Source organism: Hemicordylus capensis, chromosome 5 (genome assembly GCF_027244095.1).
Source record: "Hemicordylus capensis ecotype Gifberg chromosome 5, rHemCap1.1.pri, whole genome shotgun sequence".
NCBI classification, from domain to species: domain Eukaryota; kingdom Metazoa; phylum Chordata; class Lepidosauria; order Squamata; family Cordylidae; genus Hemicordylus; species Hemicordylus capensis.
Window position 1 is genome coordinate 155013754 of NC_069661.1, and position 72089 is coordinate 155085842.

Genomic DNA, 72089 nt, shown 5'->3' on the forward strand with positions numbered 1-72089 from the left:
TCTGCAGCCCTGTGTGCATATTTCCTTGGGAATAAGTCTCACTGAACTCAATAGAGGTTATTTCTGAATAAACACGCACAGTAGCAGGACACAGCTGTTTAAATTGTTAACTAGCAATACAGGCAATATATTTTTAGCATGTCAAACAAAAGAAATGTATTGCCTTCAGTAACAGTTACTATGCGCTGCAGATGGAAGAGAGAGGCTAGACTAGAAATTTCACGTGGAAATCATGGAGAGCGGGGGATAGAAAGACAAATTTTTTTAAAGCTTTTTTATAATAGGACTTCTTTAAACAGAAAATAAGCGTCTACGCAAGAACAGTTTCAACCACGTTGTTATAAAGAGCAGTCCCCCCCCCACACACACATTTTCTGTGCTGCTTCAGTTTTTTCCTCTCAGCAGCTCTTCAAGTGCTAATAATGCAGCCATTAGTCGCTGTCTTACACCTGTAGAATCACTCAAATTAATTGAATGCCACTGTTCAAGATTTACATGAAAATGCCACCCATAGGCAGTGATTCAGTTAAAATCAGCCTTGCCGTTTGATTAAAAGTAATCATTGAGGATGGTATTTCTGTCAAAAAGTGTGGTGCGGTATTCCTGGGATTAGACCACTTCATAATTTGTGGGGGAGACCGTTTGTATGTTTAATTTCCCCTCATGTTCTACCTGTAAAAGCTATCATGTCAGGAAAAAGGGACTAAGCTAGTGCTTCTCTCTGACATGTTAGTGTTACACACTATGGGAAGTTTTTTTTAAAACATGTGGGGAGAAATAAAACATGACATCTCCCCTATTTGTATTGTAGCATGTTAAATCAGAAAAAGGGCTGTACTATGCATCCCCCCCCCTTAATATCTGAACGAAGTAAAAAGCTTTTGTGGCTTTGACCATCCCAGTCTTTTGTCCTGCAAATAATCATGCCTGAATTACATCTCTATTCCACTGTAATCGGCTATTTAAAATTACTCCCCTGTATGAAATGTTTGTGAGGGCTATTACGAGTGTAAGCTAGGAAAAAACTGAGTGTAGATGTAAATAAATGCTTATACAGTGAATGATGTTATCCAGAGCCAATCTTGAAAGTGAGCTGAGGGAATCTCAGCTGAGTTTCCAAATGACAAATTCAAATACTCGACTACATCCCATATCTTTATTGCAAGATTACATTTATCAAAGGGAAATCAGCACTAGAATGACAAAATGTTGCCCTGCAATGGAAAAAGTTGGACTTCAGTATGTAGCAAAGCAATCTATACAGTTCCTTTTTGCTCACTTTTGAGGCTGAACAAATTGGCTCCCGGTGGTTCCCGTTCCATTTCTGATGACAACGTAAGCTAATTGTGAATGTGATTTTTGAGCAAGCCATGGTCCCATGAGAGCCCTTCATAGGAAGCTATAATCGGGCAGCAAGAAACCAATGTGAGCTTCCCAACCCCTGCAGAAGAGTGGTAGAGGAGAAATTTGGTAGGAAACGGAAGAGTAGGAAGTATCCTAGATTTTAGGGTTAAGAAACTCTGCATACTGGCTTCCAAAGAACTCAGAATCTCAGGGGATGGGGGGGGGGGGTGCTGCTGAAGTGAGGAGGATTTGTTGAAGAAGATAGGGTATGAAAAAGGTATCAAGTGGCCATTAAGCCCTAAAGGCACAAGATAAAATCGGAATGTTAACAGTCTTGAGTAGCTGTGAGAGCACAGAACTGATCTGCTGTTAGCTCTCAGCAAGTAAAAGCTGATGTCCTATTAGAGCCCAACAGCTGTCAGCATTAGCTTACATCTAAATCCATTTCTTATCTGCTTGACAACCTGGATAACTTTTGCCAGTGAATGTACAGGGAGAGCAGATGCAGAGAACAATTCAAGCATGTAGTGTGTGGCTCACGAAAGCTATAATATAAATATTACATCTCTTCCTATGCATAACTAATGCCTCCTGCACACATCATGTGGATTTTGTTTTTTAAAAGAGCAAACTGAAAAATCCATGGCATAAACAAGATCACAGGGTCATATCCTTCATTTAAAAAAAAAATACTGCAATGAATATATTGGTGGGGGCAGGACCCTGAGAGTTTGCCATCACAACTGAATCCAACTCTGGGCTTGCACAGCCCTACCTGGATAGGGCTATTTGTGTGGAGCTCCAGGTAGCCCAAGTATTTTACCTGGGCTTTTACTGAAATAGAACAGTGCAAGTGCACCCCTCTGCCTCAGTCTCTGGTCGTGTAGCTGCATTGGGCCTGCAGCCCAAGCAGCCACATAGCCAGAGCACCTGGTAGCAGGGAAATTCCCCAATGCACTGTACTCCTTGTGCAGTCCCTTGTCGGGTTTCTGGAAGTCAGGCTTTGTTTCCATGGCCTCCAGATGACTGCGCCGCTCCCAGAAGTGCGGCTTGTGTGCAGTGCAGCCGAAGACATTGTGAGGATCGTAAGGGGGAAAGGTGGGTACAATCCTCCTTCCCCCCACCCACCAGCTCTGTAGGAGCCCTTTTAACAACAGTTTCTCACTGGGGATTAAAAGGCAACCAGGAGAAGCTCTGCTACTGAGCATTGCAGTGGAAGGGTCCCTCCTCTTTGGTTCCAGTGGAAATAATCAGACCTAGAAGCACAATCTCAATGGAATATTGAGAATCTCAGAATCTTTCCAGATAGTAGTTTATTCCAACATGACAACTGATTCTTATGGGTGATTTTGCAGGCAGCCCAAATACAGCCTATAAATTCCTTGCATTATATGCCTGTTCTTGTAAGTTTCACTAAGTTTAATGTGACTTACTCCCAGGAAAGTGTGTATAGGGTTGCAGTCAGGACATTTTAGAATATCAGAAAGGAGGAAAGGGGAACAATTCAACATAATTATAGGAAATTCATTAGGATTTTCAAGAGGATAGGAACATAGAACATAGGAAGCTGCCACATATTGAGTCAGACCATTGGCCTATCTAGCTCAGTATTGTCTTCACAGACTGGCAGCGGCTTCTCCAAGGTTGCAGGCAGGAATCTCTCTCAGCCCTATCTTGGAGAAGCCAGGGAGGGAACTTGGAACCTTCTGCTCTTCCCAGAGCAGCTCCATCCCCTGAGGGGAATATCTTACAGTGCTTACACATCAAGTCTCCCATTCAAATGCAACCAGGGCAGACACTGCTTAGCTAAGGGAACAAGTCATGCTTGCTACCACAAGACCAGCTCTCCTTCCTCCACACCAGTGGGAGGAACCCAAACCCACAATGTTCCCCTAGTGTGGACAGAGAATTGTGGGATGAGCTAGTGCAAGAGCTGCTATTTATAGACACCTGCAGTTCATTGTGGATGCCCACAAAACCTCACATGAAAAAGCCCTCCATCTGGAAATACCCTGGAAATGATGTTTTCCACTTCCTCCAAATGCTGATGGGGGGAAAGACATCGGGAGCCAGCGTGGTGTAGTGGTTAGAGTACTGGACTAGTATCGGGGAGACCCAAGTTCAAATCCCCATTCAGCCAGGATACTTGCTGGGTGACTCTGGGCCAGTCACTTCTCTCTCAGCCTAACCTACTTCACAGGGTTGTTGTGAGGAGAAACTGAAGTATGTAGTACACCGCTCTGGACTCCTTGGAGGAAGAGCGGGATATAAATGTAATAATAATAATAATTAATAATTTCAAGAGATTGTAGCAGCTCCATAGACTATATAGACATTCACATTTGAATGTGCAATCTACATAACTGTGGGTCCAAATTTGAACATTCCATATCCAAAATCAAGAAGAGGCACAGCATGAGAGCGTTACAGTTGCCATTATGAAACAATTGCAATAATTCTACTGTTGTTAGTAGGACAACTGATAAATGGTTTCATGGTCACTGCAGTAAATTGCAGAAGAACAAAAAGAAAGGATATTAGAAAATAATGTTGCCCAATGCCCACTCACAGCTTGAAGAAGAGAACCTGCAATTGAAAAAGTAATAGGAAACAATGCCACCTGCCATCCATTTACTCTTTAACATTTGAATATTTCATAGATGGACAGAAAAATGGTGGGACTGAGATAAAGTAGGGAAACAAAAGAATGGAAAGGGTAAGTTTTATTCTTTTTTTTTCTCCAGTAAAAAGCAGGGAAGGTATAAAAACATTTTTTTTCTGAAGGCTACTGGAGAAGCTGAACTAAATGGATTTCTCTGGATTTAACAAAATAAATGGCTTAGAGATGAGTAGCTTCTGACTTCTGTGCAGTCTTTTTGAAAAGATGGAATGGGGGGGTGGAATACAGCCAAATGCCGAAGGCAGATAAGCCATTCAAATGCAGGGAGGGTCCATTGGAAACATCTTTATATATATATTTCTCCAAGGGCATACCCGTCGCTAATCCCATGTGTGGCAGCTCTTGAGGGAGTTCACGGGCAGCTGCCTGGATAGCAGTGGGGACGGGGGAGAAAATGGTGGCGGCGGCTGGCTGGCTGGTGGGTGGGGAGGGGAAGTGCCAGCCAGGCCAACTGGTGACGGATAGTGCTGCTGGTGGGCAGGGAAGGGAAGCACTGGCCTAGCCAGCCGGCGACGGAAAGCGGACTATGAGGGGGAGAATGGACTGGAGCTGAAGGAGGGGGAAAGAATGGAGTGGGGCTAAAGGGAGGGGGGAAGTAAAGGCGGGGAGGAGAGGCAGGGAGAACTAGGGGCACAGATGCTCTGTGCTGGATCAGCTAGTTCTAATTTATTCGGCTTGATCATTACTTACTGCCTGTATGAAGAAAACTACTTAATCTTCCTCTGTCCTATGTATATGGGGATTTTTCAGATGGGTTTCTCATAGTCATCATATTTCTGTTTTTAGTTCATTAATCCATAATTTCACATTTAAAAAAAACAAAACCTTAAGGTTACCCTTAGATTAATGGACCAAGCCAGATATTTGCCATACTGTAATTATATTTTATTGTGGTGGTGCATCCAGAGTAAATTACTCATAAGTAGTTGCACTGAAATTAAATTTAGCCATGATGCCCCATTAATTTCAATGGGACTCCTTGTGAGTAATTTACTCTAGCTTTCAGCTAATGATGATGGTGTTTGTTTTTATATAAAGATCTCAGCCTTGTAAAGAAGGCCGTGAGGTAGGATTGTGGTTCTGATGCTCATAGTGGCTTATTTAAGATCACTTAGTAAATTCAAGACTGAACTGAAATTTGAACAAGGTCTACTTTCTTTTTCTATGTGGTCGCTAGGAGTCAGCACCAACCTGACATCACTTAATCAATCAATCTACTTTCTCCTGGATCATGCTCTTAAGTGATATATGGAATGGTCTCTCTTCCTCTTTTTTTTAAAAGGATTAGGTGGACCAAATTCTGTGCCAATGCAGAGGCACAAGCCATGACTATAAATTGCATTACAGATATATTTCTTAAGAATTATCATCAGATATAGATGCAGATATAGATGCAGATGTTTACAACGGATCTGCCAGTCAAACTTATGTAGCAGGAATTTATGCTGTGTTCGCACCAGACTTTTTGTGCACTTTGGTTTTATACTGGCTGTGTGCAATTTCTAAGCAACATCATGGAATCTGAATCATTGTCATAAACTGGTTATGCACGAGTGCACAAGAGGGCAACAGGATCTCATACTCTTGCTTACTGTAGGAATTTGCAAAGCTCCAAGCAATTCAATCAGACAAAGTGCACTTTGGCTGGCACAGTGTGTTAATGTTTGGTTTGCAGACTGAGCAGAGTGCTCAACATTATACCAGCAACAGCAGCGACTAGCAAGAGCTGAAGTTGATTAGGCAGGAGAGAAGTATAATTACTCTTTATTAGGGATGTGTGAAATGTTTCGGATACAAAACGTTTTGTACCCAAAGCAGCCCGTTTGGGGTGTTTTGTAGGCAAAACAAAACACCCATTTTCCAGATCCAAAAGTTTTGTATACAAAACAAAACATCTCTGTTTCAGCTACAAAATGGTTTGTTGTTTCGGACCTCCATTTTGTGATGATCTCTGAGTCAGTCTCCATTTTGTGTTTGTCATTTCTTTGAATTTCCCGCCCTTCCAGCCTTCCGATCGGTGACCTAAAGCATGGGCTGACCTGCTGACAATTCCCTCCTTGTTCCCCATTGGCTCTTTTGCTTCTTGCCACTCTTTACTGACTGCACATTGGCCAGGGGAAGGGTTGAAGAAGGGGCAAGGGTGGGAGGAAGTTCAAGGAGGGGTTTTCAATTCATTCAGCAAGTTAGTAGTCGCCGTTCTGCCTTTCTGCCTAGAGAGAGAGAGAGAGAGAGAGAGAGAGAGAGAGAGAGCTAGTTTGCAGCATTGTATTCCTCAAGTTGCCATGATGCCATGCCATTGCCTATGCCTGCCTTGTTGCCAGCCTGAGCCCAGCCTGCTATGGCTACTGCATGTCAGCCTGGGAATGGATTCAGGGGCAGAAGAGTGGGTTGGGTGGTAGTGCCCCAATGGGTGCCTGCCAGGCTGTCACCACCCAGATTCCAAAGGAATTGGGCAAAGGGCTTATTATTTGTGATTTGTTAAAATTTACGTGTCTTTAAGATTTTCCCTCATAGGGAATAATGGAGGTTTCAGCAGCCCCATAACTCCACTTGGGGGGCACCGGGATGGCCCAGAGCGAGTGGTGGTATAGTGCACATAGGGTACCAACCACCTCCATGGGTTGCTAACCCATGGGGTGCTGGGTGCTGTTGTTTCTGTGGTGTTCTGAGTGTAGATTCTCTGGTAGCATATGAGAGTGGATTCTTGTTTTTCACTGAAAATCTCATATGCTACCAGAGAATGGTATGTGTTCTACACTGAACACCTCAGAAACAACAAAACCCAGTACCCCACGGGCTTGTGGGTATGGGTGGTTGGCACCCTATGTACACTACACAACCACTCGCTCTGGGCAACCCCAGTGCCCCCCAAGTGGAATTAGGGGGATGCAGAAACCTCCATTATTCCCTGTGGGAGAAATCTTAAAGACATGTAAACTTCAACAAATCACAAAAAACCAGCCCTTTGTCCAATTCCTTTCAAATAATTCTGGTACCTTCCTTGCCCCCATTGGGCACAACCACCCACTCCACTCCACTCTGTGCCACCCCTTTCCCCTCAATGTGAAGTGATACATTTGCTGGAATCCCCATTATTCCCTATGGGAAAATTCTTAAAGACACATCAACTTAAAAAATTCCCAAACATCAGCCCTTTGCCCAATTCCTTTGAAATTTGGAAGGTAGCTTCCACCCATTGGACACTACCACCACCACCCACTCTTTTTGCCCTTGCACCCTTTTAAAAATCCAAAGCTATACAGATTTGGATTCTGAAAATTCGGCTACAAAACGAAACAGGGGTGATTCGGATACAGAAAATCTGGGTACAAAACAAAATGGGGGTGTTTCATTTTGGATACAAATTGAAATGAAAAAATTCCAAAATGCACACTCCTACTCTTTATACTTATGGACTAAGCACAGCCTCCTTATCAGTTTGGCTCAGCAATCAGGAGAGAAGCTGCACTAGCCTGAGCCCTACAAAGGGTCTGTTGACACTACTTCTTATGGCCTGACTGAAGGTCTGTCTAGATGGCAGTTTATTCCAACATTAACACAAATTCCAATGGAAAATATTATGGGGCATCTACATGACCTTTAACATTTCCCATTGGAATTTGTGTTAATGTTGACCTTTAAGCCACCTAATGGTGCAGCGGGGAAATGGCTTGACTATCAAGCCAGAGGTTGCCGGTTCGAATCCCCACTGGTATGTTTCCCAGACTATGGGAAACACCTATATTGGGCAGCAGTGATATAGGAAGGTGCTGAAAGCCATAATGTCATACTGTGTGGGAGGAGGCAATGGTAAGCTCCTGCTGTATTCTACCAAAAACAACCACAGGGCTCTGTGGTCGCCAGGAGTTGACACCGACCCGACGGTACACTTTATCTTTTTCATGACCTTTGAAAATGTTGCTTAATTTTTTAGCCCCATCTGCTGGCAATCTGTAAAAAACTGTGCCTGTTTCAAGTCAAAATTAAAGGCATGGGTTTTTAATGAATGGTCAGCAGGTGGCCAGTAGATAGCTCTAAGTTTAAACATTTCTGTGTTTAAATGTTGTTTCAATGTACCATAAAACCTCCACTGGAATATGTGTTCATGTTGGATTGGCTGTCTATAGACTGAGTTCCTGGGTTTGCTGTGCAAGAGAAATCAAAGGGGATGCAAGAGGCAAATCAGATTATCAGATTACGGTTGTCCCTGTCATATGTTCTTTTATGTTCACTGGGAATAGGTTCTTTTTCTCAGAATCTGTATAGAGCAATGTAAGCACTGAATTGTCCCAAATCATATGCCAGCCCATGCTACACCACTCCATGCACTCCTGGTAATTGAGGTACCAAACACTTCATAAGCCTTTATTCTACCTGCTGTGAAATCTGACCAAGAAACCATTGAACAGCAGCAGGTACTAGAATGCTATGGTGGCATTAGGGCAAATTAGACATGATATTTAAAATAATGTTGGTACTGCATTTTTCTCATACACAGCAGCTGCAGGGGATCTAATTTGGATTGGGACCATGATGTGGTTGTAGGCCCGCACCACAGCCCTGTGGTGTGGGCCTATCTGTGGCCCCCACCACAGCTCCAATCCAGATCTCACACACATCCCAGCTGCTATTTGTCCCAGGAGAGAAGAAGAGCTACCCTCCCAGGCAGGGGTGTAGCTATAATTGAGCAAAAGGGTTCAAAGAATCCAGGCCCCCAGCTCCCAAGGGCCTCGCAGGTCCACACCTCCCTATTCTCTTCATTATCTCCCTCACTCCGAGGGGCCGCCAGAGAGGGGGTGAACACAGGCCCCCTCTCCCCTAGCTACACCCCTGCTCCCAGGGCACACAACAACTGTGGGGGCTTTATCTGGACTGGGACAGTAGTAGGGGCAAAAGCTTAAGAAAAAAACCCCTCATGCCATGGTCCCAGTCTTGACTGGTCCCCTTGGAGCTGCTATTTAGAGGGAAAAACCATGCAAGAGCCATGGATGCAAGAACCACACATGTGCATGTGCAGTTTGGCCCTTAGGCCTCAAACACACATGCAGCAGAATGAGACTGCAGGGGTATGCATCACCTTTTTTTTAAAAAAGGTGATAAAATAAAAATAAAAACCATAAAAAATGATTGCCAACTTGCTGCTCCTTGGCTCCATGTGAGAGAGCAGGGATTTGAAAATGCTTCTCTAAGTTAGATCTTTATTTCTGCCTTCTCCCCCTCACCACGCTCCCCCCACCCCACCTTCAGTGAAAACTGACTATGTCAGTTATAAAGGAAGATCTCTGGCCAGCTGCCAGAGCACAAAGAAAAAAATAGACTAGGCTGAAACATTTCCCACTGGTTATGAATACAAGTGACAAAAGGCTATGCATGGGTCCCGTCCAAACTGATCCTTTAGTAGTTTGGAGCTGAAATGGTTGAAAAAGTATCTGCTGGGTGAGCCAACTGCAGTTATTCACTGATCCTGCAGAAGTCTCTGTAATTATTACACCGACAGTTAAAATGAAAGCCAAAGAATCCCTCCCCCCGACCCCACCTCTGGTTGAGGATTAGTGGGATTAGAAGCTGAGTTGTTCCTTTTGAGGCTTGAGAGGAAAATGAACCACAAGAACTGATAGCCCTCTTTGCAGGCATTGGCTTGCAATACTGGGAACTAATGTTTCCTTGTCTTGCTCCTAGGGATCATGCATGCTATTGGTTCAAGCTCACTGGTCTTCACAAATAACAGCTCTTCTCATGCTGACCTCATTCATAACCAAAAAGTGACTGCAAAAATATACAGAAGCACAGCTATCCAAATTGGCCCTAGGAGAGACACTGATACCTCCCAGTTTCTGTGGATAATGGGATCATTTCACTAGAGAACAGGGCATCTGCTGTATTCCATGACTGCTCTCCATAGCTTTCTATGTGGAAGTGGCAGCTTTGATTCCCAACAATAGTTGCTGAAAAGGCCATCTAGTAGAATCTGAAATTTCCTATTGCCTAATAGAGATTGGACTGGTTGACACACTACTCCAACAAGCCCCCTTTAATCTCATGGGGAAGGAGCATGGGCATCCACATCTCTCTCCATGCAGCATGCTGGCACCTAATCACAAAAGGGGTAGTTTGCTCAAACCACCACACTATGTATGACTCAAAACTTCCTTAAAGTAGTATTTGAATCACATGTAGAGGGACAATTTGGACAAATCACCCCTGTGAGATGAGGCGGAATGGTGCACTGGTACACCAGATGGAGTGTGAGAACTGAAAGATGTTCCCCTCAGGTAATGGAGCCGCTCTTGGAAGAGCAGAAGGTTTCAAGTTCCCTCCCTGGCATCTCCAAGATAGGGCCATTGGTCTATCTAGCTCAGTATTGTCTTCACAAACTGGCAGCGGCTTCTCCAAGGTTGCAGGCAGGAATCCCTCTCAGTCTCCATATAACAGCTCCTGCTTTAAGGAGCGACTGTCACCAAGCTCCACCATCTGGAATCTACCTGAGAGATAGGAACAGAACCACTGCAGAACAGTGCCCCCTTTTCCCAACTCCCCCAGGTGACCCAGAAGGATACCATGGTCGATGGTATTGAACGCCGCCGAGAGATCTCAACCCCATAGCCCATTCTAAAGCCAGTTTGAAATGGGTCTAGATAATCAGTTTCCTCCAAAAACCGCCTGGAGCTGGTTAGCCACCACCCTCTTGATTACCTTGCCCAGCCAGGGGAGATTGGAGATTGGCCTATAACTATCCATCACTGAGGGATCCAGGGAAGGCTTCTTAAGAAGCAGTGTAACTATTGCCTCATTCAAACAGGGAGGCACCCTACCCTCCCTCAGTGATGCATTTATGATATTAACTAGGCCATCTCCAACAATCTCTCCACTAGATCGAAGCAGCCAGGTCAGGCAAGGATCCAGAGAACAAGTGGTAGGCTGTACTGCTCCAAGCAGCTTGTCCAGGTCATCAGGAGTCACAGATTGAAACTGATCCAACCTAACACTGCAAGAGGGATCATGGGATACCTCCTTCACAGACCCTGCAGAAATAGTGGGGTCCAAGTCAGCCCGAATACAGGAGATTTTATCTGCAATGAACCCACTAAAAGCGTCAAAGCAGAGTATCTCCGGGAGCTGATTTGAGGCAGAAGGAGCAGAAATTATACTCCTCACCACCTGGGATAACTCTGCTGTACGTGAACCTGCAGACGCAATGCGCGCCGACCAAAAACGCTTTTTTGCTGCACGCACTGCCATTGCATAGGTCTTCAAATGTGTTCTATGCTGCATCCTGTCAGATTCGAGCTGAGTTCTCCTCCACTTGTATTCCAGTTGCCTACCAAGCCGCTTCATCCCCCGCAACTCCTCCGTGTACCAGGGAGCCATCTTAGAAGCAGGCCTGGAGGGACGCTTAGGAGCAATAATATCTACTGCCCTGGTGAGTTCTCTATTCCAGGTTCCCACCAGGGCATCGACAGAATCATCGGCCGCACAAACATCAAAACCCTCTAAGGCCTTTTGGAAACCTACTGGGTCCAGCAGCCTTTTTGGGCGGACCATCCTAATAGGTCCATCACCCCTGCAGGGGTGGATCGTGACCGTGATACCAACCTTAACCAGGTAGTGGTCTGTCCATGACAATGGGGTAACCACCGGATTCCCCACCCACAGAACACCCCCCTGATCCAAACAGAAGACCAAATCCAGTGTGTGGCCGGCAACATGAGTTGGTTCAAAAATTAATTGGATAGGCTCATAGTTGTCATGTCCGCTATGAACTCCTGAGCCGCACCAGACAAGCCAGTCCCAAAGTGGATATTGAAATCCCCCAGCACCAAGAGCCTGGGAGACTCCAACACCAACTCCGCGACCAGCTCCATCAGCTCAGTTAGGGAGTCAGTTGGGCAGCGGAGTGAGCGGTAAACCAACAGAATCCCCAAACTATCCCTAGTTCCCAGCCTCAGAAATACACACTCAATATAAGTCAACTGTCTCACAGGGGCCCTGGTAAGGGAGATAGTATTTTTATGGACCACAGCCACTGTACCCGACCCCCCCCCTGCCCACTTCCGCTAACCTGCTCCACAACAGAGTAACCTGGAGGGAGAAGCTGAGCCCACACTGGGCCACTCGCCTCCCCCATCCAGGTCTTAGTTATACATGCCAAGTCAGCTCCCTCATCCATGATCAAATCATGAACAATTTTGGTCTTATTTTGAACTGTAACTGGCATTACAAAGGAGCAAGGTCAGGCTCTGTGGGTTGTTGGTGCTGCTCCCCAAGGCCTGAGAGTTGTCAGAACAGTTGGAAGTAGAAATAGTTACTAGATTACTAGTTTCTCTTCCCCTGTAATGGCCAGCTGTTCTGCCAGCACCAATTCTTCTATTCCCCACCACTACAGCAATAGCTGCCCCAAGGCTGCCAGGCGCACCCCCTGCATCATCCCCTTCAGGAGAGCCCAAACACATCTCATCAACTAGGCCTGGCACAACTCAGGACAATAAAAACAGCACTTGGACCCAAAAATCCACCCACCCACAGAACAGCCATCCCCCAGCCCTCAGTCCCACCCATGAAGGCCCAGCCCCAAAGGCTGGCCCCCTTTGGTGGCTGGCTTTGGCAACCGCCTACAGGCAGGCCGCCGGCCACACCGCCAGCGTGTCTTCAGCGATATTTATGAGCCTTTAAAACTTCCCAGCACCCCTTCTGCCACAAAGGACCGCTGGCTGACACAGGTGTTAATTGTCAGGCTTTTCTGAGGCAGCAGGCTGGCAGACAGCTCCTCGTCCGGGCAAGATGGAAAAGCAAACCCAGAGGGGCCAGATGTAAAGTCCAAGCGGGTGGGGGGGGGAGGGAGGAAATGACAGTCAGACTTTCAAACCTTCTCCTCCGTCTCTTCTCCTCAAACCTTCTCCTCAAATTGCTAAAAATTGTTAGCAATTTTTCTTCTGGCACTAGGAGATTGTCCTTCGTCAAACTCATTTGTGAGGTCAAAACAGGAGGCAAGATCAAATTTCTCTCCAACTCCTCTCTTGAAATCAGACTCCCTTCCCTCTTTTCTCATAGTATGTATGCTTAAAAGAACTGTTCCATTCTTTTTATCCAATATGACATTTGTTTTGGTCCAGAATATTGGGAACATCCCTTTCTCACTTTATAAGGCAACTATACTTGAACAAAGTCTCCCACCTGAAATGTTCACTGTTTTGCACACTGATTCTGATCTACATAAAATTTATATTTTTGTTCTTCCCTTACCCGATCACGAATCAATGCATCCTCAGGGTGAGATGGCATGGAACACCCTATCAGTTGTGGCCATTGGGTAAATTTGATAGTAGCTTTGCATCCTTTCAGCAGTTCTAATAGTGATTTTTCTGTAGTAGAATGAGGAGTAGTTCAATAAGCAAATTGAGTTTGACAGATTGCTTCTTTCCAGGGTTGTTGTTGTGCAGTAGCTAGTTGTAAACTTTATTTTACTAATCTGTCCATTCTTTCCACTAAGCCATTCCCTCAAGGATGGTACAAGGATGGTCCATGTGTCTCATCCCATGTTATGCAGGTATTGCTCCATTTCAGATGAGGTAAGCTGTGTCCCATTGTCAGTCACTGGTTTTTAGGAAGATATTCTCTCGCAAAAACTGAAGCCATGAATTCAAAGTAATGTTGTCAGCAAATGAAACTTCTGGCCACCTGGAATAGTAATCCACCATCACTATAACCAATCTTTGTTTTGCAGGTTGGTTATCAAAAGGCCCCATTATATCCAGAGCAAGTTTTTTCCAGGGACCACTGGGATATTCAAACTTGAGTTAAGGGGGTGGTAAAAGTCTTCTGCCTTTTGTCACATACAACATAAGCCATACAGTGCCTGATTATATTTTTAATGTGTTTGTCCATACCCGGCCACCAAAAGCTGTCTCTGATTTGCCTTTTAGTAAAGCTCTTGCCCAGGTGACTTTTGTGGGCAGTTTTGATCACTTTTGCTTGTAAAGGAAGTTGGCACCACCAAATGATCAGTCCTCAGCACCAGCTCATTGAGAAAGGACAGCTCACTTGCTACATGCATATATGGTTGAAGATGTTCAGGTACTTTGTTTTTACATGGCCATCCATTAACTATGTAAAGTTTAAATTCAGTAGCCACTTGACCAGCACTAAGGGCCGCTTTCCATTCAGAAGTCGTGATCACTCCATGAGTGGATGCTGTTTGCTCAATTACAACTCCTTCATCCCCTTCTTTTGGGCTCTCCTCTTGGCCTGGAAGTGGAAGTCGAGATAAACAATGTGCAGTTGTATTCCAAATACCTGGAAGATTTTCAACCTGGAAATCCAAGTCCATATGTCTTGTGATCCATTTGGCTATTCTTGGGGTTGCTCAGCTTGATACCCAAGTAGTAAATACAGCAGATAGGGAGTTATGGACTGAACATAAAGGGAATTTTTGCTCCACAAGTAAGTCCTGAAGTGCCTTACCACCCAGAAACATGCTAGAGCTTCTTTTTCAATGACAGAATACATCTTCTTTGATGCAGTAAGCACTCTTGAAGCAAAAGCAACTGTAACTTGCCTGTCCCCTTTTTGCTGGGTCAAGACAGCACCCAAACCATATTCAAAAGCATCAGTGGTTACAATAGTGTGCCTGCCTGTTGGTGTCAAAAGAAGTAAGAACAGGACTGTCAGTAATAGCCAATTTGATAGTCTGAAAACGAGTCTTGCAGGATGCATCCCTGTTAAATGCCACATTCTTTTTTTTATAAAGAAGATGCAATGGAGCAACTTTGGAGACAGAATGGCTAACAAAATTTAGAGTAATACTCATGGAAGCTATTCCCATGATCAACGGAAAGCAGGCTAAGGGAGCTGAGCCTGCTTTCCATTGATCGTGGGAACCATTGGGCTTGCGGGTGAACCTGGTGCTCCCAAGGTGGCTAGCCCGCCTAAAACACCCTCCCCTTAAATGTTGCCCATGTGTCGCTGCAGTGACACACAAGTAGACCCCTGACTAGGGGCGTCTCCAGGATGCCCTGCACACTCGCGTGGGACATCCTGGATAGCTAAGCCCACTCTCCCCGCACAAACCCTGGCGGTGCTTCATACTAATCGTGTGAAGAGCCTCATGGAGTCCTAAAAATCATTGAAGTGCATCCTTGTTGTGTGACTCTGGTGCTTCCCAAATAGCTCCCACCAAGACTTTTTTGGGATGTATGCCACTCTAAGATTTTGTGTGTCCCGAGCACTTCACTGCATGTGTGCAAAACTGACATTTTTTTATACAGAGATAGTAAGTCTGTGTTGTCAGAGTTTTCTAAAGACGGCTGTCAGTTTAGCCTCATGCTCCTCAATGGTTTTGCCATACACTAAAATGTCATCCTAAAAGTAAGGGATGCCATCTGTAGTCCCCAAAATTGCATGCATCATTCTTTGAAATACTGAAGCTACAATGGCTAATCCAAAGGGCAGTCTTGAAAAAGACCCTCAGGGGTAATGAAGGCTTTGCCTTTTAGTAAAGTTCTCACAAAGTGTGTTTGTGGGAACATTTTAGCAGAGGAATTTGATGATAGGCTGAAGACAAGTCCAAAGTTGTGAACACTGAGGCCTCTTTCACAGTAAGCAGCATTTCATTGATTTTGGGTAATGGATGACAATCCACTACCTTGTTGGAGTTCACATCTCTTAGATCTATGAACATTTGAACTGTACCATTTGGTTCCCATACAAGAACAATGGGAGATACCCATTCTGATTAATCAACAGGCTTTATGATTTCAGCATGTTGTAATCTTAAAAGCTCCTCTTTATGTGGTTGGCGGTGCTATGGGTGTGTTACTCACTTTGTGTTGTATAGGTATTGCATTTGCCTTCATCTGAATTTTATGTTTGAAATATACGGCAAGTACCAGGGTATCAGCAAAAACATCCAAGAAACCAGCAATCATATCAGCATGTGCATTCTCCATCATCTGTAATACGGGTTCTGTGCTATTTGGGTCCAACACAATCTGTAGATCTTTCTGATGTTTCCAGCCCACTGTTGAAACTCCTTTTTGTGACACATACACTTTCCCTTCTGCAGTGCATCCTTTGTATTCCAGGACAGCAGTGAATATCCATTTATGGCAAAAGGGGAATCTCCGTATCCCCATGGGTGGATGTCTGAAGGCTACAGGTGGAGATCTGAAGCAGTTTCTTGTAATGCATATGGGAAATGATTGCGCACAAAGAACCAGAATCAGCCAACATCTACATTTCATGGCCATTAAGTTTGAAAGAGATGCTGGGCCAAACATAGAGGCTCAGCATCGCTCTGGCCACTGCCACCACCGCGGGGGGTGGGGGGGGAGGACTACTGGGCTCACACACACACACCCCCGGCAGCCACCCCTTGGCTGTGCAGCGACTGAAATTTTTTTAAATGGAGGTTCGGCAGGGTGGGTGTGGGGTGACTGCTGGAGGCCTCCCAGGCATTTGGAAGCTCCCCTGGCCATTTGGAGGCCCCCTTGGACTGTGGCTGCCATGGACCGGGACCCCAAGGTCCAGGGGTTAGCGTGCCTCTGTCCATGAAACTCTATTTGCTTATCCAACTACTCTTCATTCCACTACAGGAAAATCACCTTTTGAATTGCTGGGAGGATGCAAAGCTACCACCAAACTTACACAATGTCAACGACTGATAGGGCTTTCCATGCCATGTCACCCTGAGGATGCAGAAATTCATGATTGGGTAAGGGAGAAATAACAAAAATTCAAATTGTATGTGAAACAGGGTGCGAAATAGTGAACATTTCAGGTGGCGGACTTTGAGTATGGATGCCTTATAAAGTGAGAAAGGGATGTTCCTGATATTCTGGACCAAAACAAATATTTGAAATCCAAGGAGATTCTGTCATACCAGATGATGGAAAGAAATTGATTAGATCAAGACTTTCCAGCGTACATACTATGAGAAAAGAGGGAAGGGAGTCTGATTTCAAGAGTGGCACTGAAGAGGAATTTGATTTTTGGCTATATAAAACCTATGTAGGATATTCACAGCAACAGAGCTGTTTTGAAGTAGACTACATGCTGAAATTTTAAACAGTCATATGGGAATACAAGGAGCATGATTCAGAGTTAATGTCACTGGTGAAGACTGTGCATTGGTCAAAACACATCTGCCTCAGCAGCCTGATGTCTGCCTCAGGACATCAGACTGCTCAAGTACCTCCTTGCGCTGTGCAATACCACAAGCCACAAGCCACTTATGGAACAGTTTATTTAGGACTTCCATTGGAGCCTTCCCTTTGGGACTTTTCAATATATATATTTTTATAGATCCTTCTACATGTATTTGTGATGCTTTTATCCTTACCATGCAGAGTTTATTTTGTTAATTGCCTGTTTCATATAAATTTTGTTTGGGTTGATACTGGCTTTATTCAGGTTATTTTTATTACCACATGGTACCTAACTTTTACAATTGAGAATATTGTGGATCCTGATTATTAATACATTTATACTCTGTTTTAAATTAATATAGATAACGATATAGAGTATACATCTGTTTTAAAGGTAAAGTGTGCCATTGAGTTGGTGTCGACTCCTGGCAACCACAGAGCCCTGTGGTTGTCTTTGGTAGAATACAGGAGGGGTTTCCCATTGCCTCCTCCCATGCAGTATGAGATTATGCCTTTCAGCAACTTCCTATATCGCTGCTGCCTGATATAGGTGTTTCCCATAGTCTGGGAAACATACCAGTTCGAACCGGCAAACTCTGGCTTGCTAGTCAAGTCATTTCCCTGCTGGCCCTTTTTGTTCACCAGAGGAATTTGATCTTGCCTCCAGTTTTGTCTTCACAGAGGAGGCTGATGAAAGTGATGGACAATCCTCTTTACCAGTAGGAACATCACTAACAGCTCCTGTCCCAGAGAACCCAAAAATTAGGAGACGTGTGTGTGACACTACAGGAGACTAGACTTCAAGACTTTGTAACTGAATTTTAAATTAATTCAATTCTGCTTGTTATAAAGGGGAGGGATATGTTATATTCTTTCTAGTAATCTTTTATGTAGTTCTGTAGATTAAAGATTAGGTATTTCCTAAAGTGTACTTCACCAATAAATACTTAGCATTTAGTTCTACAAGAATCTCCATGTGTCTTCTCTAAATAGTTGCAACAACTAAACTCTGCATTCTACTCTGTAACTGGAGTGGGTAGCTTCTTTAGTGCTCTACTAATTAACTGGGGATAAAAATTACAACCCCCAACACTAAATATAAGGCCTGTCACACTTGCAATTTCAGGGAAAGATGGAACTAGGAGCAGAAACTGATAAGGAAGTCCTCAATCCAAGTTGAAGAGCAGAAACCAGTAGCTGCAGAGCTAACCTTCAAGTACACTTTTCACAGCAGGAGAACTCAAAGTTGTCAAATGAGCAAATGAGATTTTCAATGAGACACCATGAATCCACTCTTATTTGCTATCATAGAATCCACACTCAGAACACCTCAAAAACAACAGAACCAAGTACCCCATGGGTTAGAAACCCATGGGGGTGGTTGGCACCCTATGTAAACTACACCACCACTCGCTCTGGGCCACCCCAGCACCCCCCAAGTGCACTTATGGGGCTGCTGAAAGCTCCATTATACCACCTTATGAGGAAAAACCTTAAAGACGCGTAAACTTCAACAATTCACCAAAAATCAGCCCTCTGCCCATATCCTTTGAAAAAATTCAGGTAGCTTCCTTGCCCCTACCCGGCACTACCACCAACCCCACACCACTCTAGGCTACCCCTTTCCCCCCGACTTGAAGCGATACACCCTTCATTATACCTAATGGGGGAAAACCTTAAAAACGCGTAAACTTCAGAAATTCACCAAAAAGCAGCCCTTTGCCCAATCCCTCTGCAATTTGGGTGGTAACCTCCACCCATTAGGCACTACCACCCCACCCCACTATTTTGCCCCTGGGACCCAAAATTTGAGCAGACGTCACATCAGACCTTTTTGCATTGAAGTCAATGGGATGCAAAAAGGTGGGAAATTCAAATAGACGTCATTGCTCAAACTGGAGGGGGGAAAAGAAGACCACAAAATGGAGCTCTGAAACATCCAAAAAACTCAGATCCGAAACAGGGGTGATTCGTTTCGGATCCAATATTATTCGGATTTCTCTCAGGGTGATTCGGTTTGGCTCCAAATCACATGAAATTCGCTGTTTCGGGTACAGATCGTTCTGTACCCGAAACGTTTCGCACATCCCTAGTGTGTATATAATGACGAAAACAGGAAATGCAGCTATTATCACAGACATAACAGTTTCTAAGGCTGATTTCCGCCTCATGGGTTTCACAGTGACAGGAGACTATTGTACATTTAATGTGCCATTTTCTTCTTCTCCCACAATAGTCTCCTGTCAGTGCAATTCATGGTTTTTACAAGTGAAAATGTTATGGGGTGTCTCTTCTATTTCCTTTCAATTAATTCATGCAATGCCTTCTTCAGTCTTTAAGTTGGCCAGGTGCCAGCAATTAATGTAATTAGGGGTGTGAATTCCAAACACTTTCAAGCATTCATTTGCCATCATAAATAATGCAGAGTTTGGAAGCGACAAGAATTCCTGCCGCATCCAAGTACTGTCAATATTGTATATGTTAGTACTGAGACAGTATTGATTGTGCAGAGTTCCTGGTGCCAGCAGAGCAGAGCTGAGCAGTGTTCCTATTTTCTTGGCTGAAATCCACAAAGCAGCACGGGGGTTTCAGCATCGACGCTCAGGTGATCTGAAGTTTGGTAACAAATAGAATCCTGAACAGCTTCAACTTGCAAACAGCCATGCAACTTACAAAAGTAGTCTCTGACAATAAAAGGTACTGTGGTTTCCATAGTACCATCTGTAATTCGTATGCTTAACCATACAAATAATTGTACCTGGCATATGCAGTGTTTCCCCCCTCTATATTCATATTTGTACAGTTTCAGATTGGAGGGGGTGGAAAGGGGTTTTTTGAATTACAAAGACCAAGAGATCAGAAAGAACACACTGGCTTAGCTTTTTATTAATATCTGTCTGAATAGTTCTCTCACACTTGTTATTTATCAAATCCGTTTCCTTGGTGGTTGTTATCCTGCTGGACAATGGTGATTCCTTCAATTTCCTACATTGGTTTGATCTTTAGTTTGGCCCTCCTAATGCCAGGAAACCGTCACTTTTGTCCCCACCCAACTTGCAATATGGGTTTGTTTGTAATCTGTGAGTGTTCTATGGCTCTAATTCAGAGACTCATCTGTTGGGAAGGTTTGTGAACCATGGGTGCTTTTGCTTACACTGCCATTCCTGCAGTTCCTGCCAGACTGTTTGACACACATTAGATATTTAAAATGTGGTTTATTCATTGTAAGAGCTGTTAAGAGTAGGTGTGCATGCAAACTGTTAAATAATTTTGCTTGCAGTTTCAGAAACATGGTATCATTTCACTAGATTGTGACAGACTTGATTTTCAAAAGAGGAGATTTCTGCTTGGATATGCCAGAGATGGGACCCCAGATCTTCTGCATGCAAAGCATATCTTGTACCAGTGAGCATCAACCCTATCCCTTTAAAACCCTGACCCCAAAATGTATGGGGAAGGATTGAATTTTTACTCAGTGGAGACACAAATGAACTCCTGGTCTTGGCTTGTGAGAGCCTCTTTGTAGGTTAAACTGAACTTATGTGAGGCCAGCCTCTGTATCAAGCCCTGTATCTAGTTGCAGATTAACTCACTGCCTAGCAACATCCGTAAACCCCTCCTAGCACTGTAACAACTACTAAGCAGGCTGAGGTCCCGTCTTAAAGCTACATTGTCTTTTAACACTTCCCACAATACACAACAGGGATTGTATTCTAAGTGGTGCGTCACACAATTAGTGTGAAGTGCCAGGAGGATCTATGCGGGGAGAGTGGGCTTAGCAGCTGCTCCGGTTGCGCCCTCCTGCACCCAGCCACGGCTCCATCAGCAGCTCCAGGGATTGGGGGAAAGGGATCGGCACTGCATGGCACCCCAGTCCCCCGAACCCCAGGAAGGCACTGTGCGAGTGTGCAGTGCCTTCCTGGGGTCCCAACTCCCCTCCCACCCCAAGTGTGCCAGCTGCAGCTGCAAGCAGCCACAGCTGACCTACAAGCAGAAAAACAAGGTTAACAGAGCGCTCACTCAATTAACCTTCTTTAAGAGGAGGGCTTGTCAGGTGGTCTAGCCGCTTTGGAACCACCAGGCTTGCCTAGCCCATTTTTCAGTGATCATCAGAATAGCTTCTAAGCTTGTTAAGGACAGTATTATCTAGCTCCCTGGAGTGGGCTTTCCAGTGCCTCGTATGTGAGGAGGCACCCCAGTGGCAGCAGAAGTCCCCCCTTAGGCCTCTGAAGGTGATGGATCTGTTGACTGGCCGGGTTTGGCCTTCTCCCAGGGCCCTTTTGGCCATTTCATTCTCACTCTGTGCGCACCCAGCCTCCTTTTTCTGAGGCTGATTCTGTCTTGCCAAACGGTTCTGGGTCCTACCTCCAGGCCAGCACTGTTCAGCTTTTCCCTCCACTTCCTGGTTGCCTACGGCCCAAGACAACGCACTGGTGATGCTGTAGGCTATGACTGACTAGGCCCAATGGGCACACTGGTCATGCCGGGGTCGGTGACTGGGCAGGTGAATTCCTGCCCCCTATCTCATTGATCCATTGTGTGGCAACTATATATTGTATTACAAAATGATCACCTAATCAGACCTGTGTTTTGGTGGGGGGAGGGGTGCATTTTTTTATTGTTCTTAGCTGGGAGCATACTGTGAGTGAGTATGTCTGTGAGCTTCTTCTCACGAGCAGTGAGAAGGGCTCATGGGTGAGCTGTGGGGAAGGCGGGTTAAACCTACTTCCCCCGCAGACAATTGTCTCCTCTTCTCTGGACGGGCGTAATGCCCACCCAGACGAGTGGTGGTTTTCCCAGCAGCTCCAAGGGTCGGGGTGCCGGGACATGCCGCCACGTGTCGCCCCCACCCCCTGGAGCTCTGCTAATGCACCACACAAGTACGAGGGACGACCCCTCTCCCTTCCCCGAGCCGCCGCTGTCACATGAGCAAAAAACAAGGTTAAGGTTAAGGAAGCGCTCACTCCATTAACCTCATTTTCAAAGGAGGCTACTTAGGCAGGTTTGCCGCTATGTTGCCACCAGGATTGGCCCAATCCCAGTGGATCACACACACATGCAAAATCGAGCTGGGCTCCCTTAGCCCAGATTTGCATCCACATGCAACTAGCCTTTGTGTCTGTGTCTCGGTTCTCGCACATGCCTAATCTACAAATTTTAAATATCTGACATTCTTGACCCTATTTACGCAGATAAGTCATCTTGGGAACAGTTTTCTAATTCTCTTTGAAAGAACATGAGGTCAAGGAGAGTCACAGAGGTAATTATAATGATAATTGCTCTTTATGCATTTTCACCTGCAGAGTTTCTTAAATGCTCATCCTCAGAGGAGAGGAAAAAGATAACATTTTAAGCTGATGATTCACAGATTAAACTATGCTGCTGCACTAACAGGTCACACCCACGCAAAACATAGAGACTCCTGTGTTGTCCAACACAGCTCTGAAGAAAGAGTGTGCTAGTCCTATGAGACTGTGAGGAAGTCAATTGTCTTCATTTTCAAAAACTGGATAGATCTGAAGCAAGATTGGTGGACCATCTCTGCAATGTGAGACGTGAGGTGACTTAGCATCAACTGGAAGAGAAAGCATTCCATTAGAATATATACATTTAAAACACACACACACAAAGCTAGGGTGAGGATTTGCAAGAATAAGGTGGAAAGAGCTTCAGGGTGGGGTGGTGTAGTGGTTAGAGTGCTGGACTAGGACCGGGGAGACCCGAGTTCAAATCCCCATTCAGCCATGAAACTAGCTGGGTGACTCTGGGCCAGTCACTTCTCTCTCGGCCTAGCCTACTTCACAGGGTTGTTGTGAAAGAGAAACTCAAGTATGTAGTACACTGCTCTGGGCTCCTTGGAGGAAGAGCGGGATATAAATGTAAAAATAATAATAATAATAATAATAATAATAATAATAATAACTGTTCCATCTGCTTAGTCAACAAAGCAGGCCTAACACATTTTCATCACATTCAACTCAAAGGAACATCTTCAAGTAAGCTTGCTTAGAGGATTTTGCGATCAGTGAAAATACAGTTCACTGTCTCTGTCATAGCAGCAATCTTTTAAAGCAGTGTTTCCCAGGCTTTTTCCTCCTGAGGCACACCTAGATTGGGGGGAAATTCAGCCACACTGCCCCCTCTCCGGCAGGCGTTTTTTTTAAAGCCCCAGCACCATTTAAAAAATGTATTTATTTATTCATGCCCTCCTGGTGTATTATGGGACAAGTCGCCTTCAAAACCTCTTGGCATTGCAGATAACTCGCTCCTTTATGCATCGGACAGGGGGCATGTTAATGGAACTGTTCTGGAACACTGGTGAAATATCCCAAGTCTACGTCTGGGCTTGTGTTGGGGAATTAGCAAGACTGGAGTGAACAGTCCATTACAGTATCAATTTGGGCAAAGCTTTAGTCTGGAAATAAAGGGTTGAGATAGGAATATGGTAGAATCAGATTTATTCAAGGGTTATTGGGGTACAAGGAATGAAAAACAGGCTATTGATAAAAGGTAATAACACTTAACTAGCAATATAAATCAGAGACTCAGGAAGAGGCTTAAAGGTCCAAATTGCAATTAAATCAGCATAAGGCTTGCCAGAGAGAGAGAGGACCTGGAGTGCAGAGTTCAGATTTAGGAGGAAGGAGAGGGGGGGGAGGGAGGGAGAGAGAGAGAGATTATTAGTAATACCTTCCAATTCCATTGGTGTGTCTGACTATGTCACACTGGCAGAATGGGGTACACTGGGGTCCTTCTTCCCAGGGGCCAAGCAGAAGGACAGGGTAGAGGGGAGGCAAGCGTGCCACTTGCAAGCCAGACACCCTGGAAAGTGGCTGGTTCCAGAGAAAATCCAGGGGAGGTCAGTTCTCTAAAGCAGGTAAGCAGGGTGCATGGTTTGGATCAAGAGATAGGTCCAAACCAGGAGCTGGAAGCAAATCTGGAGCAATGGCTGTGGTAGATGGCAGGAGTGGTTCGGGGGGGGGGGGTGTTTCAAGGATGCAGTTGCACTCCCTGTGAATTTTAATTGAGTTTACCTCCACCACCCACAGGGCGGGCAAGCCGTCGCCATCATCATCACCATCACTGCCTCAGCCTGGCCGCTGGAGAGTTGAGAAGACAGAGAGCAATGCTGCAAAGTCACTGCTCTCACTCTCGCTGCAACTGACTCAGCTGGGGCCAAGCTGCTCTCTGAGTCTTGCTCTCAAACTGACTCGGGGCTAGGAAGGAGGAAGCGTGAGGGCTGGGCTGCTTGTGCGGAGCATTCCAGCTCTCCTCCACCCATGCGATGACCACCATGCACACTGTACACATGGGGTGTACAAACAGATAGATTATGCTGGCCTTGGGCCGAAATAAACAAATACATACATACAAACAGATAGATGACACGTGACGCTTACCCCTAGCCTGCGGCTGCGCTTTCCCTGGCTATGGTTTCGCCACTTGCTGCCTACAGGAAAAGGGCGGCAGCATAGCAGCAAAGGCACACAGTTCGTGCCTCCTCAGAGTTAGAGAGAATGACAACGGACACCACACATTTTCATCCCCATCCAAGGTGGTGATTGGCTGGGGTGCAGAACTTAAGGTAGCGTGTGTCACTGAAGCTCTACACACAATCAACATGTGGAACCTAACCAGGCTTGGTGGGGAGAGCAGGCAGCCCGCAATCCCCGCAAATGAGCAGAGACCTGGATTACCAGCTCCGTCTTGGAGCTGGTAGGGGCAGCGGGAATCTGGGGCTGCCTGGCCCCTGGAAGTCTCAGGATGCCTCATGTGAGTGCGCGGGGCATTCTGGGGAGACCCCTGTGGCCGGGAGACTTGTAGCCTCCCGGTCGGGGGTCTACTTATGTGTCGCTGTGTTGTGAACTATACCTGGTTTCGCACTCTGTACATGTTCAGAGGGAAAGAGGGAAAGTCACATCATACACAAACTGAATTGATTCTTGGAGATGGTGACCATGTAGGATCTGGGCACACAAACAGAGATAGAGAGAGACACACTCAGAAAGTTCAATGGGCTTTATTATAAAAAGTTGCTCATCAGGATAAAATAATCCACATTAAAAACATGTTTCCGATTCAAAGTGTAGTGTAATGTGCCTAACTAACATATGTGTGTGCAATCAGTAATTACAGATATCTAATAATCTAACAAATCCTAAATAAAACATTTAGAGAGAAGCAGAGAAAGGAGGAAGGGGGGGCTTAGGAAGGGGGGTAGTAGTGATTAGTAGGAAGGAGGGAAGAGGGATCCAAGGCTTGTGAAGGCAGCATATTACCAGGATCAGAGGCTGGAGAATGGTGGATCTTTCAGCTGAAGGAGAGAAGCTTTTGGCTGAAGACAGGAGCTCTTGGATCAAGCATGCAGTTTGCTCAGAGCACGGCTGAGAGTCAGAGCACCATGGCTGGGGAAGTCTTGACTTCTCACTGCGCAGTGGAAGTCACTGACAGTTCCTGTCCATGGACAGAGTTCCTGCCTCTAGCCCCACGGCTTGGGCAGCAACCTCTTGGATTACTCATGAGCAAGTCTTGCTTGTAGGCACAAGATTGCGTGTAGGCACAAGACTGCTTGTAGGCAAGAGACTGCTAGTTCTCTGTCCAGTAGCCTCATTCTTTATAGTTGTATTTTCCTTTGATCTCTCATAGAGTCTTTCCTGGGTCCCAAAAGGTGACAACTTGCTGTTACCTTCTGGATAATGTCTTTTTAATTATTCAGGCAGTCTAGGGAGATCTTAATCCCATCTTCTGTTAGCTGCTATCTTGAGGAGGGGACACTGCCCAAGGCAAATCTGCCTCTCTGAGGTACAAATGGGCATCTTCTCTTGTCCCCAGATTTGGTAGCCTGATCCAAAAAGGTGTTAAAGTGTTAGTAAAGTAGGAATTAAAGTCTATAGGTGTTTTATTTGTGTGCATTTACCTATGTTGAATTTCTATAGAGAGCAATTAAGTATAGCAGAGCAATAATTGACAAGGATTAACATACACTTCTTGCAACAGGAAAGGGGAGATCAGCCTCTGGCCTCTTCCACAGACATTATCTGATAGTGAGTCACATTTTAGCATTTGGATTGTTCTGGCCTGGCTTGTGTGCTCAACCCATTTCACAATACAATGCTGGATCGCCTCTTCCCTCACAGACCAGTGGAGATCTGGGGTGTCAATTCACCCTGAGTCCAGGTATTAATTCATTTCTTAATATAAAATGAAATCAGACACAGGCCTGAATTCCATATACTTCTGGGCTGGTACCTCTGGTTCTGATATGTTGGGGTGCCCCTAACAGCTGCGGTGCAGCACCACACTGTGGTGGCACACAATCAGTAAAATGTGGTTAGCGGAGTGAGCGCTCCCTTAACTTGTTTTAGGGGAGGGATTCTTAGGTGGGCTAGCCATCGTTGAACCACCGGGCTCAATGTTGGTTATCATGACAGATGGAAACTGGGCTGGGCTCCCTTAGCCTGGTTTCTCTCCATCGTGAGAATAGTCTCATTGTCTCTCAAGCATTTTATTCATTATAAAATGTAGGGGCTTTTATTTATTAAAAGTTATTTAATATGAATGCTTATAAGAACTACAAGAGTCATGCCTTCTTAAAGAGGTTTCCCTCCTGTGCGATGGAATGCTCCAGAAAATGGGAAATGCTCCAATATGATGCCATATGCAATACATATGTCAAGGTAAAGTGTGCCATCGAGTCGATTTCAACTCCTGGTGCCCACAGAGCCCTGTGGTTTTCTTTGGTAGAATACAGGAGGGGTTTACCATTGCCATCTCCCGCATAGTGTGATGCCTTTCAGCACCTTCCTGTATCACTGCTTCCCAATATAGTACCAGCAGGGAATCAAACCAGCAACCTTCTGCTTGTTAGTCAAGCATTTCCCCGCTGTGCAACTTAAGGAGGCAATTCATATGTACATCTTTTAAAAACTAAAAGGAAGTGTGTTTTTTTCTTTAGAACCACAGTTTGACACATGCAAGTCCAGTGGTCAGGTTCCCTTCCCACCTTCACTACCTAATCCGAGGAGGGAAAGAAGATCTAGTCTTCGCAGAGAAGTTAAGGGAAGCAGAAGCTCCAGAAAGGTCTTGTTGCTGTATAACAGGCAGGGCCAAAATGGGCCAACCCTGTTAATTAATTAAGTTGTTGTTGTTTTGTTTTATTATTTATTTTCACATATATACTTAATTTTCATATATATATATATGGCATACCCATTGTTCTCACAAAAGATCACAAGCAAGCTGCCAGCAGGGGGAGAGGAAAGCGGCAGTGCCAGAGCCAGACAGGCTTGCAGGCAGGCAGGAGAAAATGATGACAGCCAGCGGGCGGATAGGTGGGCGGGTGGAGGGGATAAAACGGTGGCTGACGGGTGGGCCAGTGAGGGGAGAAAACAGTGGCTGGCGAGTGGGCAGGTGGGGGGAGAAAATGGTGGCCAGCAGGTGGAGGAAGAAAATGGTGACCGGCAGATGGGCAGGTGGGGGGGGGGAAGTGGCTGGCGGGGGGGAAGAAAATGGTGACTGGCGGATGGGCAGGTGGGGAGGAAACAGTGGCTGGCGGGGGGGGGAGAAAACGGTGGCCAGCAGGTGAGTTGGGGGGGGAGAAAATGGTGGTGGCAGTGGGGGGATAACTAGAGGTGTAGATACTCTGTGCCCAGCCCAGTTAGTATCTTTTATTTTTAAAAAAATACTGATGCACCCCCTGTAATTTCCCACTGAATCTGTCCCTGGTAGACGGAATTGCCAGCATCAAAGCACATGCAGGTGGTGGGTCCAAAGATGGGCCGAACAGGGGTCACACCTCTTGGCTGCGGGGGATGACATCTGTGGCTAACAAAAGAATACATGCTGTATGATTCAGTCATGGGCTCGTGCACACTTGAGGAACAATAGAGTGAAATGTTTTGAAAAAACCTGTATGGGACAGAGTAAATGGGCAAGCTCAAAACTGATCTGGTGGGTCAGGAAGAGCTTCCAGGTGGGTATATCAGAAAGCCTTTCACATTAACAAGCCCATTAATGCTGCTGTGGTGGGGTGGGTGTGATGCAGCCTTATCTAAGCTCCTTTTCAGGTGATTAGTAAGACTAACCCTTTGTGCCAATGAAAAGAGTAATTTGACTACTCTTTTGAGAAACAGTCCTTCTCCTTAACTCACGTCTTACTCAGCCAGGACCCTGTTCTGGATTGCAAAATAGAGAGGGGCATGGGAGTACCTTTCAGTAGCATGTCATACTTGAACCTAGAGTAAAGTTGCCCCATGCTGCTTGTGCTAAGCGACTAACTGAGAGTTTGCCAAATATGGGCATGTGGAGGGCTTGCGATCCCAAGAGTCCAGGTAGCCAAGATGGAGACTGCAAACTTGCAGTTCCAAATTATATAGAGGGGAGCTGCTTGTAGCCCCCGAACAGGCTGTATTCATAGCAAGCACCTCCGTCCCTGTATACTATGGGGCGAGTGAGCTCTAAATGGAGAGAACTGCCTGCTTTTGCAGCTGACTCAAAGTGAGTCAGTGCAGCACACCAATGAGTTTCCCATGGAAAACTCTAATATGCCAGAGTGTTCTAATATGCCAGAGCATTCGAAAAGAGGAGCTTCACTACCCTTTTGAGAAATTATCCTTCTCAACTCGTTTCTTAATCAGCCAGCACTCTTCTCTATATTGCAGAATAAAGAGGGGCACATGGGCACATGGGAGTACCTTTCAGTCACATGTGATACTTGACCTAGGGTAAAGTTGCCCCATGTTGCTGGTTGGGAAATACAGTTTTAGGCCAGTATGAGAGGGATGAAGCAAATCCTATCTCAAACAGATCATGAAAATTGTTGGACTGCATAGTCTGTGACTTCATATATTAGCAATGCCCCTTCCCAACCAGTAAACCTTTTTATAATTTAGGAAACAGAGAAAACATTATTTGAGTCCTTTATTGTAGCATATTTCTGCAATATTTCTGTAATAGTTTCTTCTTCTCCTCCTCCTCCTCCTCCTCCTCTTTGTATTTTGTCATTAAGCTCCCTGTTACTTCTTTCTACCCACATTATTATTTTATCATATTAACTTGTCATACTTTTAAAAAAGCATAATGGTGTTTTCAAAACAGACTCCTCATAATTATTTTAATGTGAATCTTGTTGGCATATTCTGTTTGTTGTGATGCAGAGTTTCTGCATGTTTTAAGTTGTTTAGTTAGTAAGTAAGTTGTTTATAAATGATCATCTGTACTTTCTATAAAGCTAGCACCAACCTGTACCATCTCTTACCCCCATTTGGTGGTGCAGATTGCCTACAATAGTATTTCTCAACCTTTAAACTGAAGTACCCCATAACTTCTGAAATTTTAAAGTAGTACCCCAATTTTCCAGTGGATTTTATATTTACAGCGGTGATTGCTGTATGTTGGAAGAAGGGCTCTGTACAGAAGGCCACGATGTGGCACATGTCTGATCAGGTGTGGGTGGGGTGCACAACCCAAAGACATAGTTGGTAGAGATGTGCACAGAACCGCGGATGTGAGGTTCAATGCCTGCGGGGGTCACAATTTAAGGGTGGGGGAGGGTGTAATCACCCCTCAAGCCACTTTTCCCCCACCGGTGCTCCTTCCTGGTAAAAACCTTTGCGGCGGCACCGAACCTGCCAGTTGCCCCTTCCCCATCCTCAGTCGGAAGTGGCTGGAAGTACCGGGTGCATGTGCGCCCATCACATGCATATATGTGCACGTCAGATGGGTGTGCACATGCATGTGACAACCACACGTGCACCCGGTACTTCCGGCCACTTCTGGCCGAAGACGGGGATGGGGCCGCAGGGAGGTACACTGCGTCCCCGAATATGCTCCTTACCAGGAAGGAGCACTGGTGGAGGGAAAACGGTGGGAGGGGTGAGCACACCCTCCCCCGCCCTTAAAGTAGCACCCCCGCTGGCATCGAACTTTGAACCAGTCCCGATGTTCATAAAAGGCCCTCTGAACAGGTTCATGTACATCCCTAATAGCTGGTTAGAGGTGAGGTTGGCCAGAACTAGGAGGGCTGAACTGTGCCAGGTGCAGCACACTATTCTGAAGGGAGAAAGGGTCACAACATAGAGACAGGGGGAAAGGGCCAGAGAAATAGGAAAAGAGAGAGAGAGAGACAGAGAGAGCGAACACACAAGACAGAGAAGAGGGTAGGGTGCAGAGACAGCAGGAAGAGCAGAAGAGGGAAAAGGGACAGGTGGCAATGCTAATTGTGGAGATGACCCTTAGAAGGAAGGAAGATCGTGGCTGCTTTTTCCCCCTTTAAAAGGTATGTCTGTAGGAATACTGTGGTGGTGGTGGGTGAAGGTCTGGGATTAAAAAGACATAGACACATGCAATATATTGCTGAGACAAAAATAACACATGAATCACAAAATGATAGACTTGTACAAGCAATATAACTCAAACATTTATATATATATTTAAAATCTGGTAAGATTGCTGCATTATGTGCCTTCTGACTATACCCTACCTAGAGCCCATGTATACTGTATCAGAATATGTGACTTAAAGACAATCATTCATTCCAGGTTTGCTTCATTACATCAACTAAAGTAGATGTTGCATCCTTAGTTGTTGCATCTACCCTGAATTTAAAAGTTGCACCTGTGCTACAGGTTTCAGATTAGTCACAATCTAACCAAAGTCAAGCATTCTTGGCACAAAATAACTAGGTTAAAAGTGCAGCGGTCCAGGCTTCTACTGGTATCAGTTCAGCAGTCAGCCTGCACAGCTTCAGAACTACGTTAGGCATTTCTTTTCCCCATGGCCTTTCCCACAAAGTCACTTGGTCTAGCAACAACAAACCCGGGGCCCAGCTGCCTTTGTTTCCAAACTGCTGGCATGAGTCTTATTCAACTCTAAGTCCTTACTAGTGCTTCACTAGCCCCCATAGGCCTATTCCCAGGCTATATTGGATCCTCCTCTCCTTTTGCATCTTTCCCCATCGAGACAACCCTCCTTCTTAGGTCAGAGATATAGGTCGCAGCAGGAACTGTAGGGAAATGTAGTCCCAAGACTCCACAGTCCCTAATTACATTACAACGTTAGAATATAGCAGGTGAATTGCCCCCATCAGCTTACAACATTCACTAATTTAAAAGCAGCAGTCATTAGTGAGTGTGTGTGTGTGTGTGTGTGTGTGAAGCCCCCTTCTTCCTTGCGCACACGTACATGCACACACAAATACGTTGTATTTGAGAAATCACACAAGCTAGGCTTTTTTCTTTCCAAGGCCTTTCCCACAGAGTCACTTTGTATAGCATTTCCCCCCTAAAATTTCCATAATAAATTTAATTATTTGTTTGTTTAAAAAAATGAGGGGGAGAAAAATGTAGGGGGACACACACACCCACTATCGGTCTCATAGATCAAGAATAAAATGTTCTTCACACACAGAGAGAGATTCATGTGGAGGGGGTTCCCCTGCTAACTGAGCAAAGAGACACCTTTTTAAAGTGGTGGATCTCTTTATTGAGCAGGGGGAGAGCAACTGGCCCTATCCAACCCTAGCATAGCATCCCTCCAGTGAGGCTGTTCTCACAAGCAGCCAAGACTGGGCTAGGGCAGCCCACGAGAACTGCTGGGAGCTGCATGGCTCCTGATGGTGCCACGGTGGCAAACCCACCTAGGGAGCCCTCCGAATAGCCACAATTAAGGGCATGAGCACAACCTTACCCCGGGCTAACTGCTCATGTGTCGGTGCCAGCTGCTCCCAGCCAGTGCTGACACAGGAACAGGCACCCAGCCATTGCCATGGGAATCCTTAGAATTCACTGCGTGTTTGCACGGTGCATTGTGGGATTTCCAGAGGCTGGGATGAGCTATTGTTTACTTTGAAAAGGGAAACGAGACAATTTTACAATGGCCTAGCGAGCTACACATTCTTTAGAGTCTGAGCAATGCCTGTCAATCGCACATCTCTTGACATTTGAACAATATAGTATGGGGTAAATTATCACTTAACTCACTTGCACAATATGTGCTTTTCAAAACCGAATGTTCACAGGTGAAATTTTATTGTGTTTTGTTTTCCATGGAGATTGATAGACCTTGACCACTGTGGCAAGATGGCATGTTTTTCAAAATGAATAACAGTCTGATCCAGAGAAGAAGGTATATAAATCAAGGTCCAGAGGGAGAAAGAAGGATGGCAGAGAAGAGGTTGCTTTTACACTCTCAGCTTCTCTGCAACTAGCTGGCAGCAAAAATGAACTAAGGTTCCGCATTTCACTTAATATAGTGCTATATTATCCAGCAATGTCTGCCCACATGACCAGTATCTTCCTATCATGTTTGTTCATGAGTAAGTCTGTGTCAGCAAAATAGTATCACTTCACTTTAAGATAGGACTGCACAACTTCAGCCATTCTGCAGATGTTAGACTGCCATCTCCCATCACACTGACTATTGGCCACTATGGTTGGGGATAATAGGAGTTGTAGTCCAATAACTGCTGGAGGGCCAAAGTTGTGCAGCCCTGCTATAAAAACCGACGTGGGAATCTTGAGAAGAAATGAGTAACTAAAGCCTCTCTCATTTATGAACAGATTGGGGTAATTCTGCATTAATTAATAGAAAGCAATAGAGTGGGCTGAAACCTGTGTATTTAAAGGCACAGCAGTTCTGAAATGATTCAGTAGCAGGTTGCATGTCCACACTGAACAATTTCATTTTTATTACAAAATGAAGTAAGGTCTTGGGGGGGGGGACGACATGGGAAGAACACAGAAAACACTGGAATGGAAAAAGAACATATAAGAATAGCCCTGCTGGATCGGGCCCAAGGCCCATCTAGCCCAGCATCCTGTTTTACACAGTGGCCCACCAGATGCCTCTGGGGAGCCCACAGGCAAGAGCTGAGGGCATGTTCTCTCTCCTGCCGTTGCTCCCCTGCAACTGGTATTGAGAGGCATCATGCCTCTGACCATGGAATCATGCCACCAGACTAGTAGCCATTGATAGACCTGTCTTCCATAAATTTGTCTAAGCCCCTTTTAAAGCAATCCAAGCTGGTGGCCATCATCACATCCTGTGGCAGAGAATTCCATAGATTTAAGCATTGTGTGAAAAAGTACTTCCTCTTTTCGCCTTAAGGCTCCTTCATGCCGCACCCACCTTTTGAATCCCCTTTGCCTATAATGGGGAATCCTCACCGGATTCCCCTCTACTAGCATAGCCCCTCAGATCGAATGGCCAAGAATGATTCCATGCACACCCCTACTTCTAACTGAGGCAGAAGATTAGAGAACAAGGATGATGTAAATAGACACTTACTTACATCAACAGATACAATGTATATCAATGAGATACACATCGAGCTTTTTCCTGATTCAGAAAAGGGCCTGCTGCATAAATGCAAGTCATTGTCTCTAATTTGAATGAATGAATGAAAGAATGGAGAGGAAGAATGCCTGAAAATGAAGCACTAAAAGTCCTATTCTTCAGATACATGGGTTAAATGTAAAATAATCTAAGAAATCATTTAAGTCAGACTGCATAGTGATTTAAAATCCAGACAAATGCCACCCTTCTTCTCTCTGTGCATGCATGACTAAGGACAGTTGCACATGAATGCCTGAAAGTGCTGATGAGGATTAGGAAAGGAACTAAATGCATGAGACCGTGCTTCTGGAAGAACCCAGTACGATATTTCAAAAAGAAATGAAGGAAATTTTTCATAGTATTGTCAAGAGATCTCACTTGCAGTATTGTTTTTGAATAAGGAAGGATTGCAGATTATTGTTCCATGGATAACATGAAGGAAGAATATGAGACTCACTCAAGCATATAAAGGGCTACATTCTGCTGGATCACATCTTTGGTCCATCAAGTCTAGTACTGACTGACAACAGTTCCTCAAGACCTTTGCATGGTAGTCTTTCTCAGCCATACTAATTGAAATCCTATAAGCAGTTCTAGCATGTGTGTGTGTGTGTGTGTGTGTGTGTGTGTGTGTGTGTGTGATGGGGGGGGGAGCTTGAACCCAAAAATCTTCTAAATGCAAAGTACCTCCTAGGCTCCCTGACCCTGTTTTCTATAATCTGTCCATATATATCAATGTCCCTATATTGTCCCCATATTTGCCTCTTGGTGATGTCTTGTTCACTTTTTTCATGTGAGTTGCTAGAGCTGTTATTCTTCAGGATTCAGCTACCTCCTCAGAATTTTTAGACATTAAATCTGCAAGTAGCTGGACAGATACATGGTGTAAACCTGTATGCCAACTGATACACAGTTAAAGCACTATACAGTGCACAGCATATAGTGGGAGGAATCCAGTTTACTGTGTCATATTGAGTGGGGTGTGTGGGCAGTAGTCCTTGGTGTGAACATTGGTCATTACAAGTGTATCCCCATTTTCATCTATGAAACATTGGAGAGTATGAGCTTGGCTCATCAGCTTTGGTAGTCCAGAATAGTGTGTTCTGTATGCATTTTCCATTTGTGGCAGTCTTGTAGCCAGATTTGTGTTCCATGCCTTCCAGGTTGCAGTGGTGTAGTGGTGCCAAGGGCAGCCCTAGCATGAGATCTGAGCCCCTCCGCCTGCCTTTGTGGTTCCCATCACTTGTGGGAGGGGAGAGGTGGCCTTGTGGTAGCAAGCATGACTTGTCCCCATAGCTAAGCAGGGCCTGCCTTGGTTGCATATGAATGGGAGACTAGAAGTGTGAGCACTGCAAGATATTCCCCTCAGGGGATGAAGCCGCTCTGGGAAGAGAAGAAAGTTTCAAGTTCCCTCCCTGGCTTCTCCAAGATAGGGCTGAGAGAGATTCCTGCCTACAACCTTGGAGAAGCTGCTGCCAGTCTGTGTAGACAATACTGAACTAGATAGACCAATGGTCTGACTTTGTTTAAGGCAGCTTCCTATGTTCCTATCTTGTGCTGTCTGGCTTCCCACCCACCACTCGTACTGCCTGGTTGCCCATCCTGCTTCCCTTTGCCAGGCCGCAACATGGTCTGATAACATCAACACAGTGAGAACAGGTGCTGGTGCGGTGATGTCATTGGACAGCATCCCGATCCAATGCTTCATGTCAGCCAATGTGCTTAATATGTCACCTGTTCTGTGTAGTTAAACTAGATGGAAATTAATGGTATTTAATACGCGTCGTTCTGTTTTAAAAGGAGATAAATGAGGACTGGTACTGTGAGTTGAGTGACATTTCAATCTTTATAATAGTTCTCTGCAGGGACCCAAATGTATAGTATTTCACATTTTGTGTAATTCCAGACATTGCGAGAGATGGCTTTATTACACTTTCTTGTCAGAGGATTGCTTAATAAATCAGGGAGTCAGTCATTGTCAGATAATGAGCATGAACAGCAATAATTTAGGGTCCAAATTAATCATACTGTAAATTCTAATGCTAAAAGGAGAAGGTATAACGAGCAAACACTGTGCCTTATCATGCAGCTTTTCCAGCTGACATTGCACTGAGCAAGTAATTGCTAAATCTTGAGAGTTTGATTCATATAATTTTTCCTACCTTCCCCTCACCAAAAATCCAGAGGCACGTTCCAGATTGGTCTTACAGAGGAGAGCAAGAAACTGGATGAAAAGAGAACAAAAAGAGAGGTTTGGGGGTTCTCATCTGTTGGAAGCTATACCCTTTGACTAGGAAGCCCCTCAAATACTGGACTTATGGAATGCAGTATAGAACTTGAGGCTATTCACACGAGTGTGCAAAACTGGGCTAAGGGAGCCCAGACCAGTTTTGCACACTCGTGTGAACCACCAGGATTGCACCTGATCCCGGTGGCCACACTGTGGCAAACCCTCCTATGTAGCCTCCTTCTAAAATGATGTTAAGGGAGTGAGCGTTCCCTTAACTTCATTTTGTTGATCATGTGTCAGCCGCGGCTGCTTGCAGCCATGGCTGGCATACTGGAGGGGGGGGCAGAGGGATCCCGGTAATGCACCACACACTTGTGCAGTGCATTATTGGGGCTCTGGGGGCGAGGCGACGTGTGGCGATGTGTTCCAGCACCCCAACCCCAGAGCTGCTGCGAGAGCTGCAGGAGGAGCCACCGATCGTCTGGGCGGGTGATCCGCCCACCCAGAGAAGGAAACACAATCACCTGTGGGGACGGTAGGCTAAATCCACCTTCCCTGCAGACTGCCCTGGCGCTCTTCTCACCAATCGTGAGAAGAGTTCCATTGTCTAACATCTTGACAAACACTGTATGTGTGTTTCTAACAGCACGCACTCAGCACAAGCCCCCACACTAGTCCCCGTGCATCTGAGGTGTGGGAACTCTTCTGCAAGAGCGCAACTATTTTTAGCACTCTCCCTGAACTCTGGAAGCACTCTGTTACAGTAGAAACACTTCCCTGACCCTTCACTGTAACAGAGTGCTTCCAGAGCATGGAGAGCACACCAAAAAATATTGTGCTCATGCGCAAGTGTGCCCACACTTCAGAACCATGGGGACTAGTGTGGGAGCTAGCACTGCATGTGTGCTGCTGTTTGACGTCCACACACTGAATTAGTCAGGATGTCAGCCACTGAGCAGAGCTACTGGAGAACTCCAGTTCAATGGCATTTTTATACTGAATTGGGAGGACTGTGCTTTTGGGACCAATTTTGAGCATGTGATTAAAACAGAATTTAACTGATCCTGGCCTCTGCATTGTGTAGGGCCAAACTACACATTACGTTAAGTCTATTGTTAATTGATGGAATTAACACAGTAAGTGGATCAGAGGTGTCCCTTCTTAGCTGAAAAACAAACACCCACAGCCATAGGGGCCCTGATCCAGTTTGGGACAGTAATGTTCTAGGAAGAGGGGTTAACTGTTGCAGAGTAATTACTTATCCTCTATAAGGATAAGGTGGTTATTGTACACTGCCCAGAACCTCTGGATGGGGCGGTTTATAAATGTAATAAATAATAATAATAATATAAGTAATTGAACACAAAGTCAACTTTAACTGAGAAACAAGAGTTTGATATTTATTACTAACTAAACATAGGCTAAGAAAAAAATAAACAGACTAACAGTCTCTGTAGCTGTACTACTCAGTGCATATCCTATCAATATTCCTTCTTCACTTCTGCAATCTAATTTTTCTATTAGTTCTTTATGAATATATGCATATGCTTTGTATCCAAATATTCTAATAAGCTTTAAGTTAGGTTCTGTCTCATTCCACACTTTATTACTCCTTTAGTTTTAGTTGGAAGCCTATTCTATAAATAAGTTGCAGTCATTACAGCTTCTCCCCAGTTTTGTTTTCCAGACATGAGTCAAGAAACATACTTCTATACATTTCAAAGTTCTGTTCTTTCTCTCTCCCATTCCATTTTGCTCTGGAGTACAAGGTATTGTTTTCTCATGTTTAATACCTTGTTCTTTTAAGTATTGTTCAATATCCTTCCCAGTATATTCCCCACCATTATCAGTGCACAAAGTCTTAGGTTTTCTGCTAAACTTGTTGCTTACTCTAGCCACATATTCTTTAAGTTTTGGCAACACTTCATTTTCCCCTTTGAGTAGGTAACTGTAAACATAGTGAGAAAAATCATCTATGAAAATCAGAAAATAGAGATTCTTTCCTGGTGTCGTTATTGGAAAGGGTCTACAAATATCACTGTGAATCAAATCCAAAACCTCACTGGATTGTCTTTCTGTGGTTGATTAATATGTGCCCCTTACCACAGCTTAACAGTGTATAGCTTTTAGCCTCCCTAATGTCTTCACAGTTCCAGACATAGCCTGTTTTAATGTTGTGTAAATGTGGATTTAATGTAATCTACATTATGTGGGTCAAAGACTGTTATAAAGATTGATTGATTGATTGCCCCTTGTTGCTTTTACTTTAACACATTCAATGCATTTAACTTCAGATTTGCATGGTTTAACTTGTAGATTTCTGGCCAATTTTCCTTTTACTAGTTTTGAAATGCATTCCTTGCTTGGATGCCCAGATTGGTGATACTATAAACTCATGCAATCTTTGTGTGCACATTGACTTGCAACATTAGTTTGCAAGTCAATGTGCACACAATCTTTTGCAATCTATTTTATACAGTTGATCATCTTTCAACATGCCTTTCCTCCTTTGAAAGAAGGAAAGTCCTTTGGAATTTTTCCTCCTTTGAAAATAAAGCAATGGTCCCTTTTGAAAAGAACTCTACATCCATGCCTTGTAGCTGTTTTTACACTCATTAAACTGTTTTGGAACAAAATTGAAACATAGTATGTCTCTGGAATACACACTTCATTCACTCTATTTGCATCAAGATTACACTTCAGATAAACTGTCCTGCAAAAATCTGCTGCAGATGATTTTCTTTGCATTGCACAATTTTTCATCATTCTCAGCATTATTTTTATTGCTTTCACTTTTGCATAGGCAAGTTTGTTAGAAAGTCCATTTTTCTGGAATTTAGTCTTATTCCTTTTCCCCTGCTGAGAATAATTCTCTTGCTTTTTATTGGGGCATGTATTCATTAAATGCAAGGTGCTTCCAAATATAAAACATTGCATACCATCAGCAATTTTGGAGGCATGATTTTAAACTGATTCCTCCCTTTCTGGGTTTCCCCCCAAATTAAATTATTGCGAATGCTCCTGCATAAAACTCAAAATCACATGTTAATTAATTTGACAACTAATTTGTCAAATTGACAGAGAATTGACAATATTCTCATATTCTTTAGGCAAGGTATTAAGCAAAAGTCCAATTTTCGATGCTGCAGGCATATGTATCTCCTGCAGTTCCAACGCTTTCGGTATCCCCCAAATAAGCATATGTGCTCATGCAAACTCTCTCCCTCTGAATCTTTTATTACAGAACTGCAGCATAAGATAAACTTGACTATTCATGGTTCTTTGTGAAAGACCTCCTTCAATCATTCTCACATCTCTCATTCTATTTTTGTCTTCTATATGATAGATTAACTGATCACTTACAGTCAGAGATATGTGTCCCATGGCTTGCTTGTGTGCAGAACCCCATCATCCCTGTTTCTTTTCATTCTCTGTTGGTCTTTGTTCTTCCAGAACATAAGGTATTCCAAGTGTATTCAGCAACATCTTCACTCTAAAGAACCATTTTATTTAGTTTGTTTCAATGAGAATTTCAAGAATATATGGAATAGCCTCCCCATAGAAGCAAAAGTAATAAATTAACAACAACCACTTTATTTGTTAGCCGCCTCATAACAAATCGTTATCTGGGTGGCTTACAACACAACATTAACACATGAGATAAAAACACATAACACATTAAATCATAAGAGACCAAAAAAAAAGGAGGATGGGGTGGGGGAAGCAAAAAATAATAATACAATACTGAACAATTTAAAAGACATTGTTAAAATCAATTAAAATCAGACCAAAAATTCTAAAATTTAAAAGGCCTGAGTGAACAAAAAGGTCTTCACCTGGCATTTAAAAGAACAAAGTGATGAAGCCAGATGAACTGCACAGGGGAGGCTGTTCCACAAACATAGTGCAACCACCAAAAAGGCCCTCTCCCCTCCCCTCATTTGGCAGCGGCACTCAGAGGAGGGCCTCTAAAGAAGATCTTAAGGTACAGATTGGGATATATGGGCAGGTCTCAAGTAACCTGGTCCCAAGCCATTTAGGGTTTTTAAGGTTAAAACGATCACTTTGAATTGGGCTTGGAAACGGACTGGGAGCCAGTGCAGCTGACGAAGCATTGGTGTAATATGCTCAAAATATCCAGCCCAGTTAATAATCTTGCAGTCCTATTTTGTACCAGCTGCAGTTTCTGGATCATTTTCAAAGGCAGCCTCACATACAATGCAGTGCATTAATCTAAATGAGAGGTTACCAGAGCATGAGTAATTGTGGCCAAGCTTTCTCTGTCCAAGTAAGATCGCTGTTGGCATATCAGCCAAAGCTGATAAAAGGTGCTCTGAGCCACAGAGGCCACTTGAAACTCGAGTGACAGTGCTGGATCAATGAGCACCCCAAGCTGCAATCCTAATCCTTCAGGGGCAATGCAACCCCACCAATAACAGGCTGAACATTATTCACCCAGGCAGAGGAACCACCGACCAGCAGTACTTCTGTCTTGTCTGGACTGAGTCTCAACTTGTTCACCCTCATCCAATCAATTACTGTATCCAGACACTGATTCAGGACAGTCACTGCCTCACCTGCATCTGATGAAAAGGAGAAATACAACTGAGTGTCATCCACATACTGATGACACCACAGGCCAAATCTCCAAATGACCTCTCCCAGTGGTTTCAAGTAGATGTTAAATAGCACAGGGGAACAAATGGAACCCTGCAGAACCCCAAAGCATAAGTGCCAAAAGGTTGAACAGTAATCCCTCAGCACACCCAACTCGACCAGCCTATCCAAAAGGATACCATGGTAAATTGTATCAAAAGCTGCTGAGAGATCCAAGAGAATTAACAGGGTTGCACTCAACCCCTCCTGTATTCTACCAAAAGAAAACCACAGGGCTCTGTGGGCGCCAGGAGTTGAAATCGACTTGACGACACACTATACCTTTAGGCCAAGATCTACAGGAGAGCTGAAGTTGAGCAGCCATGGGCTAGTGTAACATCCTGAGTATGTTTGTAATACCAGTATTTACAATGCTGGCTATTGAGCCTCATTTTCAATGGCCTTACTGGCCAACGTGGTGTAGTGGTTAGAGTGCTGGACTAGGACCGGGAGACCTGAGTTCAAATCCCCATTCAGCCATGATACTAGCTGGGTGACTCTGGGCCAGTCACTTCTCTCTCAGCCTAACCTACTTCACACGGCTGTTGTGAAAGAGAAATTTAAATATGTAGTACACTGCTCTGGGCTCCTTGGAGGAAGAGCGGGATATAAATGTAATCATCATCATCATCCCCCAGTGAGGCACTACCTTGGCGTGGTTGTGGGGCTTGCGTGCTCTGAGGAAGGTGAGAGCTATGCCAGATGTCCAACCATACTGGACAGGTCTCACCAGAGGAGCCAGACAAAGAGTGCCTCTCCCATCAACAATATGGTGAGACATAACATTAATGAATCTATACCAGATTGGTCGTCGCCCGGATCAACAAGGACCGCGCCAGGTGCTGGAGTCCCTGGACATCTGGTGGCAAGTGGGCAACAGGACTCAGGATCTTCAGTTGAGCAACCAGGGCTGGAGACTGCAAGGTTACTGGAAGAAACGCTTAACCGGAAAAAATATATGAAAAATGCCAACAAGGAAATAATGATCTGCAACTAGAAGAGGTTATTTTAAAAGAATGTACCAAATTTGGAAAGAGAAGCATCCAGATACAGAAATAACAGAACAAAGGCTCGCAGACCAGAGAAGATTCATAATAAGAAATAAAGTATTCACAGGAGTTGAGCTGGAAAAACTGCAAAGAGCAACACAGGCTTAAGATATGGAAGAAGAATTACCACCAACTGAAGAAGTTGCTCAGGCGCAGGTGGAGGAGGTTTTGGAAATCGAGGATGCCACTGTTGCTGAACTGTTTTAAAATCAAAACCAGGCAACCTCCCCTTTGCCTTCACCTCAAAAACCCGAATGCCGTTTAACAGAAAAGCAACAAGAACTAAAGCAAAAAATAACTGAGCACATGAACCAAACAACCACCAGGGTTTGACTTCCAGCTCTAAAAACAGTAGCCAAAAAACAACTTGCTGAGGCATTAAAAGATGTCAATGCCTCACTTGCAGAAATAACAACCAAGAATTTGCAGGAAACAAACCAACTAATGTACAGTGCAGCAACAATAACAACACAAGAGCTCGGATATAAGATCAGTGGACCTGTAAAAAAAGAAAGTAGTACATCACCTAAATGGAAGATTAGATTAGAAAATAAAATCTCCAGACTCAGATCAGATGCTAGTAAATTGAAATATATGAAAGACAAGAAGCTGAAGAATGAAAACACCAAACAGTATCTGATCCAAAAATACCACCTAGATTCAAGGAAAATTAAAGAAGTCTTGGAAATAATAAAGCAGCAAATAACAGCAGTGTCAAAGAAGATTAGCAGATACGAAGCCAGAATTACACAACACAGGAAGAATCTCCAATTCCAGTCGAATCAGAGACGTTTCTACCAAAGCCTAGAAGGAGAAACTGCAAGAAACGTAGAAACACCAAATCAAGAAGAAACAGTGCAATTCTGGGGGAAATTATGGGACAATCCAATAGATTATAATAAAAAAGCAGGCTGGATGAAAGAGGTCAAAAAATGTAACCAACAAATGCAAGATCTAATAATAACACCAGAATTAATAAGTGAAAGAACAAAGAAAATTAAAAATTAGACTGCTCCAGGCGACGATGAACTGCATGGCTTTTGGCTTAAACACCTAACAAGCCTTCATAAACAACTATCAAAACATTTGAATCAAATTTTGCAAGGAGGTGATATTGAACAATGGCTAACAACTGGGAAATCTCATAATGAAAGACCCAGCAAAAGGTGTGGTTCCAAGTAATTATAGACCAATAACCTGCCCGCCAACCACGTTCAAATTATTAACTGGAATAATAGCAGATGAAGTGATGCAACACTTATTAACTAACAAACAGCTTCCAGTTGAACAGAAAGGAAATTGCCTGAACACCAGAGGCACAAAAGACCAGCTGCTGATTGACAAAATGATTTTAGAAAACTGCAAGAGAAGAAAAACCAATCTAAGTGTTGCATGGATTGACTACAAGAAAGCCTTCGATTCATTGCCTCACACATGGATACTAAAATGTTTAGAAGCAACTGGTGTCAGCAAAAACATTCAGATATTTATTTTTAAAAAAACAATGAGCATGTGGAGTACACAGTTAACAATCAATGGCGAAACACTTGGACAGGTTAGCATTAGAAGAGGCATTTTCCAAGGGGACTCACTATCCCCTCTGTTGTTTGTAATCGCCATGACCCCACTTTCACAAATACTAAACAAAACAGGCCTTGGATACCAAACATCTAAAACATCAAGTAAAATAAATCATGTGCTGTATATGGACGATCTGAAGTTGTATGGAAAGTCCCAGTCAGAAATCGAATCACTGCTAAACACTGTCCGTATATTCAGTAGCGATATAGCAATGGAGTTTGGACTAGACAAGTGTGCTGCATTGATAATGAAAAGAGGAAAAATAAGAAAAACAGAAGGAATAGAACTACCCAATGGAAGCGACATCAAGAACCTGGAAGAGAAAGAACATTACAAATACTTGGGCATTCTCCCTGCTGATCAGGGGCGTAACTAGGTTGGAGTGGGCCCTGAGACAAGAATCTTAAATGCCCCCCCCCCCCGTCACCGCTTACCTCTCCTTCCTCTGGCCAGATGTCTCTGCTAACTAGATGGTTCCCTCCTTGCGGGGGGATGCTCCGAGGCCAGGGTCAACTGTACGTGGCCAGTGGGTGCTTGGCTTGGTGACCACCCCCCACCCACCCACCCCCAGCCTCCCTGCAGGGCAGACGGGACAACCTGGCCTTGTTCTGCTCGGCCAGAGGGGCTGGAGCACGCAGGGAGTTTTTGACGGTGGCTTTACTCGGTTGATAAGGGCGACCCGAGGAGGAGAGGAAAGGGAAACCAAAGATTAAAGAAACCAAGCGGTTATCCAAGAGGCGGCGAGGTGAATCCTCCCGTGCAATCCAGAACCACTTCAGCCCACCTAGTTCCTCTGCTTAGCCCCTTGGAGCGAGCAGAGGCTGAGGGTCTTTTTAAGCCCAAGGAACAGCGCCTCCCGGGCTCAAGGGGCTGGGGACATCAGCCTGGGAAATGTCCAAGTGGAAGGAGGTTGGCAAAGCAATGCACTGCAGAATGCCACTCTCCTTCCCCGTCGACCCTGAGGTGTCTGAGGCAGTCGGGCGAGCTGCCAGGGATTCCCTTCACATCTGAGCAATTCCCTTCTCCACCTCCTCTGCTGGAGAGAATGCCTGCCTACTATCGCCTCCGCACTCCGAAGGGGAGAGGAGAAGGAGGGCGGGGGCAAAGCTGGGCTCGCGACCTACACTCTGCCCCTTTCCAAATTGGGCATTCTCCAGGCTGATAACATCGCATGCACTGAAGTTAAAAGAAAAATGGGAAGTGAATACATCAGGAGAGTTAGAAAAATCCTCAAGTCCAAACTCAATGGCGGGAACACCACACAAGCCATAAACACCTGGGCTATACCTGTTATTAGATACACTGCAGGAATAATAGACTGGACCCAGGCAGAGCTAGAGACGCTGGATCGTAAGACCAGGAAAAATAATGACCATCAATCATGCTCTGCACCCCCGCAGTGATGTAGATAGGCTATACCTCCCTCGCAGCTCAGGTGGAAGAGGAATGGTACAAGTCCATCAAACAGTAGAGGAGGAGAAAAGAGGCCTTGAAGAATATATCAAGGACAGTGAAGAAGATGCACTTCAAATGGTCAAGAACGAGAAACTATTCAACACCAATGAAACAAAGCAGGCCTACAAGAAAGAACAAGTCAAGAACCAAGCAGAAAAATGGAAAAATAAGCCACTGCATGGTCAATATTTGCACAATATAAGTGGAAAATCAGACATCACCAAGACCTGGCAATGGCTTAAGAATGGCAACTTGGAGAAAGAAACAGAGGGTTTAATACTGGCTGCACAAGAACAGGCACTAAGAAAAAATGCAATAAGAGGAAAAGTAGAAAAATCCACAACAAACAGCAAGTGCCGCCTTTATAAAGAAGCAGATGAAACAGTGGACCACCTAATCAGCTGTTGTAAAAAGATTGCACAGACTGACTACAAACAAAGGCATGACAAGGTAGCAGGGATGATACACTGGAACATCTGCACAAAATACAAGCTACCTGTAACCAAACATTGGTGGGACCATAAAATTGAAAAAGTTGAAGAAAATGAAGATGTAAAAATATTATGGGACTTTCAACTACAAACAGACAAACATCTGCCACACAATGCACCAGATATAACTGTAGTCGAGAAGAAAGAAAAACAAGTCAAAATAATCGACATAGCAATACCAGGGGATAGCAGAATAGAAGAAAAAGAAATAGAAAAAATCACCAAATACAAAGATCTACAAATTGACATTGAAAGGCTGTGGCAGAAAAAGACCAAAATAATCCCAGTGACAATTGGCACCCTAGGTGCAATTCCAAAAGACCTTGAAGAGCACCTCAGCACCATAGAGGTCACAGAAATCACCATCAGCCAATTACAAAAAGCAACTTTACTGGGAACAGCCTATATTTTGCGATGATATCTATAATAACTAACAGTATTGACGATAAAATTCAGCCATCCCAGGTCCTTGGGAAGGACTCGATGTCTGGATAAAACAAACTAGTCAATAACACCTGTCTGACTGTGTAAACAAGTAATAATAATAATAATTAATAATAATAATAATGGCATTGGCAGCCTACAGAATTGGACCTGCCCATAAATCATCAAGAACGACAACGAAAGGAGTGTGAAAATTAATTTGACTTCTCTCTCTCTCTCTCTCTCTTTCCTCCCAGCTTTCATGCCAATGTCAGACTGGCCAGAAATGTTTTGGCTCCAAGCTCTACTTTTCCTGGCTATTAAAGAAATCCATTACTGTATGTCAGTATAAATCTGCAAGTTTCTGGTCTTTTGCCTTCTTTCTTCAGGTCACCTTTAAAAGATTTAGCCAACATTATCCAGAAAAGTAAAGCACATCATAAATTGATGTGGACTCATCCTATTTGGGAGCAGGGGGCTTAAATATTTAAACACTACACAGGCATTAGTAAATGAAGCATGACCTTTTTCAGCACCACGCAACTGAAATTTTGCATTGCAATGATTTTGCATTAGTGGAGAGAGAGAGCTTCTACAGGACAGAATCCAACAATTTCAAGTCAAAAAATCTCTCTTCCTCATCACATTTTTTGCAAGAATGGATCAGGCAAACATTGGTTGGGACTTTCAGAACAAGAATCTCTTCTTGCTACAATTTTGCTTCAGTGTCAAAGACACTAGGGATGTACAAAATATTTTGCTGCCAAAGCGGGCCCTTTCAAGTGTTTCAAGCTTGAAAAAAATGCCCTTTAAATAAAGGGCCTATTTTGAGCTTGGAACAAAACAACTTTGTATCAATTCAAAACATTTTGGAGTTTTAAGTGTCAATTTGGAGGCTTGTTTCACCTTATTTATTTATTTATTTATTTAGCACACTTCTATACCACCTAAAGCGCAAGTTCTCTGAGCAGTTTATAGGACAATACAAGCAGCCAATAAAAGATTAACATATTTCAACAATTAACATTTAAAAACTTAAAACTATTAAACACAATTAAAACACAATTAAAACAATATCTAATTAAAAGCCTGGGTGAACAGATACATCTTGACTGCCCTTTTAAAAGTTGTAAGAGATGAGAAGACTCTTATTTCAGCAGGAAGTGTGTTTCAAAGCCTCGGGGCAGCAATGGAGAAGGCCCGTCCCCGAGTAGCCCTCAGATGAGCCAGTGGCAACTGCAGACAAACCTCTCCAGATGATCTCATTGGGCGGTGCGGTTCATTGTAAAGAAGACATTATCTTAAAAACCTAGGGCCCAAACTGTTTAGGGCTTTATAGGTTATAATCAAAACCTTGAACTTTGCCCAGAAACTCATTGGCAGCCAGTGTAGATCTTTTAAGATAGGAGTGGTATGGTCTCTCCGAGATGACCCGGAGACCAACCTGGCTGCTGCATTCTGGACTAACTGCAGTTTCCGGACTACGTACAAAGGCAGCCCCACATAGAGTGCATTGCAGTAGTCAAGTCTGGTTGGTTTTCTGGCACTGGTTTGCAATCCTATGAGGGGTTTGTGAAAAGGTTAAAAATTTGTAAAAATTGCCTGCTTTTTTTCATTGCAGCTACTACTTCGTGACTTCCAGATAACATCAGAGTGGGGCAGCAAGGAGGTACACTGCTGCTCAGATGGGCTTTTAGGGAAATGTGTGCTGGCAGGGTAAATGCGGGGGGGGGGGGGAAGCATCCTCCCCTGTCCTTCAAGCCACCACCCACTCACTCCGTCATCGAACAGGCCCCCACCAATTTCGTGCACATCCCTAGTGCCAGACCAAACTGGCCTGGTCCGGTTTGGGTCCAGTTCAGACTCAAACCGAACCAGACTAGCCGGTTCCATGCACACCCCTAGTCTGGGCACCACAACCTGTTGCAGAATGTGAGCTGTCTGAGTGGTTTCAGAACAAACATCAGAGAAAGGTTTAAAATAACTTAACTTGTGAGACAAACATTTAGAGGTCGGTACAGAACTTGCTGACTCACACACAGGAACAGGAAGGAGAACAGAAACTCCTAGCTAGCCCAACCAGTACTGAAGAAGCTACAGTGCCCCCTCTGGCTTCATAGCAGATTTCATGCAAACTATACATAGTAAGTTAGGCTGCAGCTGTTGCATATCCTAACACTGGGTCTAAAACAGTTCCCTTCCCACAACAGACTGAGTTCCTAGAATTCCAAGCTGGAAATCCAATTTCTAGATAAGGCCCTGGGCCACTTCTTTTGCCAAAATTAGGTGTGATAGAAGCAGACCTATTTCATTGAACTGGGATCTGCCCAACCACATATAAAGTGGTGGGTGGGGAATCTAATTTTTTTAAAAACCCAACAGCTGTAGTGCAGGTGAGGGGAGCTGAGCAACCCCTGCACAGTCCATCCATTGCCACAAGCAATAGTTTTCTGTGGTTGATGTTTTCTGGTTTCAGAACCCATCTGGGGCAACAAGAGTTTGAGTATTAAAAGTGTGGAGAGAGAAGCTGCAAGAGACAGAGCTGCTAGAGTCGCCTCGCCTGCAGGGGTGGAGTGGAAGGGGGATGTGCAAGGATGGAGCGCCGGTACTTCTCGGCTTCTATGGCTGTTGGGGTGGGCATGGCCATGGGGGCTGTTATGGCGAATGCCTGTGTTTCTGAATTTGCAACTACATCACTGCTCACCTATACAGCTATTTGCTTTTCAAACACTACCTCTGCTACCACCACCACCACCTAGGAGTTTATATAATTGAGGCAGAGCAGGATTTAAACAAAGTGGTCTGCTGCCATCATTTCTAGCTTTAGCCCGAGACCCATAAACTACATCAGGCGCCTGTACACCTCATCTTGATTCCTTACCTGCCTGAATAGGAGATGTAAGGGATCCAAATGTATGCATGTTTCAGTTCCTCTCATGAAAACAGTTCCAGTACTTTGAACAGCTGTGTGTCAAGAAAAAACAGAGCAGGAGAAGCTTTCACCAGCAGGCAGGTGATTTGAAAGGAAAAATATGACCTGGAAAACACTTTAATTATGGCTGATTGGCACAGGAGTCCTGGAGTCCAGGAAAAAGTAGGACTTGGTGGCTCTCTCAGGAACTATTTTCAGTGGTCAGACAGGGTTACTGCCCTCCCTACAGGATCCCTATACCGTTAAGAGCTGTATGATAGGCAGAAATCCAGCCGTCACAACCCTTCCCATCATACACCTGCCTGCTGAAGAAAGATTTACCTGTTGAATTTATTCCTGGCATGCAGTTGTTTAAAGCACAGCAGCTCCGCTAGAGGGAGAAGGGGGAAAAAAAGCAAAGATGGCAACACCATCTGCAAGGGCAAGCTTTTTGATGTCAAACATTCAGTTGGACACATTTTTCCCATTTACTTTTTTCAGCATGTTTAACCCTGAGAGGAAATGCAACCACAAAGATTGCTGTTGAACTAAAATGGATGAGGGAATTTCACAGTGGCAAGACAGATGTCAGCATGGTGTGTGTGTTGCCATAATACTTTTTGTTTCAGTGACAGACTCTTTGCGACATAATATAATTTGACTTCTTTGAAAAGGAAGCTTTGTCTCTGACAGATACATCAGGGTCCCCCCACCCACACACACCCTCCTCTTGCCTTTCGCTCACCACATGGCTCTCAAACCACTTGGCTTCTTCCCAGCTTCCTCTTCAGGAGCTCCTTTTTCCACTCAGCCTTGTCTGGTGTGCATTATGATAATGCAATGAAGATTCAACGGCAACACACGGAACTAGCTGTACTGGGTAGACATTCAAATATCCTGAAGTTTCCATTTCAAGCACTGATCACCTTCTTTTCCCTTTTCTTTTTTCTCCATTTTAATGAGCTTAATTCTAGTCTTTTGTATTAAATTATAAAAGGCCTGGCTTTGAAAAGGAAGTCATTATGGGTGTTATTGTATTACCACAAGGATGGCCTGCAGTACTTAAGTTCTATTAATAGTAAGCACAGAAACATGGTGACATGCTCAAAAGTTTTCACCCCAAGCTAGATTTGCTTGAAGTATGGCCCAAGTCCAAGACAGGAAGACACAGTTACAAAATGCTGGTGACTGACTCTGCAGTAGGGTTGCCAAAATTATGATGGCCAAGATCAGGACACCAAGCACGGCGGCTGGGGGCAGGGGGGCGGGGGTGGATTACCTAGGGGAAGGACTTGCATTCACTGCCCGCTCCCCACTAGGTGGCAGCTGCCAGGCACATTTACCTGGTGGTGGTCACCACCACTAGGTCCAGATGGGTGCTGGGGCTAGTGGCTGCTCCTGCTGCAGTGCGGCGGTGGCAGCAGGGAGGATGCACGCATGCACAGAAGCCTGAAATCACCAGATCGCCTCGTTTGGGGGAGGGAGGCACGTCGGGCAGGGACTCTTCGCCATTTTCTCCCAAGCCCTGCCTGCAATGCTTTTGTGCGCCCGCCCCGAAAGCAGCAGCCTGCTGCATGTGCCTGACTTGTTCACCTAGTGGAGGTGGGAGGAATTCTCACGGCTGTCCTCCCTGCTCTGCTGCTGCCACAGAGTGGTGGCTTTAAACATTTTTTAAAAAAATTAAAAAGCAGGAGAAAGCACGTCCCGAACGGGACAATCATTTCCCCACTGGAAGTTGGGACATCCTGCACAGTGCAGGGCAGTTGGCAGCCCTGCTCTGAAGGGATGTAGATATCACAACGGAACGTAGAGTGCAACACTTAGCACTGATGCTAACTTTCTTCCAGTACCTATTGCTTGGTGGTTCATGTTGTGGAAGCCTAAAAGTACAACACTCCCTTATCTGAAGTCATCATTTTCCCTAAAAAGACAACAGTGATACTTGTTCACTTGCTTTGAAGCCGCTCTTGCCAAATGAGTCCCAAACTGAAAGTCACAGCTGCAATGAGAAGCAACTGAAATGACTGTGGGAATGGAGAATTAGATCTTGGGAATAGAAGTGGAAAGAACGTGGCCTCTTGTTTAGCGTGAGGCATTGAATTTCAAGAAAAACAATTGCAGGCGAGAAGAGAAGACAGCTTGACCCTTTGCCAATCCACTTGCAAAACTATTGTTGGATGCAGGAGGCACAAGCAACAGGACATGGCTATTACATCATAGTCTGTCTGTAAGTTTCCCAAGTCTTTGGCCAGCACCATTATTAGTCAGTGGTGGGCCAATGGAAGCCAACACTTCACAAGTCCTCTGCCCTGCCCCACCCACCCCTTCTGTCACTGCTCACTGTTGCCTTCTACTCTCCTCTTTCCCCGGTCTGAGTCTTCCTTCTCCCAGGGGTGCTGTTGTGCCCCCACCAGCTCTGACCCCTGGGCTGGAGCCACTGCCCCACCCCTTGTTACTAGCAATGCTTTTCTGACAGCTCCCAGGAGCCGCCCCCCACCGCTTTGTTTGTCTCCAGCCTTGGAGATCTCACTCTTGACATGCTCAGGAGCCTCACAACATCATGAGCCCTCCGTTTGTGGCACATGGGGACAGGTCTCTTAGCTGACAGTGAGCTAGTCGCCCCTAGATTTGGCTACTAACAAGCAAGTTGGACAGGGGAGCAGATGCACACCCTCCCTATGTTGGGATACCCTAAGTAGACCCCAGAAGTTAACTAAAGCAGATTAACTTTCAGCCATGGCCACTCTGCGCTGGAAGTGAACTTGCCTCGGCCCCTCCCCTCTTTTCGCAAAGGATAGCAGCAAACTAATGTGCCAATTAACTCAGCAGGAAGGATGCAGCTAAGGCTTGTGGAGGTAACTCTCCCCGCTCCCAAAAGAGGTTGAGTCCACGATAAGGACCTCGAGATGCACCCATTAAAAGTACTGATTGGATTACTGGATTCTCCATCCATGCAGATTGCCCCTTCTCATGTCTATGCACTCTGTTCTCGTGACAATCAGCCTTGGCTTGCCTCAGCAATTCCCACATTGTTACACTCAGGAAGAACGATCAGCAACAGAGGTGTACTTAGGTAATTTTGGAGCCTGGAGGTAAAGGCTTTTGGAAGCCCCCTCCCCTGCAAATTAAGCATCATCATGCTCAGCTGGGCAACCACACCACCCAGGACAGACGAAAGAGGATTTGGGGGGGCCCCCAGGGGCTGTGGAGGCCCTAGACTTTGGCCTGGAAGCCCATGGGTAAGAGCACCTCTGATCAGCAACAATAGAATCCTTGCCTGGAACACAACAATTCAACAACAGCAAAAAGGTCAATTGGAATGTTCCCCAAGGACATGTTTTGGGGTATATCGAATCCCAGTTTCATGATCCAGTGTACTCTTTGCATACCATCTACCTTGGAGTCACCAGCTGCTTGGGCGATTTACTGTTCACAGGCCACCACGCCAGGCTGTGTTCAGTTTTTCATCCCACTCTCCAGATCGACTTTCTTGCTCAGCCTGGTCTCCCCAGTCTTTCTTGCAAACATAGGAAGCTGGTTCCATGAAGGAAGCACCTTGTGTATTCACTTCTGTCAGTTAACCCCTCCGGTGTCCCTGAACCCACTTTTGCCTGAGTTGTCCCTGAGGAACAAGGTCCTTCAGTTGTTCCAGGAGCCCCAAGATATGAACCTTTGCCCCTTGCTCATCTCTATCCCTTCTCTCCTTTCTTAAATCCAGCTGCCTCCTTCTCTAAAGCCTCTTTCTCTTTCCTTCCTTTGAATTCATACAGTTAGGACTTTTAACTAAACCAAACCACCTCTTTGAAGTTCAATGTACTTTTAATAGAATTGCTTTAACCACACATTTCTTTCCACTGCCCTACAATAAAGACCTTATTTTGATTTTTTAAACTTAAAACTTTGTCTCAGTCCAGTCATTTCCCGGGTCCACAGCTTTGTGTAAATTTAATCTGACATGGAACTGTTCCTTTGTGAGCTAATTTTCCCACACAAGCCCGAACACAAATTTTGTGGTGTTTACTGATCATCCCAGGGCAGTTTCATTAACACCCTCTTCTCTCCCAAGGGTACGCTCTCGCTGCCTGCCTGCCCACAGCTGCTGTTCCTGCTTCTAAGCAAGCAGTGTCCACTGTCCGGCTTTGTCTACCCATGCTGACAACTCCATCTATCGGTACCGCCCCCACTGCTGCTCAAGCAGCAGCAATTGGCTCACTTGCTTGCTTCTCCATCTGTCAGGGCCAGGACTTCATTCCAGTGTTGATGCTGACAAGTTTTATTCAAGTCCCATTTGAAAGTCAAATCTGGCAGTTTCATCATGCTCTCCTCTGATGCAAGAAAAACACGACAACATCCCCACACACCCCAACTCAGGTTTTAATCTGAAATGGAGATGGACTTAAGCCCTGCCTGCCTCTCACTCACCCCCTGCTCCCAAACCACTTCTTCCCCTAGTCCCCCGCCATTTTACCTTGGCTATAAGCAAGGTAATGTCTTTACTCCCCACACCTATGACTGCCAGGCCTGTGTGGGCAGCAGATGGGACAAATATGGGAAAGGGTGTTGAATGTTTAAAATTCCATCCGGGGCAATAAACAGAAAGGGAGTTGTAACTGATCCCCTGGCTTCATTGTTTTAGTGTGACTACATAAATTTTAAAAGCTCTGTGATAACAATTAAGGCACTAGTTTGCATCCAACACTTTAGACTGAATACTGAGGCCTTCTGATGCTTCTTTGTGACAGCTGTTTTGAGGATCTTTGGAATTGCTTCTTCTGGTAGGCTGCAGGTAATCCTACCAAAATAAGAAAAGACAAAAGATAGCTGCAGTTAAACACATGGAATTTCTCCTACCTCTGATAACATTCCTCTGTGTAAAATAAAATGGCAGCAATCATATTTCCTCCATGTCACTATTTATCTTTAAGTTCACAATGGATTTTGTGTGTGCTCTTTCTAGGGATAATAAAAACTGTCTTTCAGTTCCAAGTCTAGAGGGTAGCTCAGCTTCTTTGTAAAATTTGAATCAGAGTGTGCAATCAGGCTTACCTTAAGTAAGTTCCACTTCAAGATCCCTCAGCTGCTTAAAAGAAAATATAGGATTCTGCACTTGATACCAGAACGTACTTTAAATTCCCATTGATTTGGCAACTGCTAGCCCTTCATCCAGTCAGGAAGAGCATACCTCCTTCACCTGGGCTGAAGAGAAGGGAAGGGATTCACCTGGGGTCCCATGTAGAGCCCACTCTGATGTTACACTACTAGAGTGGGAGCCACTGAAGCATGTGTCTTTTCTGTATCACCTTAATAACATTGATAGAAACATCCTGCTGATGCCTGGGGGATTGCTGGCAGGAATAGGGTGGTATCTGCTTTGCCCAGCAAAAACCCCTAAGGTATGAGGGTGAACATGTTTCAGATAAACCAGAAAGGGACAAAGCAGAGCCAGTAGTTGAGCAGAAGGAAACACAGGACAGCTTGCCAAATAGGTAAGGGGAATAGCACACACCAACACCAGGTGAGAGACCCGACATATAGATGTCTGTATACCAGTGCCAGAAGCCCCCGAGCCAAGAAGGGTGAGCTGGAGTACTTGGTTACTAATGAAAACATAGATATATTGGATGTAACAGAAACCTGGTGTGATGGTGAGAACCAGTGGGGCACGATTATTCCTGGATATAAACACTATAGAAGGGTCAGGGAGGGGAGGGTTGGGGGAGGAGTGGCACTGTATATCAAAGAAGGGATAGATTCCAATAAGGTAGAAAACCTAGGTGGACCAGAGTCCTCCACAGAATCATTATGGGCAACATTATGAGGACTGAAAGGAAATGTGTTACTAGGGACGTGCTATTGCCCTCCAGATCAAAGCACTGAGAGTGACCTGAAGTTGGAGAAACAAATAAGAGAGGCATCAAAGAGAGACAGGGCAGTAATAATGGGTGACTTTAACAACTCACACATAGACTGGGTAAATTCACATTCAGGTAATGACAGAGAGGCCAAATTTCTAGATGTGCTAAATGACTGTGCCTTAGAACAGTTAGTTGCAGAACCAACCAGAGGGATGGTGACTTTGGATTTAATACTGAGTGGTGCCCAGGACCTGGTGCGAGAAGTCAGAGTTCCAGAATCATTGGGTAGCAGTGACCATAGTGTGGGTGATCCAGTTCAGCATATATGCGAGTGGAAAATTGTAAAGGAAGTCCAACACAGATGTGTTGGACTTCAGAAGAGGAAACCTTTCAAAAATGAGGGGACTGGTAAGAAGGAAGTTGAAAGGGAAAGTCAGGAGGGTCAAATCATTCCAGAAAGCATGAAACTTATTTAAAACCACAATACTAGAAGCACAGTTGAAATGTATACCAAGAAGGAGGAAAGGTACCACCAAGTTCAGGAGGACACCAGCGTGGCTAACAAGTAGAGTCAGGAAAGCTATAAAAGGGAAGACTTCCTTCAGAAATTGGAAGAGAACAGGAAGGAACATATGAAGAGAACAGGAAGGAACATAAACTCTGGCAAAAGAAATGCAAGGAGACAACAAGGGATGCAAAGAGAGAGTTTGAAGAGCATATTGCTAGAAATGTCAAGAGGAATAACAAAAACTTCTTTAAATATATCAGTAGTAGAAAGCCTACCAGGGAGGCGGTTAGACCCTTAGATGATGAGGGTGTGAAAGGGATTATTAAGGAGAGTAAGGAAATTGCAGAGAAGCTGAATGAGTTCTTTGCATCTGTCTTCATGTGGGAGGATACTGATCATATGCCCACTCCAGAATTGAGCTTCTTAGGTTTAAACTGGAGAACTGTGAATCTCGTCAGCTGAAGGAGTGAGGCGCTTGGCTGGAGACAGGAGTTGTTGCAGTTGCTTCAGATCATGGCTGAGAGCCAGAGCACCATGGCTGGGGAGTCTTGACTTCTCACTGCGCAGTAGAAGTCACAGATAGCTCCTGTCCATGAGCAGAGTTCCTGCTTTTTAGCCCCGCGGCTTAGCAGCAAACTCTGGCATAGCGTGTCAGCAGACCTTGTTGTAGGCACAAGATTGCTAAACTCTCTGTCTAGTGGCCCCCACTCTTTATAGTGTATTTTCCTTTGATCTATACAAATCTCATCTTTTCCTGGGTCCCAAAAAGGTGACAACTTGCTGCTATCTTCTGGACAATGTCTTTTAATTATTCAGGAGATTGGCCAGTTCAGAGAAATCTGAATCTCATCTTCTGCAAACTGTGCACTTGGAAGGGAGCGGGAGGGGGAGCAAGTGTTAGTAGAAAGACTAAATCTACAGGTGTTCTCCTAGGGTGGAATTTCTATAGACAGCAGCTGAGTAATCCCCCTTGGGCATAGCAGGGCCATCACTGACAATGATTAGCATAGATTTCTTGCAAAAGGAAAGAGGAGTTCAACCCCTGGCCTCTTCCACAGGCATTATCTGATAGTGAGTTCCATTTTAGCATATTGATTAGCTCAGGCCCAGCCTTTGTGTTTTCTTAAGTATCCAGTTCACAATGCAATGCTGGAATGCCTCACCCAGAGGCAGAGCAGGCAGTTCACCCAGAGTTCAGGTGTGATTTCATTTCTTAATATAAAATGAAATCTGTCATGTCCCCTAGCTCTGACAGCGAGGAAGAAAGGGAAGCTGTCGGCATTTCAGCCGAGTCTGGAATGTCTGAAGGGCAGAGCCCGACTGCAGTGGAATTAGCTGACGGTTCAGAACAGACTCAACAGCCTGAACCAGCAGAAAATGTCAGCGACCAATCGGGGGATGATTTAGGCATTGGAGCTCCACCGACGCCACAGCAACGCAGGTGTTTCAAACGCAGGTCACAACTGGAGGCGGTGTGGAGGAGCAAGCGCCTGTTATCGAAGGCTGACAAGCCATAAATCCTGACACCTGGGAGCTTTCGACTGGCTCCATAAATTGGAGCCTCTGACTCCCACTCATTGCTGAGTTTCAACAATTGTCATTCACCCACAGCAAGCAGCCGAGCCGTGTACTTCGCTGGCCTTGGGCCAGACCTTGACAAAATCAGACACAGGCCTATATTTCACATACTTCTGAGTTGGTACCTCTGGTTCTGATATATGGACCGTCCACAACACACCAAAGGCTCTTGAGTAAACTTACAGTCATGGAATAAGGGGGCAGGTTCATGTGTGGATTGGTAACTGGTTGACAGACAGGAAACAGAGAGTAGGAATAAATGGACAGTTTTCACAATGGAGGGAGGTAGGAAGTTGGATCTCCCAGGGATTGGTACTGGGACCAGTGATCTTTAACCTGTTCATAAATGATCTTGAAGTTGGGGTGACCAGTGAAGTGGCCAAGTTTGCAGATGACACTAAACTATTTAGGGTAGTGAAATCCACAACAGATTGTGAGGAACTCCAAAAAGATCTAGAGGGCATGCACATGCCTCTTGCCTGTGGGCTCTCCAGAGGCATCTGGTGGGCCACTGTGTGAAACAGGATGCTGGACTAAGATGGGCCTTGTGCCTGATCCAGCAGGGCTGTTCTTATGTTCTTATCCAGGTTACATACGATGTGCCCTTGACAAGCTTATGTAGTTTTGGGGTGTGTGGCACTTTAAGATAAGAAGGGGCAATTTGGACCCACAGATACTCTGTGAGTGTTATTTTGTTTTATAACAGTTTTTCTGAATTATGCTCATTTTTGGAGTTGCTGTTGAGGAGTACAGGTGCGGTTTGCAGGGATCAGCAAGCAGCAATGTTTTTGTATGTCCTGAACAGTTTGGCCCAGGTGAACTAAGGGGAGGATGGCACTCTATTCTTTTTTGCATGTTGAACAGACACATTTGGACAACTATGTTTTCCTTTAATTTGTTGCAGTGCTGCCCATACCAATTCCTTAAAGAAAAATAAGAGACAGCTTTTAAGTCTCCATAGAGCCAACATCAGTTCCATGGACTGATGAAGGACCTGGACTGAAAATACATTTGTGTTGTTTCAATACATCAGGAACATGAAAGACTTATTGCATTTGTGAGACTTACATAGGAAGCCTTATACCAAGTCAGACCATTGATCCATTTAGCTTGGTATTGTCTACACCAGGGATTCTCAATGTTGGGTCGCCGGATGTTATTGGACTTTAACTCCCACAATCCCCAAACAAAGGCCACTGGGGCTGGGGATTATGGGAGTCGAAGTCCAATAATATCTGGGGACCCAATGTTGAGAATTCCTGGTCTACACTGACTGGCAGTGGTTCTCCAAGGTTTCAGGCAGGTGTCCTTCCCAGCCCTACCTGAGATCTCCAGGGATTGAACCTGGGACATTCTGCATTCAAGTAGATACTGTACAACTGAGCTACAGCCCATCCCTTAAGACAGAGCTACTCAGCTGCACACACACACACCCAGCTGTTTTTGGACTACAGCTCCCAGCATCCCCAGGCACAGTGGCCAATAGTCAGGGATGATGGGAGTTTTAGGACAATATCCGATGTTGAGTAGCCTTACCTAAGAAGATATTACAGCAAACATTGCTCACTTGTCCAAATGCAAACCAAGGCAACCCCTGCTTAGTAAGGGGGACAATTCATGCTCACTACCACAAGACCAGCTCCCCATCCACGTGTACGTATGTGTGTGTGTGTGTTTGTGTATCCCCTATTTGCCACTGATTCTATTTCTGTGCTAGCCCCTAGAGTGTGGATTCTGGGAGAAACAAGGAGAAGTTACACTTACAGCCTATGTAGGCATTGCCCTAGTACCCAGGAGGGTTGGGCAATGCCCATGGAAAGGAGTCAGTTTTAATGGAGCTGCATGGGATGGGTATACACTGCTGTTAAGGTAATGGCAGAAAGGAAAGTGATGTATTCATTGTTTGTTCCACACCGTTAAGTATGTTGTTGAGCTGCTGCTGAGTGAAGAGAGGATACTACTGACTAGTAGAGGAAACTGACTAGATAGTCCTGATAGTCCTAGATAGTCCTGTGGTTCAGGAGATGTACAGGTCCATTGTAACAGGTCCATAGAGGTGGCTGCTCATAGAGGATAGGCCTGTATCCAGTTGACATCAACAGCTGTAATTGCACCATGAAATAAATAATAAACTCGAATCGAGTATGTTAAATTACAAAATAATGCCACTTCAAATAAACTGTATATATAACTCTTCATTTCCACAGCAATAATAATTGTATAAAGGCTACTGAATCATTTCTCATTCTGAATCAGTGTGCATTCTCTTAGAGTACTGTAGCAAAATAATACAATTCAAATTTCTTCTGAACCAAACAATGCACATTTTTGTTCTGTGTGAGCAAGCAAATATCTCTACATGTGCAATACTGAACAGCTGAACTCCTTCCATAAATTTATTTATTTATTTATTTATTTATTTATTAGAAACATTTAATATACCACCCACTCCGAAGACTCCGGGCAGTGCACAAAAATATGCAAAACAAGGCAACATTAAAAATTAAATTCTAAATTAAAAACTAAAGTAACTAACAAAAAAACCTGGTAAACTACAGGGCAAAAACCTGGCGAAAAAGAAAAGTCTTCAATAGAGATTTGAAGATCAGTAAGGAAGGGGCTAGATGAATCTGAAGGGGAAGAGAGTTCCAAAGAAGTGGGGCAGCAACTGAAAAGGTCCTTTCACAGGTCCTAGAGCCCTGAACCTCTTGGACATCAGGGACCAACATCTGAGATGATCTAACCGAACAGGATATAAATGCATGGGAGAGGTGGGTCTGTAGGTAGACAGGTGCCAAGCCCTGCAAGGCTTTGAAGGTCAGAACCAGAACCTTAAATTGAACTGGGAAGTGAATAGGCAACCAGTGCAGTGGCTATAGGAGAGGTGTTACCCTGTCATATTTTCTGGCACCCATGAGTAGGCGAGCCACTGCATTCTGGTTCTGTTGTAGCTTCCCGATCGTCCTCAAAGGTAACCCTAGATAGAGAGTGTTACAATAATCTAAACAGGAGATAACAAGGGCATGAGTCACTGACATTAATGCCTGCCGATCGAGGTAAGGGCATAATTGGAGAACCAGATGAAGCTGGGCAAAAGCACTTCTAACCGCAGCCTCCACTTGCTGTTCAGGCAGGAGGCGCGAGTCCAAAAGGACCCCCAAATCACAAACAAGCTCCTTTGGGGGCAGCGCCACCCCAGCTAAAACAAGGTTTACATCCAGCTGTTGGCCAGTACGAGGGCTGAATAAAAGTAGTTCAGTCTTAGTGGGATTCAGTCTGAGCTTGTTTTGATTCATCCAGACATTAACAGCTTCCAGGCATCGAGTAAGCACAGAAACAGCATCCCCAGAATGGTCTGGGATGGCAATATACAGCTGAGTATCATCAGCGTATTGATGAAATCTCACCCCATACTAGGAAATGACCTGACCCAGCGGCTTCATATAGAAGTTAAAGAGGACAGGGGCAAGAACTGAACCCTGGGGAACTCCATAAAGGAGTGGCCATGGCTCAGAGCATCTGTCCCCAATGAATACCGACTGGACACGCCCACTAAGGTAAGAACAGAACCACCGTAAGACAATGCACCCAATACCCAACCCACACAGGCGATCGAGAAGGATAGCATGATCAATAGTGTCAAAAGCCAATGAGAGATCTAAAAGGACCAAGAGAGGGACACTACCCTCGTCAAGGTCCCAAAGAAGGTCATCTACCGGAGCGACCAGTGCTGTATCTGTGCTATGCCGAGGCCTGAAACCCGACTGATAAGAATTAAGATAGCTAGTTTCTTCCAAGACCCTCTCAAGCTAGGCAGATCGGTCTATAATTGTCAAGGACCTCGGGGTCCAAGGAGCGTTTCTTCAAATGAGGGCGAACTATCGCCTCTTTAAGGGCTGTTGGCACAAAACCCTCACATAACGAGGAGTTAACCAGCTTCCGTAGCCAAGAATTAACATTCCCACCTGCTGTTCTAACCAGCCAGGAGGGACAAGGGTTCAAGCAACATGTTGCTGCACCTATACCCGAAAGAATTGTGTCCATATCCTTGACCAACTCAAAGGTATCCTGTGTAATATCACAAGGCGGAATCTCCTCTATCTGATCAGATCCTATAGAAGTAGAGTCCAACTCTAGCCGAAGGCAGATGACTTTATCAGCAAAGAATCGAGCAAATTGATCACAGCGGCCAGATTGAACATCTACTGGATCCACTCTCCTAAGAAGGGAGAGGGTAATCCAGGATAAAGCTGCTGGAGAGAGTCAGCTGATGAGATAAGAGCAGAGAAATAGTGAGATTTTGCTGCTCTTATCATCCTATAATACTCCTAAATATGAGCAAGTAATTGCATTTGGTCATCTTTGGCACCAGTTTTCCTCCAACGACGTTCCAAGCATCTTTTGGTTCATCTCCCCAAGCTCCGCAGAGAACCAAGGGAGCCAGGATCCACGAACCTTAAGAGGATGCATGGAAGTGATTTCATCTAACGCTTTTGTGGCCTCGATGTTCCAAGATTCCACGAGCTGCATCGGAGAAACACCCACCAGATTGCAAGGAATGTCCCCAAGAGGCTCCTGGAATCCGACAGGATCCATAAGGCACCTGTGGCGGACCATCCATGTTGTAATGCTGTCCCATTGGAAACAGGAGGCCGCTACAATCTGCATATTAACCAGAAAATGATTGAACCATGGCATGGGAGAGATGACAATATGCCCCATAATCAGATCTGCCTGCCATTGCCCCGAGAGATAAACCAAGTCCAAGGTATGTCCACCCACATGAGTCGGGCCCGAAATGATCTGAGATAAGCCCATGGTAGCCATAGAGCTCATGACCATTGAACCCCCATCAGGAGCCGGAAGATTGAAATCCCCCAGAACCATAACTCTAGGGATTGTAATCACCAGCCCTGACACCAAATCAAGGAGCTCGGAAAGGGCAGCAGATGGACAACGAGGAGGTCGATAAACCAGGAGAAGCCCAAGTTTGTTACGTCGACCTAGACTTACAGAAAGACATTCACACCCGTCACCTGTGGGATAGGGCCCCTGATCATGTCCACCTTCAGGGTGTTGTCCTCCGTGCCTGGGAAAGTTTGGCTGTTAAATATGTGGAGGAAAGAACAGAGACATTTAGTTATTCATAATATGGCCTTTAAAGAACCAAGGAGATTATTGTGACATTGAAGAGAGTGATTCAGAATATTTCCTTTGTGTGTGCAAGTGGAGAAGAGCTGTGGCTAATGAGACCTAAGATTTGGCCCTGGAATACAGAAGCCCTCTTCATCCCTTTATTCACTAAAGATGGGAAGATGCAGAGAGGGTTTCTCTCTACATTCTAGAACCCTGAGCTCCCTTCAGGGACTAGCTGGCCTGCTTCCACTTCCCGCTCCCATATTCAATGACTGTGGGGGAAATAACAAATGGAAAGGGCTACGGTGTTTCTGAAGATGTGCCAAGTGTATCTCTCACTGAGTTGCCAGAGCTCATCCATTTGCAATTTAGAGGATATTCTCTTTTTAAAAATTAGTCTCCGTGACCTGGGAATTGTCCAGTAAGGACTGGAAACTCGAGGGAGGACCTGCACCATCATCAAGCCTCTCCTTAGCCAATGTTCCTCCTCCTTTTCTTTCCTATACTTCTCAAAATGTACCAGTTGCCTGGGAGAATTGCAGCCAAGAGGGCTTTCAAACCACAAGGCTCTCCTTAAGCTTCCAGCACTCTACAACGAAGGCTTCTGAATATGTACAAATTTTTCACTGTCTGCAGGAACTCTGGGAATTGTAGTTCTTTATTCTTCCTAGTAAATGTCACGAGAAATAAAGCACTACAATTGCCCGAGTCAGCAAGGCATGCTTAAAGTATTCTCAGAAGTCTCATTACAGAGTTCCAAACTGCTGAGAAGAAAAAGCTCTCAGTTTAATGGTGGGAACGATTTGTATTCCTTCTGATCAGAAGAATGAAGAGCAATAAAAATGCACTTGGAGTTTACATTAGCAAGGACATCTGGACGTGTGTGTGTGTGTGTGTGTGTGTGCGCGCGCACGCCCTTTCTTGGAATCAGTGAGAAGGGCTACCAGACATGCAGGGAAGAAGGCTGCTGGAACTTCTTCCATGGGGCAATGCTCATGCATGGGGCAATGTCATGCAGGCGATTCCCCAGTCCATGCTGGGCATGCGAATCGTGCGCTCACATAGACACCAGCTGCCCCCACCAGTGTGGAGGTTTGGGGGCCAGCCGCCAGAACTCCCATGATGCACTCTGTGTGTGGTGCATTGGGGCGATCCCCCGCTGTGCAACACTTACACACGAGCCCTTAGCCAAGAAAACCACATTGCTTTGTGGTTGCCAGGAGTCGACACTGACTCGATGGCACAACCTTTCCTCTTTCCTTTTGTGCTCTTAACCATGACTAAATAGCAAGCTCTTTAATCAGGTTTGCCACCACCGAGAGCAGCTTACCTCCGGGTGGTACTCATGCGCAGCCAAAAGCACACGTGTGTCTGTGTAGGCAAGCTGAGTTTGGCTCACAATTGCAAAGGAATGTCTGAACTGAGCAAGTTCAGTTTGGCTACCACACCTTTCAGTTCCAAAATTCTTCTCTATCCCTACTTATTTAATATACGTGTATCTTATCCTTTCCCCACATAATTTAGGATGTCAGGCATGGAGTTTTTCTGTTTTATCCTCCCAACAAACCTGTTTGTTTTAAAAGTTATTATTTTGCTTTTCTTCCACTAGGGAAATTAAAGCAGCTAGCAGCATAGATATAAATGATCAAAGCAATATCAAAACATAATAAAATCTGCAGTTGGAACAGACACCAGTAATCAAGAAAACCTGATTACCAACAGTAAAAAAAACAACCAACCCCCCCCCCAAAGCTTCATTGATTCCCCCTCCCTCAAAGGCCTATTTAAGGAGTCTTCACCTGGCATCACAAGACATATACTGAAGGGAGCTACAAATAGCATTCCAGGGCAATGGCACCATAAGTGAAAAGAACCTACTGTTTATGTACACATGCTGAACCTCAGATGGTGAGAGTGCCTGGAGCAGTACCTCAGATGTTGAACAGAACATACAAGGGGGCCACAGAAGATACAGAATGGCCTGAGGCTATCTAATGAATGTTTATAGCTAAATGGGCATGTAGGTCCAGATCTCCTCAGTCCAACCCCCAGGGCGTAACTACAATTAGGCAGGGGGAGGCCATTGTCTCAGGGGCCCCCGCCTTGGTGGGGGCCCTCAGAGGCTCTCCCCCACCCGATCTTTCCTTTGAAGTCATTTAAAAAAAAATTCTCCTCCTTGTTCTGGTGCTATTTCCTTGTTGTTTGTCTCCGCGAGTCCGCCCTTGGAGGGGCCCCTCAGAGGCTCTCCCCACCCAGGAAGGAGAGGTAAGCGGCAACGGCGGGGGGGGGGGGATTTAAGAATCTTGTCTCAGGGCCCACTCCAACCTAGTTACGCCCTGCCAACCCCAACACTACTCTGGTCTACTCGCTACTAGTACACTAGTCTACTTGCTATTTCCCACACAGGGATTCCGCAAAATATAAATGGACCTGGAAAGGATTCATTAAGGTAGGAAGTTTGAAACCCACTATTGTGAATGTTAGAATATGCTACTTCCTAGCATTCCCATGGCAACTAGTATTGGCCTGGGGTACTTTCTTACAAGGGCAGAGGCACCTTTGTGCAAATGGGTTCAAAGAACCTGGGCCACCAATGAAAAGGGCCACTGAAGCCCACAGGGCTCCAGAAGAGCCCTGAGTATACTCCCCACAGCCAGGCCCTGGAGATCCCTGAGAGAGCTCTCCCCTGTCCTTTTCAGGCATCATGCTGTCTGACAACATGTATTTCTTTTTCTCTCCTGGCTGGAGGAAGAGAAAGGGAAATACATGTTGTCAGGCAGCACTGCCTGAAGGACAGCGGAGAGCTCTCTCAGGGCTCTCCGGAACCCAGGTGTGGGCATGGAGAGTTCACTTGGGGATCTTCCAGAGCCTCAGCCATGCCCCCATGTGCATGACATCACGCACACGGGTCGTAACTAGAGGGGCTGCTGAGCGGGGCCGGACACAGGCCACCATTCGGCTGGCTTCGCATCTACTTTCTTACCTCCTTTCAGGGTAAATGCTACATTTTGAACCTCTCTCTTGGCAAATAACTGGCGACCATTCAGGTGGGTGCGTTGCTTCATGTTGGACAGGGCTAGCTATGCCTTTAATGTTTCTAAAGATGAAACAATCATGAATGATAACTGTTAAATTGTTCCCCCCTTTTCATCACTTTGCACTAATGTGGCTTTTTATCCACCCTTCTTAATCTCTTCTCTCTGACAGTTCTGCGCCTCACGTCAACTATTCTTCTGCCACATTAATTAACTGTTAAGGCATCAACATTTTGTACATCTTCATGACAACCCCCTAAAGGGCTAGAAGCAATTAGCACACGACAAAATGATAGAGAGGGAGGAATTTAAAAGGCTAGACAGATTATACATAAGAAAGGGAATAATATTGACAAGCTTCATTTATTTACTTAAACTTATAGTGTTATCTTCAAAGGACTGGGGCAGGATATTCACCATGAAGTTTTTGACACCCAACTTTTAGCTCACTTCTCTTCCGGAATGGAGGGTGTGTGTTCACATATCAGCCAGATTCACCCCAAAGTCCCTGTGGGCTATTGGGGAGCACTTCACACACATTGAGATAAGCTGGTCTTGTGATAGCAAGCATAACTTGTCCCCTTAGATAAGCAGGGTCTACCCTGGTTGCATATGAATGGGAGACTAGAAGTGTGGGCACTGTAAGATATTCCCCTCAGGGCATGAAGCCGCTTTGAGAAGAGCATCTAGGTTCCAAGTTCCTTCCTTGGCATCTCCAAGATAGGGCTGAGAGAGATTCCGGCCTGTCACCTTGGAGAAGCCGCTGCCAGTCTGTGTAGACAATACTGAGCTAGATAGACCTATGGTCTGACTCAGTATATGGCAGCTTCCTATGTTCCAGTTTGAGTTTTTCATTGCAAGTTAGAGTGTAGCCCTATATATATCCAGGGTTAAAAAAAACCCACTTTTTGTGTCGGTTTTGGGGCGTGACTTCGAACTGGCAGTAAAGCTTCTCAGTAAACCCATGGTAAAGCCTGCTGTCTGGGAAGGTTCCATGAGAGAGTTTTGTTCTGGTCCTCAAATAGGTCAAAGGTCAAAGGGGGAAATAGATTTTTTTAAAAAACCAGAAGTTAACACTTATGTTGGTCTAGGGCTGACTGACCATTCAAATATTGCCAAACATTAATTAATTAAACACTTAAAGCAATATGAGCTGTAAAAAAAGAAATATTATATGCAGGTCCATCCCTATCATGCCACCTAATGATGCAGCAGGGAAATGACCTGATTAGCAAGTCAGAGGTTGCTGGTTCAAATCCCCACTGGTATGTTTTCCAGACTATGGGAAACACCTATATCAAGCAGTATGTTGTGAATTATACCTGGTTTCACACTCTGTACATACTCAGAGGGAAAGAGGGAAAGTCACATCATACACAAACTGAATTGGTTCTTGGAGATGGTGACCATGTAGGATCTGGGCGCGCAAACAGAGATAGAGAGAGACACACTTAGAAAGTTCAATGGGCTTTATTATAAAAAGTTGCTCATCAAGATAAAATAATCCACATTAAAACATGTTTCCGATTCAAGGCGTAGTGTAACGTGCCTAACTAACATATGTGTGTGCAATCAGTAATTACAGATATCTAATAATCTAACAAATCCTAAATAAAACATTTAGAGAGAAGCAGAGAAAGAAGGAGGAGGAAGTGGGGGCTTAGGAAGGGGGGTAGTAGTGATAAGTAGGAAGGAGGGAAGAGGGATCCAAGGCTTGTGAAGGCAGCATATTACCAGGATCAGAGGCTTGGGAACGGTGGATCTCTTCAGCTGAAGGAGAGAGGCTTTTGGCTGGGGACAGGAGCTTTTAGATCAAGCATACAGTTTGCTCAGAGCACAGCTGAGAGTCAGAGCACCATGGCTGGGGAAGTCTTGACTTCTCACTGCGCAGTGGAAGTCACAGACAGTTCCTGTCCATGGACAGAGTTCCTGCCTCTAGCCCTGAGGCTTGGGCAGCAAACTCTTGGATTACTCATGAGCAAGTCTTGCTTGTAGGCACAAGATTGCGTGTAGGCACAAGACTGCTTGTAGGCAAGAGACTGCTAGTTCTCTGTCCAGTAGCCTCATTCTTTATAGTTGCATTTTCCTTTGATCTCTCATAGAGTCTATTGAAATCTCCTCATCTTTTGATGGGTCCCCAAAAGGGTGACAATGCTGTTACCTTCTGGATAATGTCTTTTAATTATTCAGGATATTGGCCAGTCCAGAGAGATCTGAATCCCATCTTCTGTAAGCTGTGAGCTTAGAAAGGGGGGGGGCATTGCCCAAAACAAATCTGCATCTCTGAGCTGCAAATGGGCATCTTCTCTTGTCCCAGATTTGCTAGCCTGATCCCAAAAGGTGTTAAAGTGTTAGTAAAGTAAGAATTAAAGTCTATAGGTGTTTTATTTGTGTGCATTTACCTATGTTGAATTTCTATAGAGAGCAATTGAGTCAATCATTGACAAAGATTAACATAGACTTCTTGCAACAGGAAAGGGGAGATCAGCCCCTGGCCTCTTCCACAGACATTATCAGATAGTGATTCACATTTTAGCATTTGGATTGTTCTGGCCTGGCTTTTGTGCTTCCTTGAGTGCCCATTTCACAATACAATGCTGGATCGCCTCTTCCCTCACAGACCAGTGGAGATCTGGGGTGTCAATTCACCCTGAGTCCAGGTATTAATTCATTTCTTAATATAAAATGAAATCAGACACAGGCCTCAATTCCACATACTTCTGAGTTGGTACCTCTGGGTCTAATATGTTGGAGGGGGGGCGTCCCCAACAAGTAGCGATATAAAAAGATGCTGAAAGGCATCATCTCATACTGTGCGGGAGATGGCAATGGTAAACCCCTCCTGTATGCTACCAAAGAAAATCACAGGGCTCTGTGGTTGCCAGGAGTCTACACCAACTTGACAGCACACTTTACCTTTACCCTCTCACAATACCACATTCTGATAGACTTTCTAGCAGTCCTTTCCAGTTCCTGGGATCTGTGCTGAAATGAAACTGTTCTCAACTATCCCAACAGCTAGATCTCACTGCCTTTCAGCACACGCAGAATTTCTTTTCTCTTTCTAAAATTACATGAAGGGCATAGTGCCACTGTGTATGTGCAGAATGCCTTATATTTGTTAAGGGAATACTTCCTCATTTGTCTGGAGTTGTGGAAGCTGGTATCCTGTATATGGCCCTCAGTCTTCCTGCTTGAGGTGCTGTGATTCCAGCATCTTGTGATGCCTGAAAGATGCCCAAGGTTGAGACGGCATATGGAAGGAAATTCAACTGAGGGAAGAGAAATGGACTGTACTCTGGGCTAGGCAGGCTGACTATCTGCCCAGCACCTAGAAGTCCAATATACCAGTGTTCAGTCTTGTTAAATACACCTAGCAAATGGTGCCACTGACTCTTATAAAGGGCTGAAATCGTACAAAGTAGCCCAACATGCAGAGGTGCACCTTGGTAATTTTGGACCCTGGACCTAAAAGTCTATGCATGCCCTCCTCTCCACACTGCAAGTTATGCATCATCCCCCTATACACACGCATGCGCACACGCACACACACACACCATGACACACACAGTATTTTTAACATGTGGGTTCTTGAGGGCACAAACAGCAACTGAATGTGAGAAAATAAAACAGGTATATTTCTGCAAACATGCATCAGCACAAAACATTTCAACACTCAACTTAACATATTCCCATCCCACAGATTTCTTTCCCCACCCCCACCCCCCTCTCTAAAGCAGAGGTCATGCTCAGCCACCCAGCACTGGCCACAGTTCACACTTGACCACCTGGCGCAGCATGGACCGGCAGCTCAGAGTGGCAACACCATCACCCAGGACGGAATAAAGAGGGTTTGGAGGCTCCCGGTGGGTGTATATGCACCCATTAAATAAATAAACCAAATAATGGATTTGGCCCGGAAGTCCAGGCAGAAAAGCACCTCTGCCAACAGGCCTGTTCACAGGGGCGTAACTATAATAGGGCAAAGGGAGACAGTTGTCTGGGGGCCCACTGCCTTCCCCCTCCCCCCCCCGAGGCAAGTCACATGACTGACTCCCGCAGCCGCGCAGCCTCCTGGGCTTCCTTCAACTGTATTTATCCTCTGAAACTGATGAAACTCATTTAAGATTTCTTTACTTCATGAGCTGAGCTTCAGTGAGGGGGGGCATTTTAAAATCTTGTCTCTGGAACCACTCCAACCTTGCTACGCCCCTGCCTGTTCATTTGCAGCACACACACACACACGCATAAAACTATATTGCTGCCTTATTTGTCTTTTTGTGTTCCTTTTCCTTTTGACTTGGAGTTCTCGGGTTTCCCTCCACCCCCACAGCCCAAATTATTTTGTTAACCGCTTTGGGAAAATGTCATCATCAGAGTAGTATAAGTATCCATTAAATAAATCAAGCAAATAATACCACTGCCACCACTCCTTAGTGTGTGCGTGTATGATATGACAGTGCACTTGTGCAGGGGAATAGCAACAAAGATTTGGCTGGAGTGCTTGTTCCTAAATAAAGGGCAGATCAGATCAGATTTATTTTACGATCAAGGATTAGATATATCTGATACTATTATTTTAAAAATACAGTCAATAACCAGATAATAATAACAGCAATAGATGCCAAACAATCATCTAAAATTTTAAGAAAGCTTAAAATACGGCTGACTCAGGCCGTAGCTTGCAGACAGCAAAACAATATTTTGCAACATTTAAAGAAATGGCATCATTATTATCAGACAATAAAATCTGCAAATGGAAAGCATCTGAGCGCCCTGGATATTTTGACAGCAATGGTAAGATTAATTGAGCCCGAGTATCTCTGTAATATGAGCTGTACAATACAACATGAGCAGAAGATTCAACAACCCCAGCTCCACATGGGCAAACCCTGGCTCCATAAGGAACCTTCTTGAATTTGCCTTCAAGAACAGTTGTAGGTAAAATATTAAATCTGAATAAAGGGCATGAACCTGACTCTTGGAGGGCTGGTGAACAAAGGGCCTTCATTTCTACCACTGGTGTCAAATTATGCTTCCATGATACTATGGGGAAAGTGCACTTGACAGCATTCATGGAACATTTAATTGAATTCAACTGTTATCAAATAATGAGTGGCCAATTTATTGGCATCCCAGCCTTATACCGGAAAGAAGCCAACTACCTTCTCATGTGCTTCCATTCTCTAGGCTGGTTTATTGTGTGAACACTTGATAGGGATGTGCAAACTGGCTCAACCTTGAGCCGGTTTGCTGTCTAACTGGTCCAGCTCGAGTGCCTACCTTCAAGCCAGACCGAGCCTAGTATGGCTTAAGGTCAAGCCAACCCCACCCCCTGGCCAGCTTAGAGCTGGTTTGGGGGTTCTCACATTTTTAAAGGATTTTTTAAAAACTCACCTCCTTTGGGGGGTCACTGTAGCAGCTGTGGTGGGGTCTCCAGTGGTTCCCCCTCCTCCTGATGGCCTCCTCCTGATACAAATTTTATTTTATTTTATTTTATTTATTTTTGCATTTATATACCGCCTTTCGTTAAAAGACAACCCCAAGGCGGTTTACAAAAATGGCCCAGTTTGGGCCATTCTGGGCTCTCAGTGCTGGTGGTGGCCTTTTTGGAGTGACCCCGGCCATCTGGCCATCTGCGTGACCCCACAGTGATTGGTCATTTGCATGACCCTGCTTTGCCAGTCCAGAGAGGCCAAGAATGGGCTGAAAACAGCCTGTACCAGGCTGTTTGTGATCAGGGGGAGGCTGGTGGGGAGAGGGGGAACCACTGGAGAACTCCCCGTGGCCACAGCAGCACCACCTGAAGGCAGTGAGTTGGAAAAAATTATGTAATGTTAGGATCCCCGAACTGGCTTGAATTCGAGCCAATCTGGAGGTTCTGTTTGGCTGGGGGGCAAAACCTAACATGCCTGGTTCAGTCCAAGACTGGTTCAGATTCGAACCAAACTGAGCAAACCAGTTTTGTGCACACCCCTACCACTTGACTTTTCATCACCTAATTACTTAGAATGTAATGACTACCAGCCAAATGCAGGAACTTTCTCTATTGAAAAGCATTACTTTGAACTGATGACAAGGGGATGTCGTGTAACTCTAGCCTCAGAGGCAAGACGCTTCTCAATACCAATTGCAAGGGAGCAACACCAAGGACATGCCCTCAGCTCTTGCCTGTGGCCTTCTCAGAGGCATCTGTGAAACAGGATGCTGAACTACATATGCCTTGGGCCTGATCCAGCAGGGCTATTCTTATGTTCTTGTGTTCTTAAGAACGTTCTATTTGTGGTTATCAATCTGAGATAGCTTATTCACATGAATGTCATCCCTTGAGACTACAATTAACAGTATAAAAATGGGTGATTTCACCTTACTCTCTATCGTATTCTCATAACTCTACCCTACTCTCCTTTCTCATTCAAAGATAAATAAAATTATCCCTTAAGCCAACTGTTCCACACCCTACCTAACCCCAACCTGTACCTCTTTCATTAGAGAGATTCACATTTCCACGGGGAAATGTGGCCATGTGTACCATCCCTAAACCTAACTCTTTCTATCCTAAACTATATGGATATAAAATAAATGGGAGTCTTGCTTGAAAAGCTGTAGCTAATGTTGTATGCTAACTGATTAAAATGAGAAACTAGTTTCTCAACCACAGAGAGGGTAGAAGATATAAGAGGAGAGGTGGATAGAATGAAAACCTGAAAAGCATCTTAAGAACACTAGAAGTGCCATGCTGTGTCAGACCAAAGACCCATCTAGTCCAGTGGCAGATGGACATTCCAAGGATGATCTAAAACCTGTTTGTCCTAGAGATCCCCTCTTGACCCAGCATCAGAGAATTAGAAGTATACTACATCTAAACGTGGCGTTTCAGTTCTAGCTAGCTCTGTCAATATCTATCTGCCATGCTCTCTGAAAAGCAATCTTGATATGAACCCTTGGAGAGTGCTGTTCATGTGACATCTTCCCACAAACTATTAGCAAACGTGTGTTTGGTCTTCTCTTCCTTAATTGTTATCCCCTTATGAAAGACTCAGGCACAGCTCCTTATTCAAAGCTCGTGTTCTGCTCACTCAGTCCTTTGTTTTCAATAAGAAGATAAGAAAATAAGAACAGCCCTGGTGGATCAGGCCCAAGGCCCATATAGTAGTAATCAGAGCCCAAATTTATGCTTCTAGACCTTTATTTATTATCCTTCCAAGTGAATATATTTAATTCATCTCCATAATGCCAGACTCATTAACGTTGCTAGGAGTTGCTGAGCGCTCTGTACAGTTGGAAATAGTTTATTGAGAAGCATAAATAAAGATTTAGAGCAGCATAAGTTTGGTCCCTCCACCCCCCCGCAGGTCCTTGATGTTAAGAAAATTGTGGCTAAATGACAGAACTGTATAAATTTTGGAGACAATTTCCTTTGTGCATTCAATAAGACAGTTCAGTTCACACAAATAGCAAGTGAAGTAGTCAAGCTGTTCCTGGATTGCTCCACTGTGGGTGGAGGATCACATACTTTAATACTTCCCAATGTGTGGAGATGTTTTCCCCCATGGGAAGCATTTAACCATGCAATCCCTCACATGAAGTGGTTGTGCACTGCAGTGCGGTCTGAATGTCAGACACAGTTTTGCTATCTCAGTTGCTGCTTGTGAGAACTAGAACTCTTTCTTGACAACTGCTGTA

At 44.8% G+C, this 72089-nt stretch overlaps 1 long non-coding RNA gene across 1 annotated transcript; it reads right to left on the bottom strand.

The window, feature by feature from the left end:
- Positions 1-22427: 22427 nt before the first annotated feature.
- Positions 22428-43524, bottom strand: LOC128328436 (uncharacterized). Its single transcript, XR_008309215.1, has 3 exons — positions 40181-43524; positions 39089-39218; positions 22428-22738 (listed from the first exon to the last, which is right to left on the bottom strand). It is a non-coding gene; the product is annotated as an uncharacterized LOC128328436 (long non-coding RNA).
- Positions 43525-72089: the final 28565 nt, after the last annotated feature.